The 72089-nt window shown below is 44.4% G+C and overlaps 1 protein-coding gene across 1 annotated transcript; it reads left to right on the forward strand.

The window, feature by feature from the left end:
• Positions 1–10169: 10169 nt before the first annotated feature.
• On the forward strand, positions 10170–57178 carry LOC117346857. The gene is made up of 10 exons (XM_033917025.1): positions 10170–10182; positions 12628–14686; positions 15935–16034; positions 31079–31162; positions 38836–38925; positions 40674–40815; positions 44088–44202; positions 48401–48525; positions 52369–52443; positions 56196–57178. The coding sequence occupies exons 2-10, from the start codon at positions 12666–12668 to the stop codon at positions 56282–56284; spliced, it is 2841 nt and encodes a 946-aa protein (XP_033772916.1). The 5' UTR covers positions 10170–10182; positions 12628–12665; the 3' UTR covers positions 56285–57178.
• The last annotated feature ends 14911 nt before the right edge of the window (positions 57179–72089 follow it).

Below are 72089 nucleotides of genomic sequence, written 5' to 3' on the forward strand. Positions count from 1 at the left end.
CCCTTTCTCTGCGCTCCTCGAGAGAATATAAGCGCAGTCTGCTCAGATGTTCCTCATATGGGAGATCTTTAAGTCCTGAGACCATCCTGGAGCCATCCACTGAATAGACTCCATTCTCTTCACAGCTTTATATTTGGCCGTGGTTATCCAAATAAGTCAGCCTGATAATGGACAATATTTCTGCCAGACAGATAAGTTCCAAGACTGCCCTTCCTATGCCCACCATCACCTTGGCACTATTCATATAAAAGGGCAATTCTCATGTAAAATGCTAGAAGTTAGGGTCATATTCTCTAAATGGCGCCTTAACTTAGACACTGGTAGGTACTTAAGTTAAGCAAAAAAAAAAAAAATGCCATTTAAAAACACTACTTCAAACAGTAGGCGTGGCTAACGTTGGACGTGGCATTAGGCACCGGTACGAAACAGGGGTAGCAAAGCTGTCCAATAGAATACTGCACGAAAAATAGAGATCAAAATGAGCCAATATGAAAAGAAAAAAAGATCTCTACATATATATTCACGTTTCAAATATCATGAATGTAAAAAGATTCACATACACTCAGAATTGTGTAATTTGACCAAGAGCCGAAGTAGAGAATGACACGGTGACATAATTCATCACCGTTCCCGTCCCCGTGGATAACCACGGGAAACCATCTTCATGTCATTCTCTAAGGAAAGAGGGAAGAATCAGAGTATGAATGGCCACAACCACTGACCCACAAGCTTTGCTTTGAAGAATGCTGGTGTAGAAGGACTGAGGTTGAAACAGACACTAGAAAATGACATGGGATTATTTCCTGCGGTTATCCGCGGGAACGGGAATGGTGATGAATTTTGTCACCGTGTCATTCTCTAAGCCGAAGCTCCTATAGCTAAACCCACCACCCAATCACTGTGTATGGAATAGTGGCAAACATTAAAGAATTTTTATGTGGTGATTATTCAAAAATGTGTCTCTATTCAAAAAGCTATAATAATAAATTTAACTCAGCTTTTGGGGTGTAAACAGGTCCCGACGTGGGCCACGTTTCGAGAATCTTTTTCAAGGATCCCCAAAGTATAGGCAAATGAGTTATTGAGTTGCCAATCAAGTGATGTAGAGGTGCGCTTTTATATGCGACCTTTCTATGATGAATGACTTCCGTTCATGTTCTGCTCTTTCCTTGTCCTTGCTGAAACATGTGAATATATATGTAGAGATTTTTTTTTTTCTTTTCAAATTAGGCACCGGTAGGCATCTCCGGAGGTGTGATTCACGTCAAAGGTAGGCGCTGAAAATGTAGGCCTTGAAAACCCTGGCCTACATATCTGGCGCTTATCTTTGCCAGAGGTGTGATTCTCTAAATGGCACCGTGACGTGATCGGTAGCCGCTTTTAAGGCAGCCGCTGACAGTGGCACTGTTTAGAGAATCCAGCAGATAGGAGAAAATTCTAGAAGGCACCTAAATTCAGGCACCAGTAGGCGCCCTGCCAGTGCCTAAGTTAACTAACAAACGCCATTTAAAATGACAAAAATGGCACTGTTAAAGCACTTATTGGTGTCTAATAATATGGGCCAGAATAGCGCCTACATAGACAGCCAAACATCACTATGGGCATGGCTAACGTTGGAATTGGCATTGGGTGGCCTAAAGCGCTACATAGGCATGGTTCACGACAAAGATATGTGCCAGAAATGTAGGCCCGGAAAACCCTGGCCTACATATCTTTCACGGAGCCATGATGGCAATACAATACAATGCAACAAATCAATTTCTAGACCGCATAACCAAATAGTTCTATGCGGTTCACAAAAGAGTCATAAGGATACAGAAATAATTTGAATGAAGAGATCTAATTGCCTATGAATTTGTTAAAGACATGGGCCTTACCTTCTAAACTGAAGGTAAGGCCCGACTTTAGTGCAGGAAGAGGCGGTCGGAGCATACAGCGAGTGATTTCCTTCACTCGCCAGTGCTCCGGCTGTTCTCTCCTGCCTCTCCCGCTGCCCTCTCCAGTCTCCCCCGTGAAAAACCATATTCGCGGTTTTTCAAGATTCGCGGGGGTTCCTGGAACGGAACCCCCGTGAATTTGGGGGGAGTTATATCATTTCAAGTTCCTGTCTTGTATATTTTTTGTAATCATTTTATGCTCACCACCTTTTCCTGCCACATATTTTTTTTAACACTTTAATTCATTTTCCACAAACATAATAACTCTAGCTGGACCTCAGTCTCTTAGCAGTATCAAGTTAGCTTTCTTTAAAGTGACCTTGTGAGGGAAAGCACGTAAGGGGTACATTTCTCCCTCCATATTCGCGGTCTCAGCAATCGCGGTTTCAATTATTCATGGTTTTTAGCTTGCTAGCTCCTCCCCCCCCCCCCAAATGATGTCAGCTTGCATAGAGAAATTGCCGATTCCAAGCATTTACAGAGAAAAATCGCCGACTCCCGGCACTTTCTTCACCGTGTTTTGCCTCTCCTTCAGGAACAGGCCAGGCCTCCCGCCGTGTTCTTCGCGGTTTCACCATATTCACGATGGGTTTTAATAGAAAACTGCGAATAACATATGAAAAAAGTTATTTGCGGTTTTTCGGTATTCGCAGGTCTGTTAATCCCCTATCACAGCGAATACGGAGGGAGAAGTGTACTGTGTTTACCCTATTAATTCCAAAATATGTACTCATTTTATCAATGTTTCCCATTTTTCAAATAACTGCTACTGCATTTGATTCCCCTTGTGCCTACCTTTCAGTTATCAAGTCAGATAGGATCGTATTATGATCACAATTGCCAAGTCGCCTCAATAATGCTATATCTCATATCAAATCCTATGTACCACCAAGTACTAGGTCTACAATAGCTACACCTTGCGACTCTTTGTAAATTTTGGATACATTGGCTCTTTACTATAAAATGGTTGCTGACCCCTGACCTAGGGGATAGCTGACAGTCACTCAGGAGTGCATGTTTTGGAATAATGTACCTTTGAAAGATACTATCAAAACCCAGAAGTCGGGGCATCCCACCAGAGAGGTTGCAAAAAAGGCAACAAGTAGACCAGGTGCCTTTTTATATGAAGATTTCAAATTATTCCTGTCATCTGCAAAATCTTTTCCAGAGAAAGGAAAATGGTAAAACCAGAGGACATAATTTGAGGTTGAGGGGTGGTAGATTCAGGGGCAATGTTAGGAAATTCTACTTTACGGAGAGGATGGTGGATGCCTGGAATGCGCTCCCGAGAGAGGTGGTGGAGAGTAAAACTGAGTTCAAAGAAGCGTGGGATGAACACAGAAGATTTAGAATCAGAAAATAATATTAAAGATTGAACTAGGCCAGTTACTGGGCAGACTTGTACGGTCTGTGTCTGTGCATGGCCGTTTGGAGGAGGATGGGCAGGGGAGGACTTCAATGACTGGGAGGGTGTAGATGGGCTGGAGTAAGTCTTAACAGAGATTTTGGCAGTTGGAACCCAAGCACAGTACCGGGTAAAGCTTTGGATTCTCGCCCAGAAATAGCTAAGAAGAAAAAAAAAAAATTTAAATTGAATCAGGTTGGGCAGACTGGATGGACCATTCGGGTCTTTATCTGCCGTCATCTACTATGTTACTATGTTAGTATGTTACTATGTAGGTTGCTCTATAAATATAAGCAAAAGCATACTTTGAAATATCTGTAGTGGCAGAAATCAGTAACCAAGGGTAACCTGGGAGGAGATCCATGGAAGGAGAGCCTTGTATCAAAATAGCCACCAGTATACCCAAGGCCTATGACAAGGATTGGGCTGCTTATTATCTTTTGGCTAATTTGGCTGTGCTCCTGCCACAAGGACCCCCGCCAGACTACCAGGCCCAGGGCGGGGATTATGGGGGTTGAGAGGAAGATTAAAGGGTCAGGGCCGGAGAGCCGCAGCCTCGAAAGACGAGCCGTATCCCTGTTAAAATGGCACCTGTTTTTAAGAAGTCCTCCCCCTTTCTATGTAAAACACTAGGGGCTCCTTTTACAAAGGCGCGCTAGCGGTTTAACGCGCGTAATACCGCAGGCGGTAGTTTTTAGGCCAGCGCAGGGGTTAGCGCGTGATAACCCTGCTAGCGTGGCTTAATGAAAGGAGCCCTAGGCTATCAAAGATGCTGCTCATTTAGGGCTCCTTTTACAAAGGCGCGCTAGCGGTTTAACACGCGTAATACCGCAGGCGGTAGTTTTTAGGCCAGCGCAGGGGTTAGCGCGTGATAACCCTGCTAGCGTGGCTTAATGAAAGGAGCCCTAGGCTATCAAAGATGCCGCTCATTTAGGGCTCCTTTTACAAAGGCACGGTAGCGGTTTAACGTGCGAAATACCGCGCGCTAAACCGCCGGCCGCGCTAGCCGCTACCGCCTCCTCTTGAGCAGGCGGTAGTTTTTAGGCCAGCGCGGGGGATAACGCGTGATTAAAAGTCGCGCGCGTTAACCTCACTAGCGCGGCTTGATAAAAGAAGCCCTTAGATTCACAAATCTGGCACATTCAAATCACTAAGCAAAAAAAAAAAAAAAAAAAGTTATTTCCCCTCTCTTTATTGTCTAGACAACTTAGTTTTTTATAGACCGTCTCCAACATTTTGCATGGATGAGTAGCCTTGCGGTTAAAGCAGCAAGCTATAAACCAGATAGACCAGCGTTAAAATCCCATTAGCATTCCTTGTGGCCAAGTCTTAAGTCCAGTTTTATTTGATTATACGGCTGATTCATACAAATACATCTAAGCAGTTTACAATGTCCAAAAAAGGTTTGGATAGGTTCCTAGAGGACAAAGGGATTGAGGGGTTCAGATAGGAGTAGAGGTAGGTTATAGAAATAGTCAGGGACCACTGCTCAGGCAATGGGTCTGATGGGCCGCCGCGGGAGCGGACCGCTGAGCGAGATGGACCTCTGGTCTGCCTCAGCGGAGGCAACTTCTTATGTTCTTATGGGAAGGAAGTAAATCTTTAACCCTCCATTGCTACCACTGAAAAGCTATGAGCAAAATATGTAAAGAAAATAAAGAAGTCACTCTGAATCTTGTGCACTGATTTCTACCACAGCATGTTTACAAAAGTAAGTCCCTTGATTTCTCAAATTTAAGGAATTTCTTCCATCCTTGGAATGAACTCCGTGTCATTTCCTCCCTGTGAACTCTAACTTAGGGTTACCATATGGCTCCAGAAAAAAGGAGGACGGATTGAGACATCTGGGTGTTACTTCCATCAGCGGAAGTAAAACCCTGATGTCTCAATCTGTCCTACTTACTTAAATTGCTTTCGGTGGAAGTAAAACCTGGATGTCTCAATCCATCCTCCTTTTTCTGGAGCCATATGGTAATTCTACCTAACTACCACTGTTCTTAAGCAAGGGTCTCCAAAGTCCCTTCTCGAGGACTGAATCCAGTCAGGTTTTCGGGATTTCCCCAATGAATATGCATTGAAAGCAGTACATGCACATAGATCTCATGCATATTCATTGGAGAAATCCCAAAAACCTGACTGGATTCTGCCCTCGAGGAGGGACTTTGGAGACCCCTGCTCTTAAGACTTCAAGCATGCCCTCAAATTTTTCTCAGGTGAAAAGGAGGCAAAATCTGATGGAACTCTCTCATTTTCAATGATCTAAAGATTACCATATATACTCGAATATAAGTTGAGACCCCCATCCTCCCCCCTAAAAGGAGGAAAAATGGTTGACTCGAATATAAGTTGGGCGGCTTAATATTCAAGTGCTCTGCCCTGTCAGGCTCTGCACCCAGCCTCCTCCCTGCCATGCTCTGCATCCAACCCCCTTCCCTCCCTACCCTGTCAGGCACTGCACACAGCCCCCTTCTCTCCCTCCCCTTCCTGCTAAGATCTGCACCCAGCGCCCTTCCTTCCCTCCTCCCCTGTCAGGCTCTACACCCAGCAACCTTCCTTCCTTCCCCTGTCAGATTGCACCCTCCCTCCTTCACAGGCTCTGCACACTGTCCCCCCTCCCTGCCCTATCCTTGTACCTGCTCTGCCGATCCCCGGTGGTCCAGAGGTACAGTGGGCAGGAGCGAGCTTTCCAAGCTCTTGCCCCGCTGCTAATCGGCTTCCGCGAGATCGGGTTTCTTCGGCACTGAGCGGCTTACTACTGGCAGGGAGGGGTTGCAGGGGGCAGAGCCTGGTGACGGTGGCTTGCAATAATTCTGGGAGGGGGGGCACTGGCTCAAATATAAACTGGAACCCCAATTTTTGGCCCAATTTTTTGGCCCAAAAATCCTGTTTTATATTCGAGTATATTATATTCGAGTATATGGTAGTTGGATATGCCAGGGCTTAAGATTGTGGGCTGCTGTTCTTTAAAAAAGCAAATGGCAATTTTCCCTCCTAATCATCTCCCATTTAATTCCTATTTGCCTTTATCCAAACATAAAAGTCCTCTTATAAATTTACCCCACATCACAAGTATGTGCTGTGACAAGTTGGTGTGTATTTCTATGTTACCTAGATGCTAAGGGGCTCATAATAATAATAAAAAAAAGTCTACAAAGTCGCCTAAATGGGTACTTGAAAGATCGTCCCAGCACCTGATCGTCCAAGCACCCATATCCATAGTTGGTTTTAGACGTATCTAAAACCAGCTTAGGCCTTTCCCCTGCCTCTAAACGCATAGAGCGAAAAGAGGCGTTTTTAGAAGAGGGGAAAGGGCGGGAGGTGGGCCGACCTACACATACAGCAGATATAACCAAAACATTTGACAGGTTGCTTAGTCAGCACTTATACGTTTTGACTAGCTCTCCTGCTGCGATCGTTGCTGGGGGTGGATGGATTCTGTAACTGGTGTTCTTTTTGATAGACACCAGTTACAGAATCCAGCTTTTAGGCGAAGGACTGGCCCCTCCTTCGCCTAAAAGCTCTTGTGTTGGACGTTTGGGACTTAGGCATTTTTTTAGTTGTTGGTGTAGACGTAGTAGTGGTCTTGGCGTTTAAACAGCTGAACGTTGAGGCAGGCCATTATTTTTATTTTTTTTTAAACTCCTTTTGGATGGTTTTTTTTTTGAGAATGGACAGTTTTCCTGCTCCTACTTTCAGTATTTATGGCCTAGGCTAAAAGGGGACGTAGATGTTTTTGCTTTTTTTTGTATTATTATGCCCCTCCACATATGTATTTAGATTTAGAATTAGTTTCATTTATAATCCACCTTTAGACAAGGCGGAGTTCAAAAACATATATACTATGAGGCTCATAATAAAAAGTGGTCTAAATGGGTACTTGGACGATCAAAAAGCCTGATCGTCCAAGTACCCATAATCAAAGCTGGTTTTAGACCAGCTTAGGCCTTTCCCGTGCCTCTAAATGCATAGACTGAAAAGAGGCGTTTTTAGAGGAGGGGAAAGGGCAGGAGGTGGGCCGACCTACGCCCAGGCGTACAGCAGGTATAACCAAACCTTTTGACAGGTTGCCTAGTTGGCACTTATACGTTTTGACTTGGACCAAGTCAAAACAGGTATAAGTGCCGAAAAGGGCCCGCTGAGCTGATGGCAGCTGGCACAATCAGCTCAGCGGGCCGGCAACCTACCCACCCCCCCCACTGCAACCATCGCAGCAGGAGAGATGGCTCATCTCCCCTGCCGTGATGCAATCACCTCTCTACCCAAACTGTCGCGACCCGCAGCAGGAGAGATGCCCAATCTCTCCTGCTGCGGTTTGTGGCAGTTTGGGTAGAGGGGTGATCGCATCGCGGCAGAGAAGATAGCCAATCTCTCCTGCCGCGATGCATCAAACCCACCCCCCCAGCAATGATCCAGGCAGGAAGGAGCCCACGCCCTCTTGCCCCGGCGAGCCGCGACCCCCCCTCGACAAGATCGGGGCAAGAGGGAGCCCAAGCCCTCTTGCCCTGGTGAGCCACGACCCCCCCCCCCCGACAACATCTGGGCAAGAGGGAGCCCAAGCCCTCTTGCCCCGGTGAGCCACAGCCCCCCCCCCCACCGATTACGATCGGGGCAAGAGGGAGCCCAAGCCCTCTTACCCCAGTGAACCGTGACACCCCCCCCCCGATAAGATCAGGGCAAGAGGGAGCCCAAGCCCTCTTGCCCCGGCGAGCCACAACCCCCCCTGCCGATGATGATCGGGCAAGGGGGGACCCCAAGCCTTCCTGACCAGGTGACCCCTTACCCCCATCCCCACTAAGATACAGGCAAGAGGGATCCAACCTGACCTTGATGCACTCCCCTCCCACGATCGCCCCCCCCAAACCCCCAATTGGCCCCCTCCGCTGACCTGCAAGACCCCCCCCCCGCCATCCCCCTGACCCACCCCCAATCCCCCTTCCCATACCTGTAGAAGTTGGTCAGACAGATGGGTCCCAAGCCCGTCTGTCCGGCAGGCCAGCCATCCCTCGAATCGCTGGCATTAGGGCCTGATTGGCCCAGGCGGCTCAAACCCCACCCACAGGCGTCCCTATAGTGGTTTACCTGTTATATGTTCTTTACTTTTAATTTGTAGTTCTTCCAACTTTCCTATTGTTTTACTTTGGTCAAGTATTGTTTAGTGATTATGTATTTATTGTCTCCCCTTTTTAATGCAAATTGTAAAATGCTTAGAAGTCTAGATTTGTGTTTTATCAAAATTTTAATAAACTTGAAACTTGATTTGAAAACTTGAAACTTGGCAGAAGGGAGTGGGCATCCCTCCTTCTTGGAGTTTTCTGGGGGGCGGGGGTCTGCGGTTCCAGCAGGAGAGAGTAGTCTCTGTTTTCACTACCTCTTCTGGGAGACTGTTCCATACATCTACTACCCTTTCTGTAAAAAAGTATTTCCTCAGATAACTCCGGAGCCTACCACCTTTTAACTTCATCCTATGCCGTCTCATTGCAGAGTTTCCTTTCAGATTTAAGAGACTCGACTTATGCACATTTCTATTATGTAGGTATTTAAACGTCTCTATCATATCTCCCTTCTCCCACCTTTCCTCCAAAGTATACAGATTGAGATCTTTAAGTCTGTCCCCATACGCCTTATCATGAAGACCACACACCATTTTAGTAGCCTTCCTCTGGATCGACTCCATCCTTTTTATATCTTTTTGAAGGTGTGGCCTCCAGAATTGAACACAATATTCTAAATGAGGTCTCACCAGAGTCTATACAGAGGCATCAATACCTCTTTTTTCCTACTGGCCATACCTCTCCCTATGCAACCTAGCATCCTTCTAGCTTTTGCCATCACCTTTTCAACCTGTTTGGCCACCTTAAGATTATCACATGCAATCACACCCAAGTCCCGCTCTTCTGTCGGGCGCATAAGTTCTTCACTCCCTAAATTGTACCGATCCCTTGGGTTTTTGCAGCCCAAATGCATGACCTTGCATTTCTTAGCATTAAATTTTAGCTGCCAAATTTCAGACCATTCTTCAAGCTTCGCCACGTCTGAGGAGTTTCTTAAGAGATCAGATTCCACAGATTCTACAAGTGATCCTTGAGGGGAAGAATGCTGGCCTAGTGCTTAACCCTCAGTAAGCCTGGTTCTAAGAGAGAGTTTGTAGAGGCTCTGCATTAAAGATAGTTTTCACAGCTACCCGTGAACCAGGAATAGGGAATTACTTTGGTAGGATTTTTCTGCCCTTTCAGTATGGCTGGGAAACATTGTATCACCAAAGCTGCTGCTCAGATTACATCTTCTGTCTCTGTGCAGACAGAAAATGTTACCCAGGCAGAGGGAGTAGTTCCATGTACAAGCTGTCTTCAGCTTGAATCCCTCAAGAAGGAAGTAAAAACTGAGAGAGGAGGTGGCAAGACTAAGAAGAATCAGTGAGAATGAGAGGTACATCGATGAAATGATTCATGAGGCGTCAAAGATTTACAGCAGTGGGGAAGAAGAGGTCTGTGCTGAGGGAAGGCAGCTGGACTCAGATTACGGAACACTGCAAGATTGGTACTGTGACTCCCCCCAATCTTTAACTGAAGAACCGGTATGCTGTTCTGGAAGTGGAGGAGATGAGAGCATCCCAAGGAGAAGAAGGACCAAAGCTTGAGATCCCAAAAATTACTGGATCCATGACCACTAGGAGGCGTAAGGTAGTGGTAGTTGGCAATTCCCTTCTGAGGGGTACAGAAGCGTCCATCTGCAGACCAGACATGATGTCATGAGAGGTATGCTGTCTACCTGGTGCCAGGCTTTAAACTAGAAGTGATGGGGCAGGGTGATCAAAGCTCCTGGGTGAATATAAGCCCTCAGGTAAGTAAATCATTGAATACCTCTACACGGATGGGGAAAGAGGGCAATGTCTGGAAAGCAGTATATACTAATGCTCGAAGTATGGGAAACAAGATTCTGGATCTAGAAGCTGTGATGGAAGAAGAAGAGTTGTATATAGTGGCGATCACGGAGACGTGGTTCACGGAGAACCATGACTAGGATGTAGTTATACTGGAAAGACAGGATAAGAAGAAAAGGAGGGGGAGTAGTGTTATATGTTAAAGGTCATATTAAAGCCACACAATTGCAAGGTCTGCAGGGCAAGGAAGAGGTACTGTGAATCAATTTGGAAAGAGGGAATGGTGAATATATTTATATTGGTGTGATATTCAGGCCCCCTTCACAGACGGAAGAAATAGATAGAGATTTAATAGTAGACATTCAGAATATATCTAAAAAAAAGGGGAAGTCTTACTAATACATGTACTTTGGAGGAAAGGCAGGAGAGGGGAGATATAATAAAGATTTTTAAATACCTATGAGCCAAGTCTCTTTCAATTGAAAGGAAACTCTGGATTGAGGGGGCATAGGATGAAGGTGAAAAGGGATAGATTCAGAAGTAACCTTAGAAAATACTTTTTTTTACAGAAAGGGTGTTAAATGCTTGGAATGGCCTTCTGCTGGAGGTGGTTGAGACAAAAAATGTTTCTGAATTCAAGAAAGCTTGGAACAAGTATGTTGGATCTCTAAGGGAAAGGAAGGGTAGTAGGCAGCATGGTTAGGCAGATTGGAAAGGCCATATGATCTTTATCTACCTTAATTTTTCTCTTTTTCTAAGGCTACAAGGCATATCTTGGTGGCCATTTTTAGAGCCAGTATTATTGAGGTGGAAGTGAGTGGGCATCATTCCTGCTTCACTAGACCACAGGGACCCACCAGTAAGCCCAAAGGAGTAGGTCAGGGGAGTTGGAGATGGGGAGCTGCAGGAGGAAGCCTCATTGTCCCTTCTGCCCTCCATGGGGCTTTGGCCTTGGGAAGGGTGGGTACTTGCCCATACTTGGAGGAGGTGTATTAGGGGAAGTCCCATAGGCTGTTCTTCTGGTAGACGTCTCCTATTGGAGGAGTTGCTGCCATGGGGAGTGGATGCCATGGCAGGGGGCAAGGATGCCACAGGGGTCTCCTTTTGGGGGAGAGTCTGTGTCAGGGGAGTATTAGCTGCAGGGATGCCATGAAGGTAGGGAGGATTGGATGTTGAACATAAGAATAGCCTTACTGGGTCAGACTAATGGTCCAGCCCAGTAGCCCGTCCTCACGGTGGCCAATCCAGGTCACTAGTACCTGGCAAAAAAACCCAAAAGTAGCAACATTCTATGCTACCAATCCAGGGCAAGCAGTGGCTTTGTCTCAATAACAGACTTATGGACTTTTTCTCCAGGAAATTGTCCAAACCTTTCTTAAAACTAGCTACGTTAACTGTGGTATTCGTGGGGAAGGCTCAAGGCAGGTCCAAACACTGGTATTTAAGTTTCAAGTTTCAAGTTTTATTGAATTTGATAAATCGCCTATTTTGTACTAAGCGAGCAACAATTAAAAAAAGAAAAGCTGTACATAGCTTTAGAAGAGGTACATAAAAACTTCAGACAGATGATACAGACACACTAGAGAAACAATGGGAAGGGGTAAAGTAGGTTAAAGTTACATATTGCGTTTCTCGGAGGAGAAGAAAGTGAAAATATGGTAGGAAAAAACATTAGGGTTGGGGGTTTAGAAAGTCATATTGAGAGGAGTTAAGAATAAAAAGAAAGAGGGATTATTTAAAATTACTGGTTAAAAAATTAAAAATAATAATGAGCGAGAAGGTTTTAAATATTAAAAGAAGTTTTAAAAAGGAAAGTTTTTAGGTTGGATTTAAATAAGTTAAGGTCTTTGATTTCTCTAATGTATAAAGGAAGGGCATTCCAAGTAAGGGGAGCCATGACTGAGAATATGTCGTGACGTCTAGTTCCGATGATCTTTAGGGAAGGTACAGTTTACATCTGCCTGTTACAGTAGGCACTAACATTGACATCTATCTTTTTCAATACAGACATGGGTTTCCTATGTGAAACTGGGAATACATGTCTGTCTGAAGGCTCACCCAGGATACTCTTTCTCTATGCTCCTTGACATGTACTGTAAATGTAGGAATGGCACCTGTTTTGAAATTGCATTTAAACATCGGGGCCTCTCCAGATGTTTAATGCGGTCATGTTTCTCAAATAAGGACCTTTACTTCTAGGCTAAAAGGCAATAAAATGTGGCTATTTTGCAAGTGAATGTAGAATTTTGATAGCCATTGTATTCACCGATATCTTGGCATGAAGAAAGGATATTTAGATGTATTTAAACTGCTTTAAATGTTTTATTTTAAGACTATCACATTCACCACCATCTTAACGTCCTTCTAACTTTATGGTTTTTGTCTTTTTTTTCCTTTACTTGCAGCGGCAGCATGGGCTGAGAATTATACAGCGGATGTGAACATGGCAGGGATAAAAGGCAACTTGAGGTTTGACTCCGTTCTTCAAACGCTAATGATAAATCTGACTGGCTTGTGTGAACAGACAGTCTTCTCCGTGCATCCATACCCTGTCGTGTATGGCCACGTCACATATCCTTGCCACGAGGAGAATATCGGCGACCAGCTGTTTCAGTTCGCTGTAAATGATACTAGTCAACCTGTGAGCATACAAAATCTATATCAGAAGCACAACAATAACTTGGCAGATTTCTCGATCCTGGTAGAATCCTGTGGCCTTAAAGCATGCGCCACAGTAAGGACAAAAGCAAACTCACCACAGACTTGGCATGCAAAATTTTATACTTCTCTCGCTGGTGAGGTGCATTTTCGACAGCATAACAGTGAAGGGCCTTTGATCGTTTTGACCGATTTAATTGCACTTGATGGGGAACATAGTCTGGGACTCTCAGCCACTCTGCGTTTGTCATCGAGTTGTGATCCACAAATAAAAATCCAGGATGAGCAGAGCCCAATTGTCCATATTCCGATAAAAGTTGGCACACCTCAGAAAAAGGTGAAGTCCCGCATGGAATTGCCTATGACTGCAATCAAGAGCTTTGTTCTTCTGAATAGCAAAGATCAGTGGTTATGTGCTGAAATAAGGGAACTGCTGCCTTTAAATGCAACCACCCTCATTAATATGAAGGGAACCAAAGGTTCTTTCCACTTCAGACAGAATTCCCCATTTCATCCTACAGAACTTGAAGTGAAGCTGAAGAACCTTAGCAACGACATCAGTTATTTTCATGTTCACCAGTACCCAGTCCCACAGAGAAAATCTGCAGAAGACAACCTGTGCAGTGAAAGCAACACAGGTGGTCACTGGAACCCCTTCGGAATAAATATCAGTGTGCCAACATACCCCAAAGCACTTGCAGGAACCCATGACCAATATGAACTGGGAGATCTCAGTGGGCGGTATGGGTCTTTACAGGGCCAAAAGGATTTTGAATCTACGTATATAGACTGGAACTTGCCTCTTTTTGGCAGAAATAGTATTATTGGGCGCTCCATCGTCATCCATAAATCGGACAATTCAAGAATTCTTTGCGGTAATATTGAGCATGAGGGTGAAATAACCACAGCGGTTGCTGTGTTTCGACAGACAGTGGTTGGCAGGATTATCTTCAGGCAGATGAAAAATAATCCTTACGCCGACCTGTCTATTTTCATTGAACTCTCATATAGCAACTCCTCAAAGCCAACAACCACAAACCATAATTGGCATGTCCATGAGTTCCCAATCAGTACAGAAATGGACTCCAGCAAGGAGGCATGCAACAGCACTCATGGACATTTCAATCCTTACAGAGCCAGCAACAGTAATTACAGCTTGGAGTGTCACCCCCTCAACCCATTCCGATGTGAAGTAGGAGATTTTTCGGGAAAACATATGCCCATCCAGCTCCCCAACCACACAAGACTAGGCCAAGCAAAAAGTTTTTTCACGGACACTACATCTGCTCTCTCTGGGTTTGCTTCAATTGTCGGAAGGTCTGTGGTGATCCATGGGGCAAACGGGGCACTCGATAGGCTAAGCTGTGCAAATGTAACAATACTGCATCCAGTTATCGGGAAAACTGAACGGTGGTTTGGTGGAGGGCAAGCCACAGGAGGGTTCCAGGTTTCTCAAAACCTGGATCTGGATTCTACTTTAATAAAAGTCAATTTCAGTGACTTAAATGACTTGAATGGGGGTTACCATGTTCATATACTGCCCATAAAGCAGATCTCCCTTGAGGCCTGTGCTGACAATCACATCAAGGGCCATTTCAATCCATTCCATGTTGATATAACGTCATCTCCAGCCCCTGCTAATGGTACAGTAGATCAGTATGAAGTTGGGGACATAAGTGGGAAGTTCGGCATGCTGACAGGGAAAAATTTTCTATTGGAAGACTACATCGATCCAGGATTACCGCTGTCAGGGCCCTACAGCATACTGGGCCGTTCACTGGTGATCCATTATATTAATGGATCTAGGTAAGTGTTTTCATATTTAACTATTTAATTATTTACTACTACTACTATTTATAATTTCTATAGTGCTGAAAGGTGTACACAGTGCTGTACATTTGACATTTAATAGACAGTCCCTGCTAAGAAGAGCTTACAGTCTAACTTGGACAGACAGACAGTACATATAGGGTTGAGGATGCCGAACCCGGAGTTGAAAGCAGTCTCAAAAAGGTGGGCTTTTAACTTGGACTTGAACACTGCTAGAGATGGAGCCCACCGTAGCGATCCAGACAGTTTGTTCCAGGCATACAGCATAGCAAGACAAAAGGGACTGTCTGGAGCTGGCAGTGGAGGAGACGGGCACAGATGGGAGGGACCCACTGGCTGAGCGGCACTCCTGGGAACATAGGGGGGGGGGAGATAAGTGAAGAATGATAATGAGGGCTGCCGAGTTAATACATTTGTAAGTCAGTAAGAGGAGTTTGAATTTTATTCAGAAAAAGATGGGGAGCCAATGAAGTGACTTTAGGAGAGGGGGTATAAGGGGGTATGAGTCACGCAGCTGAATTTTGAACGGACTAAAGGGGAGAAAAGTGGCTGAGTGAAAGACCTGAGAGTAGTGAGTTGCAGTAATCTGAGCGCGAGGGGATGAGGGCATGGATAAGGGTTCTGGTAGTGTGCTCGGAGAGGAGGGGGTCAGATTTTGGTAATATTATACAGGAAGAAACGACAGGTTTTAGCGGTGTGTTGTATCTGGGAAGAGAAGGAGAGAGACGAATCACAGAAGACCCCGAGATTCGAGCAGACAAGGCAAGGAAGGTGACAGTATTGTCCACAGAGAATGGGAAAAGTGGGGCGGTAGGTTTAGGTGGGAAGGTGAGCATCGCCAATTAACCATATTCAATTTTAGATGGGCTGAGACTTCGGCCTGGTTTTCAGTAAAGATATCTGGTGCAGAGAGATAGATCTGGGAGCCATCAGCATAGAGGTGATAACTGGAAACCAAAGGAATTCTCCAAGTGAGCAGGAAGAGATTGGAAAAAAGGAGTGCTTTATAAGAAAGAATCTTTTGTATACAGTTTATGCTATTCTTTGGGTTCTATCTTTGTGACAATTCTATAAATGACACCAAGCGGCTGATTGACATCCGCGCCAAGCGGCACCATTAAGCGCTGTTTATAGAATCAGGACCATACTGTACATGCAGTTCTGGATATTGGCCTGGACTTACATTGATCAACTTTTTGTTTTGTTTTCTTTTGTGACCTGAAGGATGCAGTGCTCAAACATTCAGCCACAGAACACGGAAGATGGAGAATGGCTGCGTGCCGAGGCCGTCTTCACAGGCAGACTGAAAGGAAAAGTACTTTTGGTGAGTAAATGTATTTTCATAAGAACATAAGAAATGCCTCTGCTGGGTCAGACCCGAGGTCCATCATGCCCAGCAGTCCGCTCCCGCGGTGGCCCAACAGGTCCCGGACCTGTGTAGTAATCTTCTATCTATACCCCTCTATCCCCATTTCCAGTAGGAATTTATCCAATCCTTTCTTGAACCCCAGTACCGTACTCTGCCCTATTACGTCCTCTGGAAGCGCATTCCAGGTGTCCACCACACGTTGGGTAAAGAAGAACTTCCTAGCATTTGTTTTGAATCTGTCTCCTATCAGCTTTTCCGAATGCCCTCTTGTTCTTTTGTTATTAGAAAGTTTGAAGAATCTGTCCCTCTTTACTCTTTCTATGCCCTTCATGATCTTATAAGTCTCTATCATATCTCCTCTAAGTCTCCTCTTCTCCAGGGAAAAGAGACCCAGCTTCTCTAATCTCTCAGAATATGACAGGTTTTCCATACCTTTTATCAGACGTGTCGCTCTCCTCTGAACCCTCTCGACTAACGCCATATCCTTCTTAAGGTACGGCGACCAATATTGGACGCAGTACTCCAAATGCGGGCACACCATCGCCCGATACAACGGCAGGATAACTTCTTTCGTTCTGGCTATAATACCCTTTTTGATTATACCAAGCATTCTATTAGCTCTCTGAGCAGTAATAGCCAATTGTAATCTGTAATGGTTTTAAAATGTGACATGTTTACTCTCTCGAAATCGGCCATCTTGAAAAACTATGTAAGCAAGACATAATATAGTGGAATTAGAAAAGGTTCAAAGAAGAGCAATCAAAATGATAAAGGGATGGATCTCCTCTCATATGAGGAAAGACTAAAGAGGTTAGCGCTCTTCAGCTTGGTAAAGAGAAGGCTGAGGGGAGATATGACTGAGGTCTACAAAATCCTGAGTGGTGTAATAATAATAATAATAACTTTATTCTTTTATACCGCCACAGTCGAATGAATTCTAGGCGGTTCACAGCGAAGAAGGCTGGACAATCAACGAATTACAGAATACAGGAAGTGAGGGTACAACTTATTACATAAGAAATAGATAAAAGGAAAATAAGAATCTTAAGTATGTAGTATAGGTCTCTTGTATGCAACCCAAGGAATAAAGCTGAACAATTTGCGAATTTCAGAATAGAGCTGGACAATAAGACAAATTGCAGAATAAAGCGAGTTACAGAATAAAACAGATTACAGAATAAAGCGAAATAACTGAATAAAGCGAATTACAGAATAAAACTGGACAGTCAGCGAATTACAGAATGCAAGTAGTGTAGGACAGGTAAAAGTGATTTTTTTTTATTCTATCAAAATTTACAAAGACTAAGAGACACTTTAATAGTGGTCTAAGAAGGATTATACATATTTTCTAATTTCTTTCCTATTAATGAAAGTGTGTAAATTTTCTATGATTTTTTTGTTCTTCTGCGTTTCTGTATCAAGAGTGTAAATTTATGTTTAAAATGATAAATAAATAATAAGAGACTGGGAGACACTCAATGAAGTTACATGGAAATACTTTTTCACTCAGAGAATAGTTGAGCTATGGAACTCGTTGCCAGAGGATGTGATAACAGCGGTTAATGTAGCTGGGTTTAAAAAAGGTTTGGTCAAGTTCCTGGAGGAAAAGTCCATCGTCTGCTATTGAGATAGACATGGGGGAAGCCAATGCTTGCCCTGGATTGGTAGTATGGAATGTTGCTATTGTTTGGATTTCTGCCAGATACTTGTGACCTGGATTGGCCACGGTGGAAAAAAGGCACTGAGCTAGATGGACCACTGGTCTGATCCAGTGAAGCTATATTTTTTAAATTTATACTCCACTTACAAACTAAGTGGCTTATATTCTAATACTAGTGTTTAAGCCCATTACATTAACGGGTGCTAGAATAGATGTCTGTCTGGGGTTTTTTTCTTTGTCTCTCTCTCTTCTTGGACGCTGTCTGTCTGTCATTCTTTCTGTCTATGTCTCTCTCTGGCCCCCTATCTGTCTGTCTTTCTTTCTGTCTCCCTGGCCCCCTGCCTGCCTGTATTTCTTTGTTGCGCCATGCTTGCCTGTCTCTCCGTGGCCCCCTTCCTATGTCCATAGTGTCCCATCCTATGTCCTTAGTGCCCTCAGTGCCTCCTATGTCCTTAGTGGCCCATCCTATGTCCTTAGTGCCCTCGGTGCCTTCTTCCTATGTCCTTAGTGCTCTCGGTGCCTCCTATGTCCATAGTGTCCCATCCTATGTCCTTAGTGTCCTCAGTGCCTCATTCTTATGTCCTTAGTGTCCCATCCTATGTTCTTAGGGCCCTCGGTGCCTCCTTCCTATGTCCTTGGTGCTCTCGGTGTCTCCTATGTCCTTAGTGTCCCATCCTATATCCTTAGTGCCCTCAGTGCCTCGTCCTTAGTGCCCTCAGTGCCTCCTATGTCCTTAGTGCCCCTTCCTATGTCCTTAGTGCTTTCTTCCCATGTCCTTAGTACCCCTTCCTTTGTCCTTAGTGGCCCCAGTTCCTCCTTCCCATGTCCTTAGTGCCCCAAGTGCCTCCGTCCTGTGTCCTTAATGTCCCATTGTCTCCGTCCCCAGCACACACACTTCACCCAAATTAAAGCAAAATATTTCCCTTCCCCCAACTGGCTTATTTGAGAAGTTTAGCTTGTAATCGGAAGCAGCTCTGGCAGGGCTCGGCGCAGGCTATTTTGTTCAGATTTGGAAAATGCCTCACGCAGAACGCAACCACCGCAGACAGTGGGTGTAAGCGTCAGTGACAGCAGGTTACCTCAATTACCGAGGTGGGGCCCGGAGATGTGCTAGCAGCAGCGGTATTTCCCTCCCCCTCCACATCCCTTGTGCAGCACTTGCCGTGGCGGTTCCTCTCACGATCCCCGTCCGGTGCGGTTCTTGAGAGGAGCTGCCGCCGCTTATAACCAATTCAAGGAAGACACAGGTGCGGCTCGTGAATTCGGGCGTGGAGTGTAAGTGAGTCAACCACAGCGCTCAACATTACCTTGGGGTCCGCGACTGTGGGCCCGTTGTAAGTGCGCATGCGCTCTCCTGCCTGCCACAGACATACGGATCACAGAACACGCAGGTAGGAGTGCGCTTGCGCGCTTAGCTTTTTATTATAGTAGATATGTGCAAAAAAGATGTACAGAGACGTGGAAAGCAAATAAAAAACAAAGGTGACCATGGAAAGCCAGGTATTCTTACGCAACCTGCGAGTAGGCTTATTGAGTGGGTGCATTTTAACCATAATTTCTGCATTGTGTGAGGTGGTTTCACAACTTCCACGTTTCACAGCTTTCACACACCTACATATGTAAGTTACACCACTTAAGTAGTGAGATTCAGAGCGGTTTACAGTAAGAAAACCGGTAATCACCGAGAATTTACAGTCATAAGAACATAAGCAGTGCCTCCGCCGGGTCAGACCACAGGTCCATCCTGCCCAGCAGTCCGCTCCCGCGGCGGCCCAAAACAGGTCAAGACCTGTCTGAATCATCAGAAGGGGCTCCCTTGCCACCTTGGTTTCCCATTTAAGTCCTGCCTTCCTATCGAAGTCCTAGCCCTCCGGTCTTGCACATGCACGACCAGGTTAGTTTATACACATTACCTGATTAACTTCCTATACTTGTGTTACATCCCAGCTCCTCCCTCAGTATCCCACGATCCCTTTATCCCTCAGGAATCCGTCCAATCCCTGTTTGAATCCCTGTACCGTACTCTGCCTGATCACTTCCTCCGGTAGCGCATTCCAAGTGTCCACGACCCTTTGGGTGAAAAAAAACTTCCTTGCATTTGTTTTGAACCTATCTCCCTTCAGTTTCTCCGAATGCCCCCTCGTACTTGTTGTCCCCTTCAGTCTGAAGAATCTGTCCCTATCCACCTTCTCTATGCCCCTCATGATCTTGAAGGTCTCTATCATATCTCCCCTGAGCCTCCTTTTCTCCAGAGAGAAGAACCCCAGCCTATCCAGCCTCTCGGCGTATGAGCAGTGTTCCAGCCCTTTTACCATTTTTGTTGCTCTCCTTTGGACTCTCTCAAGTACCGCCATGTCCTTCTTGAGGTGCGGCGACCAATACTGAACGCAGTATTCCAGATGTGGACGCACCATCACTCGATACAATGGCATGATGACTTCCTGTGTTCTGTCATAAAAGCGAAATAGTCTTTGTACCTAAACACAATATAAGAACTGAAATAAAAGCATAGCAACGTCTAGATCGACCCCCGAACTGAAGAGAAGGCAAAGCAATTAGTCCTCCAAGTGACCTGGGAGAAAGTTGCAAAGTCAAACTGCTCTACCAAATAAAAACGGGCTGTCCCGTTCAGAACCTCGTAAAGGACACGGGTAAATTTGAATAACACTTTCACTCTCACAGGTATCCAAATGTAATGTAAGGTAACATTCGGTCACATGATCTATATAGTATATATTTTGGATCTCTAAGTGTCGATAAAAGCTTTCAGAAATTGGTAAATTACCAATGTAACGCCACTTACATTTGGTTCATAGACAAAATTGCGCGAGACAACGGCGCACCGACAACTGAGCGCAAGGTTGACGGCGTGCCGAAGAAAATCACTATTTTAAAGGGTTCCGATGGGGGTTGTTGGTGGGGAATCCCCCTATTTTACTTAACAGACATCGCGCTGGCGTTGTGGGGGGTTTTCGCACTGTTCCCTCTAAGCTGAGCAGGTGTCCTCCAGCTGCATTGCTACCACTAGGGGGTGGAATATTTTCAGTCGCTAAGGACAGGTATGTTCCCTGGAGTCCTGCAGAACTTGCCTGTCCCTCACAATTGAAAAATGTGACAGTGAAACAGCACCCTCTATTGGTGAGACTGTGGGTGGAGGACTCCTGCTCAGCTTAGAGGGAACCCCCCTCATTATACTTGAAACCGAACTTTTTGCTTGTTTTTTAGGGAAAAAATTCAGTTTTAAGTATAATGTGGGGGGTTACAACCCCCCAAATCCCCCCCCAACGGCAGCGCAATGTCTGTTAAGTAAAGTGGGGGGTTCCCCCCCCACACACCCCCGTTGGAGCCCTTTAAAATAGTGCTTTTCTTCGGCGCGCCGTCAACCTTGCGCTCAGTTGTCGGTGCGCCGTTGTCTCGCGCGATTTAGTCCCGTCACCCTTACATTTGTACATGTCACTATTTATATACTTCTTTTTTAAAATTCTTTATTCATTTTAAAACTTTCAATAAGTGCAATACATGATGAAAACATTTTACACTTTAAGATCACTTAATATTCTATCAGAAACTAATTCAAATCAAATATCCCACCTCCAAAAACCCAACAATTATCTTCAGTTTTTAAGAAAACAAAAATTATCCCCCCCCCCACCCCCATCTTGGATGTGTATGTTCAAAGGGAAAAAGTAATATTCATTCTTTGCAAAATTTTGTTTATGGGTCCCAAACATCTCTAAATTTCTTAAAATGCCCCTGTTGAATAGCTATAGCACGCTCCATTTTAAAGATATGGCATAAAGAGTTCCACCCAAAATTATAACATAGCCTCTAAAGTAGGGGTTCTCTACCCAATCCTCAGGACATACCAATCTAATCAGATTTTTGAGATTACAATGAATATACCATACATGAGATAAATTTGTATACACTGCCTCCATCATATGCAAATCTATCTCACGCATTGTGGGTATCCTGAAAAGCTGACTGGCTGGGTATGTTCCAAGGACTGGATTCAGAACCTCTTTCTAAAATAATGGCTAGAGAGACACACCCACCCCTCCCCTATTTTGTTATAGAATACAGATCCAAAACAGGGACTACTTATTCTTCCAACCTGGCAGAATTCTGCACAAAAATTTGAAATTCTGCACACACTATTTATAATTCTGCAAAGTTTATAGTGCGTTGCATAGGAATTCCCCCATCATAAGGCCTGAAATCCTTTTTTGCTTTTTCCTTTGTTAGGTAACAGCCTCTTTCACTCCAACCCATAATTCTGTCTGCCCCTAAAGTGTTCTCCCACGTTCAATACCCCAATCTCTCATTCTGCCGCTGACTTTTCTCCAACTGTTCTCTCTCTAACTTCTCTACCTCACTGCTCCCCATCTCTGATCATCTGATAACCTCCACAAGTACTTCCCCTCCCATTCAGCCATGTCCAATCATCACCAACAGGCTTCAAAATATTCAAGCCCTCGATCCTTCCATGCTCTCAACCACTGTTTCACCTCTTCTTGCCTCCACTATGATATCCAAGTCTGTCCACAAGGCTGCCTTGTCGAACAACTCTATTCTCTGCTCTGGACACCCTTGCTCCCCCTGTTTCCCACTCTGTCAGGTGTGCCAAACCTCAGCCTTGGCTCACTCCCAGTATCCGCAACTTATGTTCCTGTACTCGTGGTGCCGAGCACCTTGGGCTCAAATCTCACACACATGTTGACTTTCTTCACTTTAAATTTAAATCTGCGCTTACACTGGTCAAGCAAGACTACTACATCCAACGAACTCCCTTTTTTCCAACCCCTACTGTCTCTTCACCACACTGAACTCTCTCCTCAAAGCACCTCTACCGCCGACCCCCTCCTTCTCTCTCTTCCCGGACTATGGCTGATGACTTCTGTGACAAGTTCAACAAGATCGCCCTTGAATTCACTGCAAAGTCACATCCTTCTCCCCTAACCACCATCCATTCTCCTGACCTTCAAAACTCACACCACCCCTTCATCCTTCACCCAAACAACTTGGGAAGCTCCCCTTGCCTGGTCCTAACCTCTCGACCCTCCGTCAACTACCGCTGTTTGTGCCAGAAGTCTATCATCTGAAAACGTTAATACGTTAGAGGCTGCTGATATTAATGAAGTGCTGAATATTGACAAAGATGGCACCTGTTGTGCATTCCTTCAATGATGGTGGTTGCTGAAATGGTGTTATAGAAATGCATGAGGATAGTAGTGATGACGAAGACCTTGTGAACACTGGAGAAAAAAATCCCTATAGATGATATGGCAGAAATGTGTGACCCAACCGAGACAGATAGGGAGAAATACTTGAATACCTGAACGTAAACCACTTAGACTATAAGTGGTCTATAAATGCTAAAAATTAAATAAATCAGTGATTATGGCAGTGATTATGGCAGTGTACCTGATCAAAGAGACACTACTGAAACCGAAACCTTTGCTAATTAAACTTTGGCACTGGAAGAAGCCTTCAAAAAGATTGCCACTGTTCCTGCACCATCGTCAGATAGCCAAAGATCAAGTTTCAAGTTTATTAAAATTTGATTGATTGCTTTACCTAAAATTTTAAGCGATTTCCAAGTACAACAAACTCCTCACCTTGACAGTTCTCTCTCTGCCTGGCATTCGACTGCTTGAAATGAGAACGCGAGCCACCAATTGCATTATTAACCCTGGTACACGATGTGCCTATATTGTATACTCCCATATTGTCATGTTTAACGTCGGGCATTACAAAATGAACACCCTCAACAGGCTCGTGAACCTGTTGCATTTCAAGTCCTGCCTCTTCTTCACTTCCACCACCCTTTTGTTATCATACCAAAATACCACCTTCTTGATTACCAGCTACCCACCCCAGATAGTGAATAATAATAATTAATAATAATTTTTATTCTTATATACCGCCAAAGCCATAGAAGTTCGAGGTGGTTTACAGCAAGAAGCGCTGGACAATCAGCGAAGAGGTTACAGTCAAAAGTCAGCGAAGAGGTTACAATTAGAGAATGACACGGTGAAAAAATTGGTCCCCGTCACCGCCCCGTCCCCGTCTCACCATCCCCGTCACCGCCCCGTCCCCGTCTCACCAACCCCGTCACCGCCCCGTCCCCGTCTCACCATCCTCTTCACCGCCCCGTCACCGCCACTGCCACCCCATTCACCGCCCCGTCACCGCCACTGCAATCCCATTCACTTTTCTTTATTTACGTATAAAGGAAACATTCTTTAAAACTTTAAAACTTTAAAACTTAGTTAAATATTAGTTAATAACTATACAAAAACAAAACACGCAGAGAAAAAATTAATTAATAAAAATTCTCAAAACTGACACATTTTGATCACTAAATTTAAAATAGTTATTTTTCATACAGTTTTTCAATCACTAATCTTCCACCACCCCTGGGGCTAGCAATGCAAAAACAAACACGACATGTACTTTAAATGCTGCCGTGATTAGCATAGTGACCGCGGCTACGGCTGCAAGTCTCCCCTCCCCCCAGCGATCACGGCAGGAGGGCACCCAACCCCTCCTGTAGACCCCCCCAACGGCCCTCCCGACAATCGCAGCAGAAGGGTACCCAACCCCTCCTGCCGGTCCTCCCAATGGCCTCCCCTAAGATCGCCGGCAGGAGGGTACCCAACCCCTCCTGCTGGACCCCCCCCCCAACGAACCCTCCCACCCCGGAACCCCCTTAGTCTTACTTTTCAAGTTGGACCGGACAGCTCCTCGCTCGTCTGGCCAGCAGGCCTGCCTCCGTCCAAATGAGGCGGGCCCGCCCCTCCCCTCCCCTGCCTAACCCACAGGATCCTAGGGCCTGATTGGCCCAAGCACCTAAGGCCCCTCCTATAGCGGGAGTGGCTTTAGGTGCCTAGACCAATCAGGCCCTAGGATCCTGTGGGTTGGGCAGGGTAGGGGCGGGCCCGCCTCATTTGGACGGAGGCAGGCCTGCTGGCCAGACGAGCGAGGAGCTGTCCGGTCCAACTTGAAAAGTAAGACTAAGGGGGTTCCGGGGTGGGAGGGTTCGTTGGGGGGGGGGTCCAGCAGGAGGGGTTGGGTACCCTCCTGCCGGCGATCTTAGGGGAGGCCATTGGGAGGCAGGGGAGGGGAGGGGAGGGGCGGGCCCGCCTCATTTGGACGGAGGCAGGCCTGCTGGCCAGACGAGCGAGGAGCTGTCCGGTCCAACTTGAAAAGTAAGACTAAGGGGGTTCCGGGGTGGGAGGGTTCGTTGGGGGGGGGGTCCAGCAGGAGGGGTTGGGTACCCTCCTGCCGGCGATCTTAGGGGAGGCCATTGGGAGGACCGGCAGGAGGGGTTGGGTACCCTTCTGCTGCGATTGGCAGGAAGGGTTGAAATGACAAATGAGGAGCACGGTGAAATAGCGGTTCCTAGAAGGGGGTACATTGGCCCGCGGGGACAAACCTGTTCACCGTTTCCGCGGTCGGTGAATGGCCTTGTCCCCGTCACCGCAGCGACTGCTAGTTTTCTTCCCCGTTTTCGGCGGTGACCCGCGGCTTAAATGCGGTGGCCGCGGGTAAACCGTCACCGTGTCATTCTCTAGTTACAATCAAAGACAGCAATACAATCTTACATAATGAAGGAATATGAAAGCTATTTAGTTCATTAGGGTAACTGGTTGAGTAAGCAGAGCTGGGAAGATTCTTAGTTAACAAATCGATTGAACAAACTCATTTTTACCAGTTTTCTAAAATTGACGTAGGATGATGAGAGCGCAAAAACTAAGCCAATCGTTCCATTTGCCTGCCTGGAAGGCAAGAGTTCTGTTCAAGAATCTTTTGTAGTGGCAGGCTTTTATTGTCGGATAAGAGAACAGATGTATTCTTCGTGTGGGCCTAAGATAATTTGCCAGATTGAAGTGGGAAACCAGGTAAGTGGGGGCTAGGCCAAATATTGATTTGTAACACAGACAGGAGAAATTAAACAGGATTCGCGCCTCTAGGGGCAGCCAATGGAGTTTTTGATAGTAGGGGCTTATGTGTTCCCATTTCTTCAGCCTAAAGATCACAGCTGGGAACAACTCCAGGAAGGTTATGTTCTGGGTCATCCCTTTCTCTTTCCAGCTGTCAAATTGCTTGGCCACACACCAAGCACACTGGCAATATATCCCCCACCTCCACTCCACACACACACACACACGCCATTGTTTTCCCCTAAAACATCTGAGTTTATACTCTGCTGGACACCAGTGTGGCCCACCACGAAAACACGATGATAGTCATACAACAAACTTCCTACGCCAATGAATTAAACAAGATTTATCATGTACTCATGCTCCCATAGGTGGTGAAAGAAGGAAAAATCCTCAGATGTTGCAAGGACTACAGTCCTTAACAGCAAAAAGTGAGCCTTTAGAAACTTTGCTCTACTATTGCAACAACCTCACTGGTAGAAGAAACTTTCAGTCCCAAAAGAATTCACTATCAAACAATATCCACCCAAATCAAAATAGCGATTGTGCTTAACCGAAGCTGATATCATAACCCCGACAGTGGCTATCCTTAAGGGAGTGTGTGGTACAGAGGTTAAAGCAAAAGGCTCAGCACCCTGAGGCTGTGGGTTCAAATCTCTTGCTGTTCCTTGTGACCCTGGGCAAGTCACTTAATCCCCTCATTGCCCCAGGTACACTAGAGAGAGTTTGAGCCCACCAGGACAGATAGGGAAATAAGATAAAGTACCTGAATCTTAGAGTATAAGTGGTATATAAATAATAATAATTTAAAAAATTTAAATACAGATGCTGCTTCAGAGCTAAGGGGATCATCTCTAGAAAGACAAAAGTACCACTGTCAAGTTTTCAACGAGCACAACACAGAATCCAAAAAAATGAATACATACTGGGCAAACTCTGTACTCACTGCTAAGTTTGCCTTCAACATGGCGCCTCGGCGTTTTAAGTAAATCTTAACCAATTGCATAGTCACAATGTGATTGGATAATAGAAATAGGCAGACATGTTTTGCAGCCAATCAGCCACCATGAAACACTCCTTTGTATTCAATCAGGAAGGATCTCCACATTCCTCGATCATTTTGATATCTCGCAAAATGCATGTCTGGTTATAGTGGCACCAGATGCCATACACCAGAGGAAGACCCTGCCCATGGGTGTGACCCAACACATAAAGCCCACCAGGACAGATAGGGAAATAAGATAAAGTACCTGAATCTTAGAGTATAAGTGGTATATAAATAATAATAATTTAAAAAATTTAAATACAGATGCATTTGCTTCACTCCTACCTTCATAGCAGATTCCATACTTCTAATAAGGTCCTTCATCTTCATTACCTTGTCACTGGTAAGCGCAACGTCATTTTTATGGTGCCAAGCTTCAATACTAGGTTTTCTTCTAGCAAGCGAACCAGTCCTCTGTTCTCTAATGCTACCCACAAAAAATCCACAGACCTGAAGGGTGGATCTTTCCTCCATGGACAAGCTCTTCCTCTTAATAGTTTCTCTGAGCTGGCACTTATACCAAGATCTTGGCAAGATCTTGCATCCTTCCGCAGCTGTGTTGTGGGAATAGGTGTCATCAATGGGATGATCAATGGGACTATGTGTCCCAGCACATAGTCAGCTCCCAAAGCCCTACAGTTGACCCTCTCCTGTACTTGAAAGACAGGGTTGCCATCAGACACTGAACAATAAGGTTGCCCTTGGATCATAAAGGTAAAAAAAGTAAGCTAAAAAGAGATTGAAGAGTTTCGGCAGGAGATCACTGTATCAGTGGCCTGGTCATGACAGCCATCTTTCTTACCTCCTGTCCAGCAGCTAGCATAGCTTTGTAGCAATATATCCTTTGCACTAGGCGTTAAGTTTCTCCAGCTTTTTGAAGGGGGCAGGGAGAACAAACCTTTTTATTCAAAGATAAAACTGTGCTATAAGTTGCATAGGTAGGGTTACCATATGGCTCCAGAAAAAGGAGGACGGCTTGGGACATCCAGGTTTTACTTCTACTGAAAGCAATGGAAGTAAGGAGGACAGATAAGAGTCATCCATTGAAAGCAGTGGAAATAAAACCCAGGTATCTCAATTCGTCCTCCTTTTTCTGGACCTTTATGACAATCCTACGCATGGGTCCCTTACCCTGTGGCCTAATTTACAACTCAGCTAAACATCTCAAACTGGTTTTTGCATGTCTTTTCATTGCATAGTGCCAGGGATCTCAAAGTCCCTCCTTGAGGGCCGCAATCCAGTTGGGTTTTCAGGATTTCCCCAATGAATATGCATTGAAATCAGTGTATGCGCATAGATCTCATGCATATTCATTGGGGAAATCCTGAAAACCCGACAGGATTGCGGCCCTCACGGAGGGACTTTGAGACCCCATAGTCCATGGTTCTGCCCGCTTGAAACCTTTACAAACCTGCAGCTGAATGGTAGCAGATAGCAACTGCTGAGATGCTGCTGTCAAAGAAAGCTGGCACTCTCAGTTTAGCTGCCTTAGCAGCAGTCCCTGTCATATGAAGCTGTTCCACGGCAAATCCCAGGATTTTCTATAAAGACCCTCGACACTATGACCAAGGATTGCGCAGTTAGCAACTCAGAGCTGCTCCGGGAATGAGAACCTGTCATCTGAAGCTGTTTCAGTAAGCAAATTGTAATCTAGATTCTCTCTAGCATCGAATAAAAATAGTAGAAAGTCTCATGCCCTATTCACCTTTCCGTCAGTACAGTGCTGTAAAAGTAAGAAATTTCTGGAACATACTTTAGCATTCCAAGCAGCATCACACGACAGAGAATTTCGATTGTTATTGCTTGGAGCCTGTTCTTATAAACATTTCAGAACTTATCTCTTTTTTCAAAATACTTGGTCAAATAATCTCTTTCTGTCGTTCTTAAATTTTAGTTTATAATCGTTTGTAAACCGCTTAGAACTCATGGTTACACGGTTAAGAAGTATGTCATGTTATGATATGGTAACATAGTAAATGACAGCAGATAAAGACCTGAATCCATGATGACTCTGTCCCGTTAAACCACGCTCACGATGTGTTCGGTAATTTTGTTGTAAGATTTTGCCCAGCACTGATGACAGGTTTACCAGTCTGTGGTTTCCCATATCATCCTGGAACCCTTCCACTGTTTAATGTTCCAGCACTAGAATTGTAGAGTCATCACAAGGCCTGATCGCCATGGCAGCCACACAATTCAAACGTTCCTAGTCAAGTAGACACACTTGAAAAGCAAAGCTATCTCATTGCTGAAGCCGGGGGGGGGGGGGGGGGCTCATTTTCAAAAAAAGATAAGACGTCCAAATGACAGCATAAACCAGCACTTGGACATCTTACTAGTCAAAACATGCAAGTGGCCATTCTCAAAACAGACTTTCAAGACGTCTTTCTGGCTGTTTTGTCTCCAGTGCATCCAAATCTTAAGGGGGCATGTTAGAGACACATTTTGGATGGGCTTAGGGGTTGCTGCTTGCACCGCGAATGTTAAAAAGGTACGGGGGAAGGGCCCAACTTGGCCACATGTCGCCTAGATGGCTGCGTCAAGGACGAATGCTAGGCCACGAACTTATAGAAATAAATAATTTAAATCATAGCAAAGATAAAACTCAGCACATACTTTAAAACATCAAATAAATAGATAAAAACAGCCATGCAATAAAATACTCTTATTTAATTATCAAAGAACATTCCCGTCAGGCTCTTGTATTAATACATTGCACTTCTCTCCAACTTATTTGGCCAGTTTGTTGTACGAGCGTGGTTTGAAAAGTTTGGAAAGGAAAGGGTGGTAGATGCGTGGAACAGTCTCTTGGAAGAGGTGGTGGAGACAGACTGTGTCCGATTTTAAGAAAGCGTGGGATAGGCGTGTGGGATCTCTTAGAGAGAGGAAGAGATAATGGTTACTGCGGATGGGCAGACTGGATGGGCCATATGGCCTTTATCTGAAATCATGTTTCTATGTTGCTATACACTTAGGGCTCCTTTTACGAAGGTGTGCTAGCGGTTTTATCGCACGCACCAGATTAGTGCGCGCCATATAGCGCGTGCTAGCTGAAAATCTGCCGCCTGCTCAAAAGGAGGTGGTAGCAGCTAGCATGCGCGGCAATTTAGCGCACGCTATTCCGCGCGTTAAGCCCCTAGCGCACCTTCGTAAAAGGAGCCCTTAGTCCAGCGAGTTTCCAGGGTTTTTTTCATAAGTTATTTTTCCTACAATACCGAAAAAAACCTGGAAATTTGCTGGACTAGGGCCCTCTTTTACAAAGGCGTGCTAAGCGTTTTAGCGCGGATTTAGCACACGCTAAATCAATGCATGCGCTAACCGCTAACGCGATTAGCGCATGTTTAGCGGGCGCTAAAAAGCTTAGCGCGCCTTTGCAAAAGAGGGGGTAAGTGTATAGTCCTCAATGGAGACTATCCCCCCCCCCTTTTAATAAACCATGATAGCGTTTTTTTAACACAGGGAGCCACGCCGAATGCTGTGCGCTGCTCCCGATCCTCATAGAAACTCTAAGAGTGTCGGGAGCTGCGCGGAGCATTCAGCGCAGCTCCCTGCGCTAAAAGAAACGCTATCGCGGTTAAGTAAAAGGGGAGGTACGCTGTTTTTACCCCACTTTTCAAACCACTCTCGTATATCTCCTTGTCAATGTGGACAGAAGCAATTGAAAAAGACACTTTGAGCTCCTTTTACTGAGGTGCGCTAGCGTTTTTAGCGCGCGCACAAGATTAGCGGGCGCTATTCTGCGTGTTAAACCCTAACGCACCTTTGTAAAAGGAGCCCTTTGTCTTTTTCTGGTATTATCTCATACATATTCATTAGGGAGGATTTGCATTTTTACTTTCTCTACTGTATGGAAGTCTATCTCATGCATTATCATTAGTGATATCCTGAAAACCCATCGGTTTCTGACCCTTGAAGAATAAAATTTGAGACTCCTTCTACACAGCACTATTCTGCTTGCTTAGATTCTGTTTATGGAACGAGGGCAATCTCTAGTTGAGAGCCTATGCTTTTAGGTCAAATGTCCTTCAGACTGGAATTACAGGAGAACCAATGATCTTATAACATTCATTTCTACATAGTAATAGTAAATGACGGCAGATAAAGGCCTGAATGGTCCATCCAGTCTGCCCATTAGTTATACCCATTAAAAATACATGATTAAATTAACTTGCCTCTTCTTCTATTCATGCTTATCACAAAAATCCTTTTTATAAACCATCACCTATGATATTCGGCTTTAAAGTTGGGCAAAGAGTTTGGGGAGATAAGTAGCTTTGAGGTTCTGTCTCAAAATTTGGATGATAGCAAGATTATAAAGGCTTTGCTTATCATCTCTTTTGTATTATAGGCTCAGCAGATCTTCCCTGATGGAAGTGCCAGCGACGTAACCATAGAAGTGGATTTACAGGCCGCAGATACGAATTTTTCAAATGTAAGTGGGGAAATGGAGTGATGGTTGGAGAGTTCTAAGCTCTGTCTTGTGAATTTCCATAGCTTGTAAACATACAGCAGCAATAAAACAAGTTATATTAGTGGTAGACCAAGCATCCATAAAGGCCAACCTTGTTCTTCTGCCTTTCCACTAGAACTCCTGTTAATTCATGAATAGGCCAAACATAATGAAATGAACCTTAGATATCATAATACAAGACTGGAAAGGCCTTTCGATGAATCAGATACAGTATTTTGTTTCCACAGATCTAACCAATCCATTGCTTTTATGATTCACTTATATATTTCACTATTATATTTTGCTCATGAAGGTCAATTCTATAATCTAGGTGCCTTTGCAAGTGAAAATATCTAGAATGCTAACACTTATACGAGTAAATCTCTACTTACCCTTGAAGGCCTGCAGGGCACCTAAAGGATATACAATAGACTCTCTGTTAGCCGGAACTCAAACATCCAGCAAAAATAAATAAATCAAAGAAATACTGTAATACTTTAAATAAAAATGAAAATAAAATCAATTTCTGGTGGAAATTTAAGTGTAAACTGGGCACACCAAGTGTCAAGTTTCAAGTTTATTGATTTTTAATATACCGACCATCAACGAGTATCTAGCCGGTTTACAATAAAATATTAAAATAGAGTACGCCCACTCTTTGCCTACCACATATCCGGTAGTTTGTCTGGAACAGTTTATGGTATGGCATAGTATGGGGTATAATATCAGTTAGGCCTATTTTTAATAGTAACTCTCAAGCAACCAGAAACTACATTTGTCCGGCATCTATCAATCCCCATGGGTGCCAGTTAACTGAGAGTCTACTGTACTGTAACTGTATACACAGTTTAGGGGGTGAAGAACATATGTGCACGAAGGAAGAGCGGGACTTGGGTGTGACTGTATGTGATGATCTTAAGGTGGCCAAATAGGTTGAAAAGGTGACAGCGAAAGCTAGGAGGATGCTAGGTTGCATAGGGAGAGGTAAGGCCAGTAGGACAAAGGAGGTATTGATGCCTCTTTATAAGACTCTGGTGAGACCTCATTTAGAATATTGTGTACAATTCTGGAGGCCGCACTTTCAAAAAGATATAAAAAGGATGAAGTCGGTCCAGAGGAAGGCTACTAAAATGCTAGGAATGATTAAGAAGGGGATCATGAACAGATCGGAGAAGGTTATCATGCCACTGTACTGGGCCATGGAATACTGAATCCAGCACTGGTCACTGTACATGAAGAACGACACAGTACTACTCAAAAGGGTCCAGAGAAGAGCAACTAAAATGGTTAAGGGGCTGGAGGAGTTGCCATACAGTGAGAGATTAGAGAAACTGGGCCTCTTCTCCCTTGAAAAGAAGAGGCTGAGAGGGGACATGATCGAAACATTCAAGATAATGAAGGGAATAGACTTAGTAGATAGAGACAGATTGTTCACCCTCTCCAAGGAAGAGAGAACAAGAGGGCACTCTCTAAAGTTAAAAGGGGATAGATTCTGTGCAAGTTTAAGGAAGTTCTTCTTTACCCAGAGAGTGGTAGGAAACTGGAACGCTCTTCCGGAGGGGAAAACACCCGCCAGGGATTCATGAGAAAGTTAGACAAGTTCCTACTGAACCAGAACGTATGCAGGTAAGGCTAGTCTCAGTTAGGGCAATGGTCTTTGACCTAAGGGCCGCCGCAGGAGCAGACTGCTGGGCACAATGGACCACTGGTCTGACCCAGCAGCAGCAATTTTTATGTTCTTATTATAAGGAGTATGGGGACAGACCTCAATCTGTATACTTTGGCGGAAAGGTAGGAGAGGGGAGATATGATAAAGATGTATAAATACCTATGTAATATAAATGTTCATGAGTCAAGTCTCTTTCATTTGAAAGAAAACTCTGCCATGAGAGGGCATAGGATGAAGTAATCTGGAGTAATCTGAGGAAATACTTTTTTACGGATAGGGTGGTAGATGCGTGGAACAGTTTCCCAGAAGAGGTGGTGGAAACAGAGACTATGTCTGAATTCAAGAGGGCCTGGGATAGGCACTTAGGATCTCTCAGAGAGAGAAAGAGATAATGGTTACTGTGGATGGGCAGATTAGATGGGCCATTTGGCCTTTATCTGCCGTCGTGTTTCTATAAATAGAAGGGGAACATATACAGGGACTGATCATGGGTAGGACATGGGCAGAGTTAACTGTTCCCTCTTGAACTAGAGTCTCCCAACTGCATTGCTGACAGTTGGGAGGTGTAGGAGGGTATGGTACTTCAATGTTAAGATTTTCAGTCGCTAATGACAAACAGATTCCTTGGAGTCCTACAGCACTTGCCTATCCCTCAGTATTCTAAATATGATCGTGAAACAGCACCCCCTTTTGGCAGGACTCTAGGTGGAAGATTTCGGCTCAGCTTAGAGGGAATAGTGGTAGGGTTTCTTCTTATGCATGCAACTTACAGATAACTGTAAGTTACATGCATCCCTGCCATATTTATGTTCCCACGGTTACGCCAGATCTGTGCTGCTGCGTAAATGGTGGGCTCAACAAAATCGGATTGCGCTAGCATTCTAGAAAGGCACCAAGCACCCATGTGCAATTATATAACAGGTTCTTAATGCTCATCATCAGGGCACCTAATAGAGTCACCCGGGACTAACATTATCCGCGTTTGGTGAGGAAAACGTCCATTTGCCCCTTTGTGCCACATTTTGGATGTTTTTTCTTTTTTGGGGGCTCCTTTTATCGAGCCGCGCTAGCGAGGTTAACGCATAGGACTTTTCATCATGCGCGAACCCCCGCGCTGACCAAAACTACCGCCTGCTCAAGAAGAGGCGGTAGCGGCTAGCGCATCCCGCGGTTTAGTGCGTGCTATTACAGGCGTTAAATCGCTAGCGTGGCTTGATAAAAGGAGTCTCCAAAAGCTGGTCCAAAATATATCAAATTATTCCAAGAAAAAGATTTCACCTTATTTTCTTTTTGCTTATTTTTATTTATTAATATAACAAGGGCAAGCTAACAAATCTGGCCACATAACAATAATGGGAAATTCCAAATACCTCATTATCATCTGGGTAAATTTCTTATTAGGACATACTAGGGAGTGAAGTTTCTTGATTACGTAAACGTCTGCTTCCAGGAATCGGCAAACAAATGGATGACTCCCAAGTTCAGGAATGCTCTATCCATTCTGTTGAAGTGAGAGTTGCACAATTCACAAAGACAGGCTTTTCCGTACTGTCCGGGAACAGCTTCTGAATGGTTAAATAGCGTTTGGACAGCTAACCGCTAATATTCAGCAGGAGATAGCAATAACCAGAGATATTAAGCACTGACTGGCCAAGTTTAGAAGCCAAATCGGGCTGTGGAAATAGCTGGCCTATCTTTGGCTGCTATATTTTTGCCAGGTAAGTCTGAGCTGGCCAAATATACACCGGATATTCAGTGCTGGTCACCAAAAAGCTGGTATCGTATATCCAGGCTCAGCACAGACCGCAGGAGTTAGTTGGCCTCCCACTCACAGTCTCAAATCGGCCCATTTACTGAAGAGACCTAGCGGCTTTAGCCTTTCTTCATAAGGAAGTCATCCCATCTCTTTTAAGTACAGAGAAGGGTGGCAAAAACGATAAATAGGATGGGACAATTTCCCTATGAGGGAAGTCTAAAGTGGCTAGGGCTCTTCATCTTGGAGAAGAGACGGCTCAGGGGATGATATGATAGAGGTCTATAATATACTGAGTGGAGTGAAAAGGCTAGATGCGATTCGCTTGTGCACGCTTTCCAAAAATACTAAGACTAAGGGGCATGCAATGAAGCTACTAAGGAGTAGATTTCAAACAAAGTGAAGAAAATATTTCTTCACACAGCGTGTAATTAAACTCTGGAATTTGTTGCCGGAGAATGTGGTGAAACCAGTCAGCTTAGCGGGGTTTAAAAAAAAAGGTTTGGATCATTTTCCTAAACAAGAAGTCCATAGGCCATCATTGAGATGGCTCGGGGAAATCCACTGCTTATTCCTAGGATGAGCAGCATAGAATCTGTTTTATTACTTGGGATCTAGCTGGGTACTTGGGACCTGGACTGGCCACTGCTGGAAACAGGATACTGGGCTTGATGGACCTTCAGTCTGTCCCAGTATGGCACTTTTTATGTTTAAGTCTGTCCCCATCTTCTGATGAAGGTCACTGACCAGTTTAGTAGCCTTCCACTGGACCGGCTCCATCCTTTTTATCTTTTGAAGGTGAGGCCTCCAGAATTGTACACAATCATCTAAATGAGGTCTCGCCAGAGTCTTACACAGGGGCATCAGTACCTCCTTTTTCCTACTGGCCATACCTCACCCTATGCACCCTAGCATCCGTCTAGTTTTCGCCGTTGTCTTTTTCAACCTTAACCACCTTGGGATCATTAAAGCCAATTAAAGCCAATTATGAGGTATTTAGAGCTGATTAAGCCTACTAATTAATTAAATTAGGCATTTACGTCAGCTAGGTGTGCTGATGTAGGCAGCTAACATTAAGCAGATTACATAGAATTTGTCAGATAGTGTATTTAAGGCTTAGAAAAATTAGGAGATTTTGAGATTTGTTATCGCCTTCAAATTTCCGGTCTCTAGAAATTCTCTTAAAGCTTTACAGATAGCTCAGAACGGTGTGTCAAAGGTACTGTTAAGTTACGAACAACAATTAGCCAAATTCAAGACAAATCTAAAGACTTTCTTATTTCGGGACGCTTTTAATCAAACCTAATTCTTTTTTTTCTTTTTTTTTTTTTTCTTTTCTTTCTCTCTCTCTCTTTTTTCTTTCATCAGGCAAGCATCTATCATCTACACGCCTCCCCTTCCCTTCGTTCAATCCCCCCCCCCCCCACTTTTCCCATTTCTTCTATACAATGTAACTTTTTCCCTTTCCTCCCCTTTTGCCCTCACACTCCAGTACGTCAAGTCTTTGTCATTTACGTTTTATTTTAGACTTCTTCATGCACATTCTATCACATTTAAACTCTTTATTAATTTTATTGTTAACCGGCCAGACAATTGTTTGATGGTCGGGATATTAAAAACTAATAAACTTGGAAACTTGGAAACTTATTCTCACAGACCTGGATGCTTCTGCCTCCATCAGCAGTTCTTACCATCTGCCGATTTTAGCTACTGCTTCTCTACGAACTTAAATATTTCTAATTTTTAAAAAAAACATTTGTGTAAAAGACCATAGCATTGGTCAAATGTTTGTTTTGGGCATAACACAGTCCAAGTTTCCAAGTTTATTATAGAATTTGATTAATCGCCTATTCCAAGTTCTAGGCGATGTACAAATTGTTAAAATAACCCACTATAGGTAACAAATCACACAAACATAAATCTTAGCAAATTAAAATTGCAAATACGAACATTCTTATACAAAATTTAAATCATTTAAATTAAATAATGTATACATACGACATCAAGACAAAAGGAAAAATTGTTAAGGGATTACAATCAGTGTTAAATTCAATATATTAAAGGTAAAAACATTAGGAGGGGGAACAAAAATGATTTGTGATGAAATATTAGATGAAGAGGGTCAAAAGAATTATGTTTATTCACTAAAAGCATCTTTAAAGAGAAAACTCTTAAGTTTGGTCTTAAATTTGTCAAAATTCTTTTCCTCTCTTATATACAATGGGAGGTCATTCCAGGACTGAGGAGCGGTTATTGAAAAAATAGTATGACGCCTCATGTTAATAACTTTTAATGAGGGAATGGCCAATAAGTGTTGGGTGGTGTCTTTCCAACCGGTGATAAAATTTATAAAAAAATTAAAAACATCCCAACAAGGATCCCTGTTTCGGCGTGTAAGAACATCTTCTTCAGGGGACGCTGGTTCTTATCACTTGGGTTGGCCACTGTTGGAAACAGAATACTAGGCTTGACGGACCTTCAGTCTGCCCCAACATGGCAAGGATCCGAACTTATGTTCTCTTACAAAACGCACAAAGTTCCCAATGTTTTAAGATCCCCAACCAGACTCTCTACCTGCTGCCTAGAAAGGCCACCGCTCTCCCTCCTACCAAGATTACACGGACAATATGGCAGAGACACACCACTCAGTTCAGATCCTTACCATATTGGGACAGACCGAAGGTCCGTCAAGTCTAGTATCCTGTTTCCAAAAGTGGCCAACCCAAGTCACAAGAACCAGGGTCCCCTGAAGAAGGCGCTCTTACACGCCGAAACAGGGATCCTTCTTGGGATTTTTTAATTGTTTAATAAATTTTATCACCGATTGGAAAAACACCACCCTTGCCTCTCTTGTTTGACTGCTCTTTTTTGAAGGCGAGGTGTTCTTTTGTTTTGCCTGCTTGGGCGTAACGCAAAAAGAAATACGCAGACTTCAAATCCTACAGAACACAGCAGTTAAACTTCTTCCTCCTCTTTATTTATTTTTTTTCTTCTTTCTTCTCGCTCCCTACTTTTCTTTCTCTGTCTTTTCTTTCTTGCCAAAGATATACAGCAGTAATGCATTCGTTTCCTTTTAGTCCTATTGTTTTTTCCATCAATGTCATCTTTCCCAGACTTTATTGTAGTTCCTCCTCTTTCCCTTTTGTTAATTGCCTTTTTTGTCTTTGTATTTAGTTTGTATATGTCTCTGTTTTAATTTTCTATTCCTCCTTTTATATTATTTTGCCTGGAATTCAGGATAGGCGAGTAATCAAATTTTTTAAAAACTTGATTTACAGAGCAAAAAAATTGGACCACGTTACCCCCCCCCCCCCTTCTCTGTGATGCCCACTGGTTGCCCATTACACATCGAATAACATACAAAATTCTTCTGCGTACCTTCAAAACCAAACACACAAACGCTCCAGTTTTCATCGGTAAATATTGAATTCCCTACACTCCTTCCCGGAGGCTCCGATCTAATAACCAAAATTTACTAACAACCCCTTCCATCCGCAAGATGTTCTATGACACAACCCGCAAAGCCATTTCCTCGGTCACTTCCCCCTCTCTTTGGAACGCCCTACCGTTAGACAAGAGACTAGAACCCTCTCTGGACAAATTCAAATCCAAAATCAAAGCTTTCCTTTTTAAGGATGCTTATAGCACCTGAGACGAGACCCCATACATAGAAAATGGCAAGAACTACAGCAGAGAAAGACAAACGCTTCCTAAGAAGCGATCCCCCTCCTACTGTCCTCTCCTTCCCCCTCTTTCCACCTTTTTCTTTTCTTTTCCATTGCGATGCATTTTTTTTATTTCACCTTCCCCCCTCCCCCCACTTTCCCATTGGATCCAGTAAGTGTAACCTCATTTGTTAACCCCAGCAATTTTTACTTGACATTGGGGTCCTTTTACAAAGGCGTGCTAAGGGCGCCTTTTCCTAAGGTGCGCTAAGCATTTTAGCGCGCGCTAAACGCTAACGCATGCATGCTAGTTTATGGACGCGTTAGCGTTTAGTGCGCGTGTAGATTTAGCGTGCGCTAAAATGCTTAGCGCATCTTAATAAAACGGGGGTAAATATTAGCGCGCACTAAACGCTAATGCATCCATAGACTATAGTAAAAGGACCCCGTTGTTTTTATTTTTTTATGGTAACATTATTGTAAACTGTTTAGTTATTCATTGATAGACGGTATATCACCAAGTGACCAACAAACTTGGTACATTAATGTATTACATGCTTCGGCCTAGGTCTCGGAGCTCCAGTGGTACATTCAAGAAAACAGTCGACAGTGTGTTGGAGATGGAGAACCGTATAATCCTTATAATATCTTCAGACATGTAAGAAATATTGGTTTCATCTACGAATATACATTGGGCTGCCTCCTGCCGCCGGGGGCAAAGGTCGGCTCCAAACGCATTATTCGTATTTGGCCAAAGAGTGATTTAAATTCAAATACAAATAATCCGGGGCTCTACTGTGCTAAACTGAAATAGACCCTTGGGGGTCCTTTTACTAAGGCGCGCCAACCGATTTAGAGCACGCTAAAGATTAGCGGGCGCGAAATGCTACGGCGCCCATAGAATATAATGGATGCCTTGGCATTTAGCATAGAAAATGATGGCAGAAAAGGGCCAGGGCCCATCTAGTCTGCCCACTCTAATGACCCACCCCCTAACTACCTCCATGAAGAGATCCCACAAGCCAATCCCATCTTTTCTTAAAATCTGGCACGCTGCTGGCCTCAATGACCTGTTGTGGAAGATTATTCCAGCGATCAACCACCCTTTCGGTGAAGAAATATTTTTTGATGTCGCCATGAAATTTCCCACCCCTGATTTTCAACGGATGCCCTCTTGTTACATAGAAACATAGAAGATGGCGGCAGAAAAGGGCTACAGCCCATCAAGTCTGCCCACTCTGCTTACCCACCCCCTGTCTATGCCCTAATGACCCAATTTCCTTATCTTGACCCTCGTAGGGATCCTACATGGTTTGTTGACGTGGGTCCTTTAAGACAAAAGAGATCCTCTTCCACCTCGATATGGCCCGTGACATATTTGAACGTCTCGATCATGTCACCCCTTTCTCTGCGTTCCTTAAGTGAGTATAGCTGCAACTTACCCAACCGTTCCTCATACGGGAGATCCTTGAGTCCTGAGACCATGCTGGTGGCCATTTGCTGAACCGACTCAACTCTCCGCACATCCTTTTGATAATGCGGCCTCCAGAATTGTACACAGTATTCCAGATGGGTTAGCGCGCCTTAGTAGAAGGACCCTTCGACGTCCGATTTCACGTTGCTTCTTTTATGTGTTATGTTAAAGCTCAATGCCCATTATTCGTATTCAGTTTTTATATTCAGCGGAATAATATTTTTCACTATATGTATTCGGCCGAATAGTAAAATATGCTATTCAGTACAGCTCTAACTCCTAACTCTCACTCGCCGTATGATACCTATCATTCTCTCTGCGAGAAACTCCCCCAACCCCTATCTGTCCCATTTGTTCTGTCTGTCCTAATTAGCCCCCTCTTTTACTAACACGTGATGCGGGTTTTAGCGCTGGCAGCGGCGGTAACTGCTCCGATGCTCATAGAATTCCTGAGTGTCGGAGCAGTTACCGCCGCTGCCGGCGCTAAAACCCACACTATGCATCTGTAAAGGAGGGGCTAGATTGTAAGCTCTTCTGAGCATGGGTCATCTATTACACGTTGAATGTACAGCGCTGAATACGCCTTTCAAAGCTATAGACATGATAAATAGTAGTAGTAGTTCTTAAATATTTATGCAAAAAACAGAGTGGAATTGTCCTAATCAGAATGATGTACACAGAAAAACAAATGGCCTTCAACTCATCTGATGGTTCAAATGACTTTATTCATCCAATAACTCAATGACTCGACATGTACATGTTTCGGCCAAAAAGGCCTGCCTCAGGAGTCTTGAGAGTCTTCAAAGTTATATCGAGTAACGTTATGAATGAATGTGTAGCCGCTCATATGTTTGCTACAGAACCTCCGATCTCCGCTCTTTTTTCCCACCATTATAAATATTTAAACATCGTCCTGTTGCTTTGGCTTTCAGGCTGGGTATGGCTCCAGCTGCTCGCCGGTATATCCTTTGCACTGTGCCGTTGGAGACATGTTGAGAAAGCACGGGTCTGTCACCCTGGGGCAGCGGCAGCTCTTCACAGATAGCAACCTGCCACTGGCTGGAGACTTCACAGGTGAAACAAAAGGAAGTTCCTTCTGTTTATGATGCTTCAGTCTCAGGAATCCATGAAGCCAAGCACTATGGGGCAAATCTACAAGGGTGGTTTGAAAATATTTGGTAAAAAAAAACCCCAAAAACAAAACAAATAGTTTAAAAAATTTGACAAAACCATATTTTTCCGACAGGATGGAAAAACTGGAAACTCACTGGATTATGTGTATAGCCCTCGATGGAGACTATATTGAAAAATATAACTGGGCTTTTAAAAAATACTGGTTTAACTTACTTTTTTACCGAACTTTTCAAACCACCCTCGTATATAGGCCACTAGAACCTAGGTTTGGATTGGGAAATCGTATGACCCTGATTGCATCTGTTATTCATGTGCTGTCATTGGGTAGAATTCATGTATATATTACTACAATGGACCTACAGGGCCATCTCTTTTATGCTCATCACATGGGACTTTCCTTTTGATCTATATTAGAGGAAGTGTGGAGGGCGAGGTTAGTCCAGTGGGCTGAGAACCTGAAGAACTGGGTTCAATTCCCACCACAACCTGATGATTACTACAGTGGGCTGGGGAACAGGGTTTGATTCCCACTGTAGCTCCTTGTGACCCTGGGCGGGTCACCAAACTAGTGCTGCCCGATTCACTGATTTGAATTGATTCACCGATTCACTTTAGTGAATAGATTCGAAACGATTCGTTTTCACCTCGAATCACTCACCGATTCAGTGACGAACCCTCCCCCACCCCCAGAGAAGGCTGACATACTTCCAGGGCCTCCTAAAGCAGCAGCAGTGGCGATGACTGGTGGGCAGATGGAGCACTCTGAGCAGGCTACTCGTGGTCTGTCCTGCTGAGGCCTTCCCTCAACCGCGTCACTGATGACATGGCAGAGGGAAGCCCTGGTGCTGGCAGGCAGGCCACGAATAGCCTGTTGAGAGCACTGCCTGTGCCCGCCAGTCATCACTGCTGCTGCTTTTGGAGACCCGACGGTTTGTCAGACCTCATGGTGAGGGGGGGTTCAGTCAGGAAGTGCCACATAGGGGGTTGGGAGGCATAGAAAGCTGCTGCACAGGGAGCTAGGAGGGAGGGATGGGAAGTTGCTGCACGTGGGGGGGAGAGGAAGAATTGTTGGGCATGGGGTGGAGAAGAGTAAGGGAGAGATGCAAAAAAATAAAAAAAGAGGTAAAAAGGGGTGAAAGAGAGAAATCCTGCATATGATGGAGGGGAGGGAGACATGCATGGAGAAAGAGTAGGGAAATGTTGGACATATGGTGGAGGGCATGGAGAGATGGTGCATGGGGAGAGAGAAAGAAATGTTGCATGGAGGTGAATAGAGGGGTCTGACCTAGGGCACAAGGCAGGGAGAGACATAGTAGACAGCAGGAAAGAAATATTGGCTATGGCAGTGAAAGGGAAGGTACAGAGATGGAAGATGGATGGTGAGCATGGAGAAAGAAGAAAACATCAAATGGGCAGGAGACTCTGGTGAACGAGTTAACAGAAGACAAACAGAAACCAGAGCCTGGGACCAACATGATTTGAATAATAAATTGACCAGATAACAAATGGGAGAAAAAATAATTTTATTTTCAATTTTGTGATTATAATATGTCAGATTTGAAATGTGTATCCTGCCAGAGCTGGTGTTAGCGATTGTGAGCTAGGACCTAACAGAGGCCCAGATTCTCAAAACTTTAACGCCATCACTAAACTGTTTTCCGATGGTTTAGCCTGCACGCATTTTAGCGACAGATTATCAAAACGGATGATCTCTGCCTTTAGCGAGGTTTCTAGCAGTTTCCAATAATCAAGTTTCAAGTTTATTTATTCATTTGATGAATCGCCTATTAAAATTGCTAGGCGATGTACAAAATCCATGTAGAAAGTAATACAGAGAAACTATCATTTAACAATATAATTACGTAAAATACGGACATGAGGTGGTAGGGAAGGATTAAAGTTTACAATCTTAAATTTGGTAGAAAAAGGTAAAAACAAGAGGTAAGGGGCTAAGATCCAAAGCACAGTTAAAAGCATCTCTGAAGCTTGTAAAAATTTCAGTTATTAAAAGCATCAATAAATAAATAAGATTTTAAAAGTTTTTTAAATGTTGCGATGTCTTTTTCAGATCTAATGTATTGAGGGAGGGCGTTCCACCATTGTGGTCCCATCACTGTGAACATGTCTGATCTCCTTGTACCTATGATTTTCAAAGAGGGTTCTGAAAGCAGGTTTTGGCCAGATGATCGAAGAGAACGTTGAGAGTTGTGTGGGATTAGAGATCGGGAAATAAATAGTGGTTCATTGGATGGTAGTGTTTTACAAATGGGTTCTTCAACATTAAAATGAGCCCTCTGGTGGATTCTTAAAACTTGCCGAGCCATTTTCTAAAAGTGCCGTCAGCTTTTAGCTACAAAAATAAGCGACTGATCTGGGGTGCCGGTATAGTGACTGCACTGTTTTAAACCCCGGCATGGTAGTGTTGTAATGCAATAGGAGAGATGCTCATTCTCTCCCCTTGCATCATTACACCCCTCCCCAGCCGTGGCAGTGATCCCGCCCCCTGCAGCTGCAGTGACACCTCCCACCTGCAGTGGGAGAGATGCCGATGTTGGTTGGCAGCAGGAAAGATGCTCAATCTCTCCTGACGCAAACAACCTCCCCTGCAAAGGGAGAGATGCCCACTCTCTCTCACTGCCAAGCAAAACCACTGCCCCCCCCCGCAGTGGGAGAGATGCCTACTCTCTCCTGCTGCTATACACCACCTACCACCACCACTCTTACCTCCTTGTAGATGTCTGACCACCCAGCTGCCCCGCGTCTTCCAAAATGGGCCTTCCCCTCCCCAGTGCATCCTGGGATGCACTGGGGAGGGGCCTGAGGCTCTGATAGGCACAAGTTGTTTAAGGTCCCTCCCATGGGATTTGGCCAGACCATGTCCCCTTGCCATTTGTATGTACTGGGGTTTGATACATAAATACCCTGGTTTTGTGAAATAGAGACTAAGACATTTGTTCAAGATAAAAGTTTAAGTAGGAAGGTCTTGATTTTATGGGACTATACTGTGAGGATTTTGGTGCAACGGAGAGAGATTTCTCCAAACTGTCCTACACTGTCAGAGATGGTCTTTCTCTTTGAGCTGTGTCTCCCTCTAACACACTGCTCCTGTGAATTCTGTTCTTTTTTTTCAGACTTACTATAACACTGAACTTGTATATCCATTTTTACTACCTAATCTTTTAACTTTATCTATGTTTTGGAATTATTCTTAGTAACTGGTCGAGTTCTCCTGCTAAAAAGTGGCTCTGAAGTTCTAGGCTGCACCCGCATTCTGCCAGATGGTCCTGTCATTGATCTGATGTTCCCCAAACTGTCTACATCCAGCAGGTATGCAGTATCTAGTCCCTATGGCTTCCTGCATCAGAATAACTGATACAGATCAGTTCTCAACCACTAGGGCTTCCCTCAGCATCAGAAAGACACAGAGATCAGCTAACAGCTACTGGGGACTGCAGTCATCAAGGAGTCCATTACAGAAATGGTCCGGTATGCAAAATCTGGGATGCGTTATTAGAAGATGGGGCAGAGAGGAATCAATACTAAAATACTGAGGATCCCTCGAGAGCTGATCCAATTAGGGTTGCCAGGTTTTCCAATCGGAAAATCCGGACCTCTAGGCCCACCCCAGGCCCGCCCATCCCCGCCCCAATCCTGCCCCCAGTCTTGGCCTAGCCCCGCCACCCCGTTACCTGCTCTTGTCGGGCACTTCCTCCCTGCCTTATGTGATTTGAGGAGGCTTTTCCAAACCCAGACAAAGTGTCGGGTTTTGATAAGCCTCCCGGACCTCCTTTTGAGGACATGTCCAGGGAAATCCAGACGTCTGGTATCCCTAGATCCAATATAAACCGGAGCAAATGTTACAGAGGACCTCATCAAAAAGCGATCAGTATTCAGAAACTGGGACCCTATTGCCAAGAAACTAATAGATAACGAGGTTCATACCTATACACTGGTTATCTTCTCCTTGAGAAGACCAATGCATATGAGTCACTGGGGCCTTAATCACAGGACATATAGAATGTAAAGGGGATGGGACTTGATATACTGCTTTTTCTGTGTGACTACGTGGTGTTTATACACAGGTACTTATTTTTCCCAGAGTCACCAGGAGCTGCAGTGGGAATTGAACTCACAACCTCAGGGTACCAAGGCAGCTGCTCTAACCACTAGGCGACTCTTCCACTGAAAGTAGAGACAATAATCCTGTGTTCAGGCCCCACTATCAAAGGACTGATATAGAATAGATTTAGTACTCATATAATTGGGCTTTACCAAAAACGGGCAAATGCAGAGATCACGTCCTCAAACCTTTCACTCTCCACTGCACCAGTCTTTGACGTCTTCAAACATGCCATAGTTAACACCTCTCTTCAAAAAAACCTCACTAGATCCCGCATCCCCCTCCAACTATCACCCAATTTCCCTCCTCTCCTTCCTATCCAAACTACTCAAACGTGCTGTTATTATAGGCTTATATCCCAACTCTCTGCTTTTATTTGTCTAGAACAGGGGTGTCAAATGTCGATCCTCGAGGGCCGCAATCCAGTCGGTTTTGCAGGATTTCCCCAATGAATAAGCGCAAGATCCGTTAGCATACAATGAAAGCAGTGTGTGCAAATGCATATTCATTGGGGAAATCCTGAAAACCCGACTGGATTGCAGCCCACGAGGACCGACATTTGACACCCCTGGTTGAGATTTTGTTCACACAGTTTTCAGTAGTAGCTAAAAGTGAATTACATTCGGGTCTTTCCCTGTTCCTGGGAGCTCACAATCTAATTTTACCCAAGATCACAAGTCACATCGGTGAAATTTGAACCGGCTTCCCCTGGATGTCAAGCCCAGTGCTCTATCCACTAGGCCTGTTTAGACTAGGCCTATAGAGTTCAGATACACTGGTACAGACTTTACACCAATTTGGTAGCCTTCCAATGCTATAGTTTCCATAACTGGACACAATTTGAGGTCTCCCCTTAACTGTATCCATGACATCCTGTTTGTCTATGGGAAGCAGAGCTGAGATTGTGATGCCATACTGCCTCATTCCACCAATAAGAGCCAACCTCAGCAGTGATGTCACAATGGCTTCATTGTCCTGTACTCCCCTCTGCCCTCCAACTCAGCCAGCTGATTAACCCTTCCCCTTAACTGTATCCATGACATCTTGTTGGGAAGCAGAGCTGAGATTGTGATGTCATACTGCCTCATTCCACCAATAAGAGCCAACCTCAGCAGTGATGTCACAATGGCTTCATTGTCCTGTATTCCCCTCTGCCCTCCAACTCAGCCAGCTGATTAACCCTTCCCCTTAACTGTATCCATGACATCTTGTTGGGAAGCAGAGCTGAGATTGTGATGTCATACTGCCTCATTCCACCAATAAGAGCCAACCTCAGCAATGATGTCACAAGGGCTTGCTTGTCCTGTACGCCCCTCTGCCCTCCAACTCAGCCAGCTGATTAACCCTTCCCCTTAACTGTATCCATGACATCCTGTTTGTCTGTTTAGAGTGTAAACTCTTTCGAGCAGGGACTGTTTTCTTACTCTTTGTAGCACTGCGTCCGTCTGGTAGCGCTATAGAAATCTGTAATCGTAGTAGTAGCATCCTTCTGACGTTGGCTACAGCCTAGTCACGCTGTTTAACTACTTTTAAATCCTCATATATAATCACCTCAAATTTCTTTCCATATCGGTTTCTCTCTATGATCCTCTGGATTTCTGTACTTCAGATACATAATTCTACATTTCTTTTGTATTGAAAATTAACTGCCAAGCACTTTATTTATTTATTTATATACCACTTATATGGCTTACATTCAGGTACTTTATCATATTTCCCTATCTGTCCCGGCAGTCTCAAACTCTTTCTAGTGTACCTGTGGCAATAAGGGGATTAAAGTGACTTGCCCAGGGTTACAAGGAGCAGCGAGGGAATTAGAAACATAGAAACATAGAAAGATGACGGCAGAAAAGGGCCACAGCCCATCAAGTCTGCCCACTCTATTGACCCACCCCATTAAGTCTGAATGCTAATGACCTAGTTCCTTAACTCGACCCTCGTAGGGATCCCACGTGGATATCCCATTTATTCTTGAAGTCGAGCACGCTGGTGGCCTTGATCACCTGCACCGGAAGTCTGTTCCAGTGATCTACCACCCTTTCTGTGAAGAAATACTTCCTGGTGTCACCACTAAATTTTCCTCCTCTGAGTTTGAGCGGGTGCCCCCTTGTGACCGAGGGTCCCTTGGGAAAGAATATATCGTTTTCCACCTCGACACGACCCGTGACGTACTTAAATGTCTCAATCATGTCACCCCTTTCCCTGCGCTCCTCTAGGGTATAGAGCTGTAGTTTGCCCAGTCTTTCTTCGTGTGAGAGACCCTTGAGCCCCGAGACCATCCTAGTGGCCATCCTCTGGACCGACTCAGCTCGAAGCACATCTTTCCGGTAATGTGGCCTCCAGAATTGCACACAGTATTCCAGATGGGGTCTCACCATGGTTCTATAGAGTGGCATAATGACTTCAGGTTTACGGCTGACGAAGCTTCTATTGATACATCCCATCATTTGCCTTGCCTTTGATGAGGCCTTCTCTACTTGTTTGGCAGCCTTCATGTCTGCACTGATGATTACCCCCAAGTCCCGTTCCTCTGAAGTCCTAGCTAGCGTTTCTCCATTCAAGGAGAATTGAACCCACAACCTCAGGGTGCTAAAGGCTATAGCTCTAATCGCTGCGTCACACACTCCTTGAGCCTTCTTAGATCACATCGTATATCATCGAAGCCCTCAGACACGTCCACCCTGGATTTTTGCGGAAGATACTTTACAAATACAGCAAATATTCCCTCCTATCCCCTCTGTAATATCCCTTGCAAAAATACTGAGCAGATTTGGGCCCCCCCCCAAAAAAAAAAAAACCAGTCCTCAGAGAAATTCACGCATCATCTTACTTTTTCTCAGAGTCAATTCCATTAACCTTCATTCTCTGTCGCCTCAAACAGTCAATGGAAAGTCAGAGATCAACAGAGGGTCTGTGGCATTGCACCAGAAAGAATGCGAGGCAAACCAGATGGACTTTGACAGAATAAAAGGTGCTCTGCTGGGTCAGACCAAGGGGTCACTTGGTAGTATCTGCTGCTTTGGCTGCTGCACAGGGAAGTGGTGGGAGAGAAATGCTGCTGCATAGGAAGCAGGGAGAGAAACAGATAGATAGAAAGACAGACAGACAGCGGGAGGAAGGGAGACAGAAAGAAAAGAAGAAAGACACAGGGACAGGGAGATACACAGAAAGACAGACAGACAAAGGGGGACAGAGACAGACAGAAATAAAGACAGACAGACATATATTCTAGCACCCGTTAATGTAACAGACTAAAATACTAGTTATATCATATTCTTTCTATGCATCCATGCCTCGGCTGCTGCTAGCATCTCTCCGACTCTGTTGGTTTCTTGTGATGCCTCTTGACACTGCTGCATTTACCAACCGTGGTGATTTATTTTGTTTGTTGTTCTTATTTTCCAGATATGAATTCCGCAATGCTATCTCAGAGGCACTCCAGATTCCTTTATGGAGGGTAACTCTGTTATCTAAAGATCCTGCAGACTCTTCGCCTGCATCCTGCAGGGAAAGGAAATTCTTTGTTATAGGTAACAGCTGCATTCCACAGGACACAGTTTATAAAGAACGGGATACCTTCACATTTACATTTAAATCTAATACATTGCACACCTGCCACTTGAAAGGAAATTCTTAGAAAAAGACCCCTGTTAATTTCTTTCATGGAAGATTTGAGCGGCAACAGGCAAGGCAATCCAACACCGTGATCCTCAGTGTTGATAAGAGGAGGAGTTAGGGTTAAACTGAAATATTGAATGGAAACGTACTTGAGTGTCCAGAAAATGATACAAAGATCAACAAGCAATGTGGAGCACCCGATTATTACATATAATGTAAATTTAAAACAGAGGAAAAAAGACCTCAAAAAACCCCTGGAATATGATCAAACAGACCATAACCAATTGGGGTTGGTTTTCATCACTGGTCAAAAAACCCCTGTGTAATTTTTTAATTTTTTGTGTGATATTAAATTTATTTTTATAAAATATGTGCTATATTTTTAATATTTTTAAGTATCAAAAACATTTTTTATATATTACATTACATTAGGGATTTCTATTCCGCCATTACCTTGCGGTTCAAGGCGGATTACAAAAGGTTAATTTAAAAAAACAGAGTTACAATGATTAGCTAGAGAGGTAAGTTGTAGATCTTATAAACATTTAGCGGGTTGTTGAGGGTGAGGTGGTTTGTAAGAGAGTTAATAGGTGGTCATAGTGGAGATTCTTTTGTTATTATTAGTGCAGTAATGGGTAGATCAAAGACTTTCTTATTTATAATTGAGCTTGAAAGAACCAGCAGCTCTAAATAAAATTCAATGTTTAAAAAAAACACATTGCTTTTAAATATCAAGCACTTATCTTAGTGACCCGACGGAGGTCCCATCCATTTCGCTCCAACGGGCTTCTTCGGGGGTGACAATAGAGCTTGTGTGGTGCCGGTACAAAATTTTTTTTCAAATTGCTCACATATTCTAAAAGAGAGAGAAAGGTAAAACTTGACTGAATTTCTAGAAGATACACAGGATGTGATTCAGAGTCGGTCCACCCTGGTAATAACATGCATGACCGAGATGGATAAAATGTTGATAATGAGACTTTATTTTAAAAACAGGTTAATGAAATTTTGTGGGGATTTGGTTAGGATCTTTCCGGATGTATCCAGAACCACACAGTTGAGGAGGAAAGAATTTTTGAAATTGAAGGATAGAGTGTTGGCACTGGATGCATCCTTCTACCTGAAATTTCCCTGTAAATGTATGATCAAACTACAAGATATCGAATATTTTTTTTGGGATCCAATACAACTACAACAATTCTTAATTGCAAGAAAAAAGAGATAAAAATGAGATTTGTTTCACTTTACTGAGAAATATGAGGAGAATTAATATAACAGTATCCCAGTTTAAGGATTGACTCAGGGTTCATTAAATATGAACCAAGAATCATTATCCTTTATATTTCTTGAACTTTATTTTATTAGAAATAGCAAGATATACTCCCCATTAATGTGGGCTTTAAAGGAGCTTTGTATGTATGATCTGATTATATATTGTTTTATGTGATTTCCTTTTTCTTTTGAATTGTTGGATATTGTAAAGTATTCAAAATTATAAATAATAATAAAAAAAAAAAACACAAATCAGGACCCATTAAACATTGGCATAATGACTGCTTAGATGCCTGAATCACATATTTGATAAAAATAAATTTAATATCACACAAAAAATTAAAAAATTACACAGGGGTTTTTTGACCAGTGATGAAAACCAACCCCAATTGGTTATGGTCTGTTTGATCATATTCCAGGGGTTTTTTGAGGTCTTTTTTCCTCTGTTTTAAATTTACATTATATGTAATAACCAGGTGCTCCACATTGCTTGCTGAAGTTAGGGTTGCCAGATTTTCCTTTCAGAAAACCCAGACCCCCTAGCCCCCTCCCCCACCCCCCGCTGCCTGCTCTTGTCGCATTATGTCATCGCGTGACGGCCACTCATGCGCGGACTTCATCCTTGCCTGAACCAGCTTTTCAAAACCCGGACAAAGTGCCGGGTTTGGAAAAGCCGTCCGGGGAAATCTGGGCGTCTGGTAACCCTATCCTAAAGTGCTAGGTACGGAGTCAGTGATGAAGACTCATGTCTAGATGGGAGTCAAAGTCATGAGAAAAAAAAAAAAAAAAGCTCAGGAACCATCCTGAACAGGTAGGAATCAAAATATTCATGCAGAGAAGATCAGGAACAAAAACACTAGATCAGGGTGACCCGTCAAACGTGCGCATAACAAACGCACGCCAACAATTACGCATGGACAAATACGCGCATGACAAATGCGCACACTGATTGGGAGGTGACCCATCAAATGCGCCCCGACAATTGCACAATCCACAGCACCTAATTAATTAGTAATAAGAGACATGCAGTTATGTGGATACTATTTTGTCTTTTTGATGGGGGGCTTGAGGGGGGAACCCCCTCCACACTTAAAATATTCACTTGGTATCTAGTGTTAGAGTTAGATGATGATTATGGGAACCCTTTACATAAGTGGCTATTTGGAAGGCCCTGATTTGCTTAGATTCCTCAGGCCCCATGGGGGAGGGGCCTGAGCTAATTAGGGCCTTAGGCCCCCTCCCCGTGCATCACATGATGCACCGGGGAGGGGCCTAAGGCCCAATGTCGTCGAGAGCAGATTCAGAATAGCACAATGTATGTATACTGTATACTATCCTGGAATTCCTCGAATCCCAACACCACCAGATCCATTCAAAAATTCAAACTATCCTTCCCCTCTCTAATAGGCATATCCCATTCAGGAAAATTAGGGACATCCATCGTCTTCAGGCTCACTGAACTGTGGAACAGCTTTACTGCCCCGCTTCGGAGTCTAGGCTCCCTCCATCTCTTCCAGAAACATTTGAAAACTTGGCTTTACTCTAAAATATAATTGTCCTCTCCCTATTCAATATACTATGTCCCTCTTAACTTTCTCTTTACTATGTACTTCTATTTCATTGGAGTTCCTTCTATATCTATTCCTGTAAACCGTGTCGAGCTCTACTACTGTGGAGATGATGCGGTATACAAACTTAAGGTTTAGTTTAGTTTGTGGGGGAATAAATCTCTTCTTTCCGACATTCCCTCTTTGGCGTGTGCATTTCACAGGGCTCAATTGTGCACGCATTTGTCAGTGCACGCATTTGTCATGCGTGCGTTTGCCGGTGTACCGCCAATCAGGGTTAGCACTTGCTGTGACAGTTATCTTGAAGAAGAGCAATTCCAGCATCCATTGGTCAAGCAGTGAGGAGTCAACACAAAGCAAAAACATGACTCACCGAACAAGAACTCAAGCTGAGAATATTCAGGATTCCTATTCAAAACTGGCCAGATTTGGCAGGGTTGAAGTTTGCATTCCTTTCTGTACCACACTTGCTTTAATGTAGGAATTTCCTCCAGCATAATAAAAACCAAAATCAACATAAATAACTAGCAGCCTACTTTTAAACAGTTTATCAAACTGGACCACGTCGTCATATGATTGTGTAAACAGGACTATCAAGATTCTTCATACACTAAGCACAAAAGGTAATTTTCTGACAAGAGGCTGAAAAATCATTCCAGAGTTTAGGACCCATTACTCTGAACATTGAGTTTCTATATACAGTAAAACTTTGGTTTGTGAGCATAATTCGTTCTAGAAGCATGCTTGTAATCCAAAGCACTTGTATATCAAAGCGAATTTCCCCATAGGAAATAATGGAAACTCTGTCTTGCAGTAATATATGGCAATTCTTATGTTCATGTATTCTTACATGATCGATTCTAGCCATTCAGGAGCCACAGAGCCGAGATATGACATAGTCCCTTTCTTTTACAGGATATAATGACAAAGAGAAACTGGAGTCAATAAAAGGCAAACTTGGGAAGTTCAGCTCGTCGGCCCTCTGTTCAGGTAAGTGACATGTGTATGCTTTTGAAAATACAAAAAAATGCACGTATGTAGCTTCAAGCTCCGCCCTAACTTCACCCCCGGAAATGCTGTCCCATACGGTAGTTAAATGTACCTTCAAAATGGCATTTATCATTTTTTCTGCGTCCATTCTGCATTTATATACCGCTCTACGATTCTAACATCAATGCGGTGTACATCAATTAAAAAAAGGAAAAGAACGCCAAATCATGATACAAGGATAAGAAGGAAAAGAAAGAGGGGAAAAAAAAAAAAAATCAATTAAATAAATAATTACATAAAAATGATTGGCTACAGTGGTCTGTGAAAAGGATAGTCTTTATCCCTGTCTTGAACTTTCTGGTGTCCTTTTCTAGTTTTAGTTCCTTCGGAAGGGCGTTCCGCCATCTTGGAGCCATCACTGAGAACGTTCTTTTCCCGACGTTTTTGTACTTGATACTAGGGACGTGTGCTCAAATTGGGTGTCAGGAATTATTTATTTATTTAAAAAAATTTCCTAAACTATAAACGGTTTACAAAATTTGAATACATAATTTTGTAAAAGCATGGTAAAACAGACACACAAACAATCATTAGAAATCATATCTACAAACTAATACCGTGGAGGGGCATAAATTGAAAGAAATGTCTAAGTCCATTTTCGTCTAAGTCGCAAGTCATCCAAAGTAAAAAAAACAGCCTAGGACACATTTTCAAAAAATACATCCAAATTTTTTTCCGTTCCGAAAATCATCTAAGTATACGTCCTGCTGATCGGATCGTCCAAATCGCTAAATCGTCCATCTTTATAGCACATTTTCGTCCAATTTTTCGTCCAAGTCAAAAATGCCTAGAATAAGCCCTTTTGGACATGGGAGGGGTCTGCAAAGTGATGGACTGAACACCCAGACATGGCACCTAAATAGTAGGGTACCTTACAGGGCACTGCTATGAACTTCATAAAAAGGGTGCCATGTCTTCTCCTCACTACAGCTCCCTTATAGGTCACGGTGAGCCCCCCCAAACCACCTCCAGAATCCCCTAGACCCACTTATCTACCACCCCAATAGCTCTTATGGCTGCAGGAGCCACTTATATGCCAGTACAAAAGGGTTTTGTGGGTACATAGGGGAGTGTACATGTTTCAATATCAATGCAGTGATTATAGGGGCTTATGGGCATGAGTCCTCTTCCCCATAGGTCCCTAACCCACCCCCAAAACAGCTTAAGACTCTTCTGTGCAGCATGACTAGGCTTTCCTATGCCAGGCTGCCAGGTGATGATATTCTGGAGGCACAATTTTCAAGTTGTGATTAATATTTTTATGGGGGGGTCAGTGATCACCGGGGTAGTGTGTGGGGATCTGTATTATGTGTTTACAGTGCTTATCTGGTCACTTTATGTGGGTTTTTGTGACTTAGACCATGTTTTAAATGGTCTAAGTCACAACGTCCAAGTTCCGTCGATCCTGTGCTGTATAACTTTCTGTTATACTTCCAGTACGACTAAGTCTAAGCCTGCCCACGTCTCGCCCAAATCCTGATCTCGACACTCCTCCTGACACGCCCAGTTTAGCTATGGTTGTTCAGCGGCACTATGAAGGCTTAGGTCATTTGTAAACACGTCCAAAACCCGCTTGAATTATCAGCACTTGGACATCTTTCGTTTATGATCATCCAAATGCCGACTTAGGCCGGTTTTTGGACATTTCTCTCTTTCGATTATGAGCCCCATAGCTTATATTTTGAGAATCATGAATAATTTTATCAACTGTGCGGAGAGGAAAATTATTGGCTATAAAAGTATCTACAAATAATTGCATCTTGAGTAATTTTCTAAACATGCCCTTTTCCAGATGTAACACCTGGAACTTATGTTTACGCACCAAAATTGGCACTCGATACTTATTCTATAATGGGTGCCCATCTTTGAGTGCCCATTAGAGAATTGTGCTCCATTTACTGAATCTAGCCACAAATTCCGTATAGTAAAGGCTTGGAAGAAGAGCCAGACTTTCACCTGCTTCCTCAAGTAGAGGTAGTCTCAAGTTCCAGTGTGGGAGCTACTCTTGAGAAGACTCACTGGTGGGCATCACATCGTACAGTTTCTGTCGATGAGGGTACAGACAGTAACGATTCTTGAAAGGACCTTGGAGGTCTCAAAGATATGTAAAGGGCTATCATATTCCTTAAGTACTCTGGCCTATTTTGTTTGAGAACCTTGAAAATCACACAAGATCTGGCTTAAATGTTCTCACCTATATTTAGATTCTCCACTGTCAATTTATACTAGCCTTCTATAAGAACCCTTACATGATCCTTGCTTATAGAATTGCTACCATATTGGGCATATGCAGGGCAATTCTATGACTGGGTGCCTGATAGGAGCCTATTCTATAAAGGATGGTAGATGCCTACTTTCCCTTATAGAATACTAATATATATAACACTTCTGTAGTGCTGAAGGACATATGCAGCGCTGTACATTTTTGACATTAAATAGACAGTCCCTGCTCGGAAGAGCTTACAATCTAACTTGGACAGACAGACATGACATAGAGGGTCGGGGATGCAGAACCCAAGGAGGAGAGTTAGGAGTTCAAAGAAGTCTCGAAGAGGTTGACTTTTCACTTGGACTTGAACACTGCTAGAGATGGAGCCCACTGTAGGGATTCAGGCAGTTTGTTCCAGGCACATGGCGCAGCAAGACAGAAAGGACGGAGTCTGGAGTTGGCAGAGGAAGAGAAGGGCACAGATAGGAGGGACTTACCAGTTGAGTGAAGCTCGCAGGGGGCAGGAACATAGGGGGAGAGAAGTGAAGAGATAATGAGGGGCAGCTGAATGAATGCACTTGTAGGACAGTAAGAGGAGTTTGGATTGTATTCAAAAATGGATGGGAAGCCATTGAATATTGCAATGCCATTTACTTATGCCTACCAAAAAAATGTCTTCAAAGACTCCAGCTTATCCAGAATACTGCAGCCAAGTTGATCTTTGCAAAACGGAAATCTGACCATGTCTCCCCACTCCTGTCCAATCTTCACTGGCTCCCAGTGATTTCCAGAATCCATTTCAAATGCTCCTGCCTGGCTTTTAAGATCATTCACGACATCCTTCCTCCCCTAATCCCACTATCCTTTAACTCCTCGAGTCCTGACTCCACCAGACCCACCCAAAGATATAAACTATCCTTCCCCTCTCTCCGTGGTATTCTCTATGCAGGTAAACTGGGAAAATCTCTTCTCTTCAAAATCACAGGTCTCTGGAACGACCTTACTATCCCGTTGCGGAACCTGGGCTCGCTCCAATTATTCCGCAAGCAACTGAAAACTTGGCTCTTCTCTAACATGTAATTCTATTTTCCCCCTTACTCTTCCATTCTATATATAAGCTCATGTAAACCTTTTCCTTTCTCTTCTTATATTTTAAGTTCTTGTAAACCGTGCCGAGCTCCACTTCCATGGAGAGGATGTGGTATATAAACTTAAGGTTTAGTTTAGGTGTGATATATAGATAAAATATATATAATATATATAATGTGTGAGCCCTTATGCCAACTATAGGGTTGATGTAAAGTTCTGGTGATGGGAAACTTTGCACCTTACCCATGCTCCTCCCAGATTCTGCCTAGGTGTACGTTCACATAGGAACAAAACGGGCTTCGTCATACTTACCGCATGGGGCCCTGTTGACTTAGGAATTTAAATTCACTGTAAACTTACCAGATACCTCTGATTCCGATTTCTTCTTTTACAGATCCCATTGTGCATGGAAAGGCCCTGACGGTGACACCCTCCAAGCTCTTCAGTCTCTGGATACTGCCTGTACTTTTCATGTGGTCATAATTAGAGCTGTGGTCTTCACCCTTGCTTTTAACCATACCAGTGACAGTGTTGCTCATTTAGGAGTTTACATGTATGTTAGGCAAATCTCCAGCCTTGTGCCCCTCAGTTTTAGACCATAGGATACCCCACCTCTAAGACTGTAATGATTAAATACAAGAATCGTAATGACCGCCACGTTTCTATAATTATGTGCGTAACTGAAAGAACACCACTGATCCGCGCATTTCCGTCCACCCCCCTTTTTTTTTTACACGCATGTAAAATTTAGGTGCAGATCACATGCCTACATTTATATGTGTAATCCTTTATTGATTCTAATTAATGCCAATAATTGCTTGTTAAAATGCTAATTATTGGTGTTACTTATTAAATTATATTGCAAGTGCAATTTTGGGTACTTCTTATAGAATTAGGGAGGTTTAAGTTCAAAATCCAGCACTCACTACAAAGTCTCCCTCCCGGCAGCGCCGTCTCAATTTCCAATGACTGCTGACTGGCAGAATGAAAGGAAAAAGAATAGAAAATATTTCTTTGCTATACAGCCTCCTCTGTCCCCTCCTTCCGCACAATCCCTTGTGAGGTACAGAACTGAAATCTAGCTGCTCACATGGAAATGAACAATCCTTAAAGGCACAAACACGGAGTTGGGATTACATGGCTGTACAACTATAGCTGTGACAGATTAAAAAAGGAAGGGGTCAGCATTAAAAGGTTTGTTTAGGTAACCTTTGTGAGTTATCTGGACAAATCTTTACTTATTTTTAATTTTCTGCCTTTCGGACCAGTTAATTTTTGCCCAAATAATTCATGCTCTAGCCCAATGGTTCCCAACCCTGTCCTGGAGGACCACCAGGCCAATCGGGTTTTCAGGCTAGCCCTAATGAATATGCATGAGAGAGATTTGCATATAATGGAAGTTACAGGCATGCAAATCTGCTTCATGCATATTCATTAGGGTTAGCCTGAAAACCCGATTGGCCTGGTGGTCCTCGAGGACAGGGTTGGGAACCACTGCTCTAGCCCGTAGGTTCCCAACCTTTTTTTGAATCACTTTTTCAGGGAATGATTCGATAGTGCCCCCTTTGGGTAAACTATATTGTACATACTATATAGTATATTGAAAAACAAAGACAAATTTTTAAAATTATTTTATTAGAAGATAACAAGATTGATGTATTGCTCACAGTATGATTAAAAAATATGTTATTAAAAAAATATAATATTATTAGTGAGAAAGCTGAGCTTGATGTGAGGAAACTGTCATCCAGTGTCTGCTCCTTCCTCTTTCCCTTCAGCGTCTGATTCCCTCTCTATCCCCTCCTCACTTCCCTTCAGCGTCTGTTACCCTTCCCCCTCTCCCTCCACTTCCCTTCTTCGGGCCACCTTCCTCCCTTCCCCTCACCTTTGCGGTCACTCTTCATTGTTTTCTCTTTCTGAGGTGTCCGGACGCGGCAAAGTTCTCACCAAGTCTCGTGCGACTGCCCTAAAGCTTCTCCTCTGACGCACTTCCTGTTTCCGCCTGGGCGGCTTGCATCAGAGGAGAAGCTCTAACATAACAAGAGCCTGAGGTTTGACAAGATTGTGGGTTAAACATTAAACAGGCAGCACCAATATTCAGTATTATTCAATTACTTAACTGGTTAAATATGAAAGAAAAAAAATCAAAGTTTGAAGCGAACTGGATAACTAGCTGCTATATTTAATTCCATCAAGTTAACTGTATAAGTATTTGAATATCTGGTTAGATTCTATTGAGTTACATATATATATATAACAGTCAAACCTTGGTTTGCGAAATAATTTGGTTACATTCTATTGAGTTATATATATATATAACAGTCAAACCTTGGTTTGCGAAATAATTTGTTCCAGAAGCATGCTTGTAATCCAAAGCACTCGTATATGAAAGCAAATTTCCCCACAGGAAATAATGGAAACTCAGACGATTCATTCCACAACCCAAAAACTTTAATACAAAATACTATACATAACTTGCAAGAACTTGCTCATTTAGAACAGTCACTATACTCCTGCAGCGTCAGAGAGAGAAGAACCATCGGCTCAGTTGTGATGATGTGACACGTGTATACTGTATGTACTCGTATTGCAAGACTTTGCTCGTTTAGAACAGACACTATATTCTTGCAGTGACAGAGAGAGAAGAACCATCGGCTCAGTTGTGATGTGTGTATAATGTATGCTTGTATATCAAGTTAAAATTTAATCAAATGTTTTGCTTGTCTTGCAAAATACTTGCAAACCAAGCCGTAGATTCACAAAGCAAACCGATCGTGTACCGATCGGTTTGCGACCCCTTAGCGATCCCAGCCCGATTCACTTATCTGTCTTCTGACCATCCTCCGATCCATGCGTGCAAATGAGGGCAACGGCAGGGACACGATTCACTAAACAAAACCCTGCAACACCGACTGGGCTGGCCGATCAAAAAAAAAGCGACTTCTGAGGACCAGTTGCTGAAGCCCTTTGCGACTGCCCTGTCTTCTGCTGCCCTGTCAGCCCCAATCTCCTGCTTCCCTGAATGCCTTCTGCAGCCCCGAACATGGCTGCCTGCCTGCCCCGAACACCCTGCCTGCCTGCCCCATCTCTCCCACCCTTCCCCGCACTGCAAGCCCGTGGTTTTAACCCGCAGGCTTAAGCGGGTTAAAAGGGCTCCAAAAAGTTCCTCGATCGCCTATTTAAAAAAATCTATGCCAGCCCTGAGGTCCAGCACTTTTCAGGTTCCCTGGCTGCGCTCAGTGGTTTAAAAAACAGATCCGCCTTCATTAAAAAAATAGTAGGAAAAAAAGAAACTCCGATGGCCCGGAAGTCCCGCGCATGCTCAGACCATCTATAGATGGTCTGCACATGCACAGGGATCGCTATAGCGCAATCTGTGCCTGAAGATGGGGGCGTTCCTCCGATTGCCCTCATCTGCATGTTGGAGTTTGCTGAATTTGTCGGACCCGATCGGGCAGGTTAGTGAATCCTGGCCCAAATTATTTGCAATCCAAGGTTTTACTGTATTTGCTTGTTTAATTAGAGAACCTGTGGCTGATCAGCACCACGGTGACTTGAGGGGAGGGGGAATCAAAGGGTGCTAACTGCTTTAGCATACACTAATTGCATTAGCATATGCTAACGATTAGCGTGCGCTAAACGGTGAAGATGCTCATTATATTCCTACAGGCGTCTTTAGCAGTTAACTCCCTTTGAATTTCCTCCTTAATGGTAGCGATAGCAGTTGATCGATAATGGTTATGATAATGTGAAGCGCGCAAAAAAGACAGACACCTACAAAGAAGTGTAACCGCCTGCAGAATTGGGACAAATACTTCTTTATTTCAAATGAAAAACCCGACACTGCCAGTGTTTCGGCCCTTGGCCTGCCTGAGGGGTCTTCTTTTTATTTATCATGCAATTTTCTTTTATGGACCTGCTGGTCCCAGTTTCAAATTAAACTGCAACTGGCGGCAACAAATGCTTCCCGCAGTCTCTGTTCAACGAATGCTGCGTGGAAACGCACTGCAGCACAGGATCGCTGCACTCTTTTGAGAGCAGCATTCGTTGAACAGAGACTGCGGGGAGCATTTGTTGCCGCCGGTCGCAGTTTAATTTGAAATTGGAACCAGCAGGTCCATAAAAAAAAATTGCATGATAAATAAAAAGAAGACCCCTCAGGCAGGCCAACACTGGCAGTGTTGGGTCTTTCTTGAAATAAAGAAGTATTTGTCCCAGTTCTGCAGGTGGTTACACTTCTTTATGGGTGCTATGATAATGTGAAAGCAGCAAGTACTCTGAACTTTTCTATTTGCCAAACATTTTGGAAACAAATTTCTTTGTAACCTTTGCTATTACTTTCTTTAGTTTTTATTTAATTATTGTAAACTTTCTTTAGGTTTTATCTAATTGTTGTAAACCGAGTCGAGCTTCCTCAGGTTGATGACCCGGTATATAAAGTTAAGCTTTAGTTTAGTTTAGACCAGGGGTGTCCAACCTTTTGGCTTCCCTGGGCCGCATTGGCTGAAAAAAATGTTTCTGGGGCCGCACAAATGCGCAAACGCTGCAGCAAGACAAGAGGAGGGAGCCGGCAAGACGGTAAACACTCAGGGGCAGCAGAGGAAAGCACTGCATCGCCCTCGACCAGGGCCGCACAAAATACTTCACTGGGCCGCATGCGGCCCTCGGGCCACAGGTTGGACACCCCTGGTTTAGACCTTCACCAATGTACTATGACTCTATAGACGAAGCGGCATAAGACTGTTTCAGCTTGTCAGCCTGCTCCCTAGGACCTCGGCTTCCAGTGTTTTGCAGCTGCTCAAGGGTAGATTCTGTGGAAAGAAGTGGAACATTCTGCTGAAAAGTTCTGAAATTCTGTGGCAATTATAAAGCACATTTGCATAAATTTGTATATATTTTCACATTAACTTATGTAAATGTTTATTTTATTTGATAAAAAGTCTTTCTAAAATTTCTTGTGTGCCCGAGTAATTAATTTGGTCCAGCTTGGTGAAAGGGGACCTTAGTAATCCGTGAGAGGAAGGGAGGATATAATAAATAACAATCAATTTTATTCATATATACTGCCATACCATTTAGTTCTAGGCGGTTCACATTCAAGAGAGACTGAACAGTTCAGTGACAATACGTTCTTTTAAAAATACAGAATATAATTGACGTTTCATTTACAAATTTTTCAAAGAGATGCGTTTTCATAGATTTTCGAAAAGTGTAATAAGACTGAGGGCTCCTTTTACGAAGACGCGGTAGCGGTTTAATGCACGAAATACCGTGCGCTAAACCGCCGGCCGCGCTAGCCGCTACCACCTCCGCTTGAGCAGGCGGTAGTTTTTAGGCTAGAACGGGGGTTAGCGTGTGATGAATAGTCGCGCATGCTGAAGCCGCTAATGCAGCTTCGTAAAAGGAAAACATTACTTGAACACAATGGAAAAAGTCCTAAATGTTTACCAACCAAGCAACTGATGGACTTTTTTTATACTGGTGTCATAGAGATGAATGATCAACAACTTTGTTACCGACAGGTCTGCCTGGTATTTTTTTTTTTTTTTTACAATGGTATAAATATTTTGCATGTATTACACACACAAAATATCTGTCCCGTAAAAAAAAAAGAAAAAAAAAATTCCCCACGGTCACCCCTCCCCCCAAGACTCCCAACAATCATACCCCCTCCCAATAAACCCAGTGACCCATCCGAACCGAAAACAAATGGCAAGAGGGATGCCCATTCCTTCCTCCTTCCTCCCCCTTCAGGCCCCTGTGCCCCATACCTTAAAAGTTGGGAGCAGGAAGTACTGAAAATACCTGCTCCTCCTCTCTCACCGATGACACTGGGCCTTAGGCCCTGATTGGCTCAGATGCCTCGGGCTCTGCCCTTGGAAGGGGCCTGAGCCGTCAGAACTAATCAGGGACTTTCTTAGGAAGAATCCTAAGGAAGTCCCTGATTGGCTCTGATGCCTCAGGCTCCTCCCAAGGGAGGAGCCCGGGGTGTCTGAGCCAATCAGGCCTTAAGCCCCTCCCTGTGCATCGCATGATGCACCAGGGAGGGGCCTAAGGCCCAGTGTCGGCGAGAGAGGAGGAGCAGCTGTTTTCAGTTCCTCCTGCTCCCAACTTTTTACGTTACGGGGCACAGGGGCTTGGAGGGACTGGGGGGCCTCTGGTGGCAGGAGGGAGTGGGTATCCTTCCTGCCTTTTTTGGGGGGAGGGGGAGGGAGTGGGCGCCTTCATGGCAGAAGGGAGTGGGCATCCCTCCTGCCTTTTTCTTCGGGTGAGGGTGGATAGGGGACAGGAGGTCTTCATGGCAGGAGGGAGTGGGCATCCCTCCTGCTGTTTTGCCACTGGGCGGGGAGTAAATCAGGATGGCAGGAGGGAGTGGGCATCCTTCCTGCCAGCTTTTTGAGGTGGGGGGGGCGGTGGCTCAGGGGTGCTAGCGCAGGAGAGAGATTTTTTTTAAAAAACCCAAAAAAACATATAGAAACGTAGAAACATAGATGACGGCAGAAAAGGGCTACAGCCCATCAAGTCTGCCCACTCTGCTTACCCACCCCCTGTCTATGCCCTAATGACCCAATTTCCTTATCTTTACCCTCATAGGGATCCCACATGGGTATCCCATTTATTCTTAAAGTCTGGCACGCTGTCTGCCTCGATCACCTGCACTGGAAGCTTGTTCCAATGATCAACCACTCTCTCTGTAAAGAAATACTTTCTGGTGTCGCCATGAAATTTTCCGCCCCTGAGTTTGAGCGGGTGCCCTCTTGTGGCCGAGGGTCCCTTGAGAAAGCACAGTTACTTACCGTAACAGGTGTTATCCAGGGACAGCAGGCAGATATTCTTGACTGATGGGTCCGTCGGTGCCGTCACCCATCAGTCAAGAATATGCTGCCTGCTTGTCCTGGGATAAAGGAAATATCATCTTCCACTTCGACACGTCCCGTGAGGTACTTAAATGTTTCGATCATGTCTCCCCTCTCCCTACGTTCCTCGAGAGTGTAGAGCTGCAATTTGTTCCGTCTCTCTTCGTACGAGAGACCCGTGAGCCCCGAGATCATCCTGGTGGCCGTCCGCTGAACCGATTCAATTCTGCGCACATCTTTACTGTAATGTGGCCTCCAGAATTGCACACAGTACTCCAGATGAGGTCTCACTATGGCCCTGTACAACGACATTATGACTTCAGGCTTTCGGCTGACGAAACTTCTATTGATACAACCCAATATCTGCCTTGCCTTAGATGAAGCCTTCTCCACTTGATTGGCAGTTTTCATGTCTGCACTGATGATTACTCCTAAATCTCGTTCTGCTGAAGTCCTAGTTAAAGTTTCTCCGTTCAAGAAGTACGTCCTGCATGGATTGCCGCTTCCAAGGTGCATGACCTTACATTTCTTAGCATTGAAGCCTAGCTGCCAGGTTGAGGACCAACTTTCCAATGTAAGCAGGTCCTGCGCCATATAATTCTGTAAACTGCATTCACTTACTATATTACATAGTTTGGCGTCATCGGCGATTAGTGTTATTTTACCTTGAAGCCCTTGAGTGAGATCCCCTATGAATATGTTGAAAAGGAGTGGACCCAGGACCGAGCCCTGCGACACTCCACTGGTCACCTCCGATGTTTTAGAGAGGGTACCATTAACCACCACCCTCTGAAGTCTGCCACTCAGCCAATCATTGACCCATGCAGTTAGTGTCTCTCCTAACCCCATCGATTCCATCTTGCTTAGCAGCCTGCGGTGTGGGACACTGTCAAAAGCTTTACTGAAGTCCAGGTACACGAAGTCCAAAGACTCTCCCAAGTCCAACTTTCTTGTTACCCAGTCAAAGAAGCTAATTGGATTGGCAGGACCTACCCTTGGTGAATCCATGCTGACTGGGATCCCGAAGATTCCCTTCATTCAAGATCGTGTCCAATTTGCTTTTAATTAGTGTTTCCATGAGTTTGCACACTATTGATGTGAGACTCACCGGTCTATAATTCACAGCCTCTGCCCTGCAACCCTTTTTATGCAGAGGAACGACATTAGCTAATTTCCAGTCCAGGGGAACTTTCCCCTTACTTAGGGAGAGATTGAATAGCTCTGCCAACGGTTTCGCCAGGACATCGCTCAATTCTCTGAGCACTCTTGGGTGCAAATTGTCTGGTCCCATGGCTTTGTTCACCTTGAGTCTTGCCAATTCACTGTAAGCTTCACCTGGTGTGAACTCAAAATTCTGAAACGGGTCTTCTGTGCTTTGTGTTGCCTTCAACTGCGGACCGTGTCCCGGTGCCTCACAGGTGAAGACTGAGCAGAAGTATTCATTCAGTAGTTCGGCTTTATCGGAATCTGCTTCCACGTAACTTCCGTCCGGTCTTCTAAGGCGTACTATCCCGCCTGTGTTCCTTTTTCTGTCACTAATATACCTGAAGAAGGATTTGTCCCCCTTTTTAATGTTTTTTGCCAAAATTTCTTCCACTCGAAGTTTTGCCTCCCTAACTGCCATTTTGACCGCTGTAGACCTGGTCCTATATTCTTCTTTTGCCTCTCTTTTCTCCGTGCGCTTGTAGGAGAGAAACGCTTTTTTCTTCTCCTTAATGAGGTGCGAGATCTCCAAAGTGAACCATTGGGGTTTATTGTTTCTTTGTCGTTTATTTACTGATTTTATGAAGCGGCTAGTTGCTTCATGTATGGTTGATTTCAGTGTTAACCACTTAGCTTCTACATCATCGGTCTCCGCTTGGTCCTGCAGTGTCTGATGGACGAAATCTCCCATGCGTGCAAAATCTGTGCCCCTGAAATTGAGTACCTTTGTTTTCGTGTTTGATCTAGGGAAGCCTTTCCTAAGGTTGAACCATACTATGTTGTGGTCACTGGAGGCTAGCGTATCTCCTACTGAGACCTCTGAGACGCTTTCCCCGTTGGTGAGTACCAGGTCGAGGATCGCCTGGGCCCTAGTGGGCTCCGTTACCATTTGTTTGAGACGTGCTCCCTTTATGGAGGTTAAGAGCCTCCTGCTACCGCTGGTTGTTGCTGAAAATGAGTTCCAGTCTGCATCAGGCATATTGAAGTCCCCTAGCAGTACAGCTTCTCCTCGTAGAGTGATATTCTCTATGTCTTCAATTAATTCTGCGTCCATGTCTTCCAGTTGTCTTGGGGGTCTGTATACCACACCTAGATACAGGCATTTTTCTCTGCCTCTTGCCAGGTTTACCCAGAGGGACTCCCCGGTGTACTTGACATCTGTGATCCTGGTGGTTTTGATGTCCTCTTTAATGTATAGAGCTACCCCCCCCCCCTCCTAACCTGCCCTCTCTGTCCTGACAAAGTAGATTGTAGCCCGGTATAGCCATATCCCACCCATGTGAGTCCTTGAACCAAATTTCAGATATTGCCACCACATCTAGGTCGTCATTCCTTATTTCAGCCTCCAATTCTAGAATTTTGTTACCTAAACTATGTGCATTGATATAAATGGCCCTACATATCTTGTGTTTGCTAAGTCCCTGTGAGGCGTATCCTACCCGAGTCGGTGTGACTCCTAAAGAACTGTTTGCAATGTGGGTACTTACCTTGGACATGGAAGCGGAGTTTCGACTCACCTCATCAGGATAATTCCTTTCTGCACTAATATGTGAATGGGTACCCTCCCCCGACTTACCTAGTTTAAAGCCCTGTGAAGCAGGCGGGCTAGTCGGTGTCCGAAGACGTTCTTACCCCTACTGGTCAGATGGAGTCTGTCTGGTCCCTGAAGTCCTTGTAGCGCTTCCCCATAGTTTAGGAATCCGAAGTTCATATCCCGGCACCATCCCTGTAGCCACTCGTTCGTCCTCTGGATACGTTCATCTCTGGCTCTTCCCTTGCCTCTAACTGGGAGGATCGATGAGAAAACCACCTGCGCTCCTGTCCGCTTCAGCCTCTCACCCAGTGCTCCAAAGTCTCTGGTGATGGTCTCCGGTGTGTTCCTGGCAGTGTTGTTGGTTCCTATGTGGACAAGAAGCATAGGAAAGTGGTCTCGGGGCGTGAGTAGTCTATCCAGACTGGCGGTGACATCTCGTATCCTGGCTCCAGGCAGACAGCAGACCTCCCTAGATTGCATATCCGGTCTGCAAAATGGTCCCTCGGTGCTCCTCAGCATGGAATCCCCAATGACTATTACTCTGCGCTTCTTTGGGGGGAGCCGGTCAGTTGTGCCTGGAGATGGAGCTGTGTGTTGGGCCTGCTCCTGTTCCTGCTCCTGTTCCTCATCGGCAGTTCTGTCCTGAAGAATCTGGAATCTGTTCCGCAGGGTGAGTTGAGGGGTTGATGTATAGCTGCCCTGTTTATAAGAAGAAGGAGAAGATGAAGAGATTGAAAAAGGGGGGGGGGTCTCCTATGTTTGCACGTGGAGGAGGTCACCAGTGCAGCTAGCCATTTCCTATATCCCAATTGTTGGTTTCAAAGCTGATGATTTGGGTGTCTCGAGGATGGACTTGTCATGGGCCTGCTCGGTGATTTGGGATAGGTCCTGGACGACTCCGTCGATGTAGGCCTCGTCCTCTCGGATGCTTCTCAGGCGTATCACCTCCTCCCTGAGGCTCCTTAGTTCCTGCATGAGATCTCCATCCAGCTGCGCGGCCTCCTCTGTCTGTGTAGAGACTGTAGTGTAGCGCTGGGGGATGGTCTCGGTCTGCACAGAGACCTCTGTCCACCGTCCTGGGTCCTCCTCCTTCTGCACGCAGTCCGTGGTCGCTTCCTGGATCGCCATAGCGACTGGAATACTGGTCTTGATTGTAGACTTCGCGCTTCTTGTCCTCCCTGCCATTGCTGAGTTGTAATTGAGGTCTGCCTGTCAGTAAGGAAGAGAATTAGGAAAATTAGAAAAATCTGTCTGTGAGCAGGGTGTGAGATTTTGAAAGTTAGGGTGTCTGAGAGTTGGAAGATTGGGGTATCTAGTGCTTGAAAGATAAGGGTGGCTGAGAGACTGAGAGTTTGAGATGTCTGAGAGGGTTGCTGTCTGTGAGTTAGTATGAGAGCCTGTACGATTAGGGTGAAGGGATGGTGTGTTTGAGAGGTCCGCTTGTTGCCCTAAGGTATCGTTGTCTTATGTAGTGACAGGAGGCTACTTTCCCTATAACCGCTGTTAGGGCTCCACGCATGTGTCAATCGCTTACTGAGCGATTGAATCGGTTGCGCTTGCATGCAAATGATTTTGCACGCAAACTTGAAAGTGAATCAATCGCGGTTGGAGAATCGGCCAACCGCGACTGAGTCGCTATCTTTAGTGAATCTGGCCCATAGTGTCCATGAGAGGAGTGAAATAATGAGGTGTCTGCTGGCGTCCATTTAGTTGAAGAGGAGGGCCTTCGCTGCTCTTCGGAATGCCACGCCTTTTCTCAATCTGCACCTGCTCACTTGGAGCGCTGCTCTCCTCCCATGGTTTCTGTAAGCTTTTGCAGGGGGTGATGTTGCAGGAGACAAGCCCCCAATGATTCAAGGCGGCGGCCTTACACTCCACAAGGTGAAGTGGGGCTCTGCTACCCCGCCTCAGATATGACCAATTAGTTTTAAATGTCTTTATATTCACAATACAAACAGCTATGCAGCTGCTATTATTATCCAGATAAAGAGGAGAGGTCCAACACTGAATGCTAGCAATTCAGAGTGGAGCGTTTTCTCCGAGTTTGTATAACAATTTCATCTGTTTCTATACACATTTTATCAAATAATCTCCCTCCTACCCTTATCCTGGATTGGTGAAATACGTTTTCCTTAACCATATGATTCGCTACAATATCATACTGTTCCTTTGTTGTACAGCCTGCCTCTTTAAAACCAGATAAGCATAACCAGTTTTTGGGCGGGGGGCTTATCTCGTGTACCCACTATGTATCAAGGGGACTTATTCATGCATTCCAACTCGGGCAGGTCTAAAGATCAAACTTCTAAATTCAGCTGTGTTTTAGTTTTGTGGTCTGCATAACATGTGTGGGGATCTATAAATGCGCCTGTTTAACATTCAAAATCCTATATGGTATCCTCCCTCCCTTTATCCCTCTTTCTTGGAATTCCTCAAACCCTAATAACCACCAGATCCTCCCACAAATTAAAACTATCCTTCCCCTCGCTAAAAGGCATTTCCCACACAGAAAAGCTAGGGACCTCCCTCCACTTCAAAATCACTGAGCTCTGGAACAACCTTACCTCCCCTCTTCGGAACTTGAGCTCTAAGTTTTCCGCAAACATCTGAAAACCTGGCTTTTCTCAAAAAATGTAAGTCTCCCTCCAACTTAGGAATCAAGGAAACTCTTATATCTTGGCATCCCAAGTCCTCTAAATTTTCTTCACACTTCTACCTCTAACCCTCTGTTGTAGTTCCTTCCTATTTCTCCTACTGTAAACCGCGTCGAGCTCTATGAACGTGGAGATGATGCGGTATACAAACCTAAGGATTAGATTAGCTTAGATCTGTACAGTCTGTTCCATTTGGTTTCTTTTCAAACTCCAGTTCCTGTATATGTGCAGTAATCAGAAGCCGTGTCGGTCGACCATAGGGTTGAAGCTGATTCTTCACCCACCTGAATGGTAGGACTTAGGTCAGTACCATTCTCATGGGCAGGGCAGGATTAAAGGATAGGCCAAGTAGGCACGTGCCTTGGGGCCCGAAAAGTTCAGGGGGGCCCAGAATGCTGCGTGCTCCGATGACCTTAGTGTACATGCCTCTGGGTCCAGCTCCAGGCATTGCTTCCTTCTTCATTATTCAGCGCAGCAGAATTCGCCGTCTTCAAAAGGCCACGGGCAGCGGTTCCTACACAATGCCCGCGGCTGACCCGGAAGCCATTCCTCTGATGCTGTGATTTTGCATTAGAGGGAAAGCTTCTGGGTCAGCTGTGGGCAGCGGGTAGGAACCGCTGCCCGTAGCCTTTTGAAGACGGCGAGTTCGGCTGCGCTTAATAATGAAGAAGGAAGAAAAAAGTGCTACTTGGACTTCTGGAGCTGGGTCAAGAGGTGCACTCTCGCAGGAGGGGGGGGACATAGGGGGCAGAGGCGGGGAGGGGGAGGGGATGGGCCAGGGGAGCCAGTGTACTTGGGTGCCTAGGGCCCACTGAAGAATTAATCCTGCCCTGCTCACAAGGGTAGGGATTTTTCATCTCAAAGGTCCTGGGTTCAATGCCCTCATACAAGGTTCAGTAGGAAGTGAAATGAACGACGATGACAGCCAAGAGCGATTACATGAAGAATATATTGTGCAAAAACAGGCTTAATATTACAGAAAGGCACTGTTTAGAAAGATACATCAAGCGTATGCTGGGTTACAAACGTACAGAAAGAAACAGAAATAAGCTTTACACATACAGAGTGGATTTAGAGAGACTGTTTCTGTGTGGGTACGAGAAAGGACAGTTTCTCTGCATTAATGTGTGTCTGGGTAGGTGCGAAGACAGGGGGTTGAGCAAAAGTTCAGAGAAAATAGAGAGAGAGAGAGAGTAGAAGGGTGGTCAAGGCTCCAGAGAGAGGTTAAGGATTTTAACCTCTTACATTTATAAGTTTGAGACTTGTTCTAAAAATAGAATCTATTGGTGTTAAGTGCCCATATCTTTTTGTAAACTGTTTGAAGTAATGGTAAATAAGGTGTGTGGGGCGTGAGAGACTGGAAACGAAAAGAGAGAGAAACTATCTCTCACAGACTGGAGTTACTGACAATGAACATGCAGCTGGGGCTACTGTCCATCTTAAGCACCAGACTTAGCACATCTTTTGAACCCCAGGGCTGTGCCAAGGCCTTTTGTTCCTTTTAAACGCTGACAATTTAAGCATTCTGAGGCTGGCGATCCATCTGAACTGACATCCCCCCAAGATCAGATATGACCAATATAATCTCCCATAGGCCTTTGCAGACATTGGTTAGGCCAGGGTTAGGCAATTTCGGTCCGCGAGAGCCGGAGTCAGGTCAGGTTTTCAGGATCTCCACAATAAATATGCACGAGATAGATTTGCATCTCGAGGAGGCAGTGCATGCAAATCCATCTCATGCATATTCATTGTGGATATCCTGAAAACCTGGCCTGGCTCCGGCTCTCGAGGCCCGGAATTGCCTACCCCTGGATTAGGCCAACAGAAAATACTGACAGCTAGCAATGTAAAGCTGACAGTTTCCACCATCACTTCTATGCTGACTCCCAGATCTACGTATCTGCATCAGCTATCTCTCTGAAACCCAGAGCCAAGTATCAGCCTGCCTAGCCGACATTGCCACCTGGATGCCTCACCGCCATCTAAAACCGAATATGGATAAAACGGAGCTGCTCATCTGTCGACTGTCGGCTCCGGGCGGCTTTCCCGCAGAGGAGAGAATCCTGCATTCACCGTGGGCCTCATCTGGGGCAGCCTCCTTGGAGCGGCTGGGGCACGGGCAGTGTGTCTGGGAGGGAATGCATGGATGGGAGAGCATCGCAGGGGAGGAGACATAGGCATCCTGGGACTGTCGGCCAAGTCTCTTCCCTGAAGAAGCCCTTTCTGGAAACGTCAATCGCTCCTCCTAAACTTACTTGCTCCACTTCATCACTGACGCTGAAACCGTGGATTGAAGACAAAGTTTTATTTTATTTTTCTTTCCAGCTTATGATTTATCTTTAATCTTATCTATTGTTTTGCCTTTTGTCTTTGTTTTGTTCTATTTCTATCATTTAAATTTCTCCAGAATTCTACTGTTCAACGGCTCCCCCTTCTGCTTCTATTCCTTTCTCTCCTCTCTTCTACCTTCCAAAGTATTTAGATCAATGCTGTCTTGTTAAAATGTTTATTTTATTTTTATTTTTCCTCTAACTCTACTTTTCACTTCTCTATTACCCTCCAGGTACTTTAGTTAGATTGTGAGCCTTCGGGACAGTAAGGGAATTTTTCAAGTACCTTTCTTATTTCTAATCTTAATGTATATTTTCTGTAAACCGCTTAGAACCTAACGGATGTAGCGGTATATAAGAAATAAATTACATTACATTACATTACATGGACCATTTGGCCTTCATCTGCCATCATGTTTCTAGGTTTCTATAACCATAAAGCTCTATGACATCACAATGCAGGCAAAGAGCCTTAGCCAATGGGAAGAAGATATGCAAATGTTAAGAGCCTTAGCCAATAGGGAAAGGAGGAGATAGTGGATGCTGCAGAATTCTACTGTTCAACGGCTCCCCCTTCTGCTTCTATTCCTTTCTCTCCTCTCTTCTACCTTCCAAAGTATTTAGATCAATGCTGTCTTGTTAAAATGTTTATTTTATTTTTATTTTTCCTCTAACTCTGCTTTTCACTTCTCTATTACCCTCCAGGTACTTTAGTTAGATTGTGAGCCTTCGGGACAGTAAGGGAATTTTTCAAGTACCTTTCTTATTTCTAATCTTAATGTATATTTTCTGTAAACCGCTTAGAACCTAACGGATGTAGCGGTATATAAGAAATAAATTACATTACATTACATTTTCCCGCCTAAACCAGTCAAACCTTGGATAGCGAGTAACGTGATCTGCGAGCGTTTTGCCAGACGAGCCAAACATTTTATTCCATTTTCACGCGACGCACGAGCGTCGTCTTGCAGTGCAAGCATGCCTACGCGCATCACGTCATCGGAGCCCACAGTTGAAGCACGCACGTCTTACGCCGAGCGCGGCTGAACATTCTAAAAAGCTGAACGGAACAGAAGCGTCACACCCAATTTAACCATAGCTCAAGCGCTCCCAGCATACAGTATTTTGTATTGGTTTTCGGGTTGTGCAACGAATCGTCTTGAGTTTCCATTATTTCCTATGGGGGAAATTCGCTTTGGATTACGAGCATGCTTCTGGAACGAATTCTGCTCGCAAACCAAGGCTTTACTGTACCTACTTCCTCCATTCTCTCATCCTCCCTGTCTTGTCTGCTTGCAATCTCAGGGTCTTCTTTGACTCCTCTCCTTCTCCGCCCAGACACAACATATCGCTAAAACCTGCTGCTTTTCCCCTCTATATCAGCAAAATCCAATCCCTCTTCTCAGAGCATGCTACCAAAACCCTTATCCATGCCCTCATCACTTCATGCTTAAATAGTAACATAGTAGATGACGGCAGATAAAGACCCGCATGGTCCATCCAGTCTGCCCAACCTGATTCAATTTAAATTTATTTATTTATTTTTTAAAAATTTTTTCTTCTTAGCTATTTCTGGGCAAGAATCCACTGTGCTTGGGTTCCTACTGCCGAAATCTCCGTTAAAACCTACTCCAGCTCATCTACACCCTCCCAGCCATTGAAGCCCTCCCCAGCCCATCCTCCACCAAACGGCCATATACAGACACAGAC

Source organism: Geotrypetes seraphini, chromosome 12 (genome assembly GCF_902459505.1).
Source record: "Geotrypetes seraphini chromosome 12, aGeoSer1.1, whole genome shotgun sequence".
Classification (NCBI taxonomy): Eukaryota; Metazoa; Chordata; class Amphibia; order Gymnophiona; family Dermophiidae; genus Geotrypetes; species Geotrypetes seraphini.

Coding starts and splice junctions, on each gene's coding strand:
- LOC117346857 (XM_033917025.1), top strand. CDS start 12,666: ATGGCAGGGATAAAAGGCAACTTGAGGTTTGACTCCGTTCTTCAAACG. Junction 14,687..15,934: donor CATTATATTAATGGATCTAG/GTAAGTGTTTTC, acceptor TGTGACCTGAAG/GATGCAGTGCTCAAACATTC. Junction 16,035..31,078: donor TGAAAGGAAAAGTACTTTTG/GTGAGTAAATGT, acceptor TTTGTATTATAG/GCTCAGCAGATCTTCCCTGA.